The 72,089-nt window shown below is 38.7% G+C and overlaps 1 protein-coding gene and 3 long non-coding RNA genes across 4 annotated transcripts; 2 read left to right on the forward strand and 2 right to left on the reverse strand.

Annotated features, from left to right (window-relative positions):
- Positions 1-8,524: 8,524 nt before the first annotated feature.
- LOC129421376 (uncharacterized) lies at positions 8,525-10,756 on the reverse strand. The gene is made up of 2 exons (XR_012369191.1): positions 10,284-10,756; positions 8,525-8,663 (listed from the first exon to the last, which is right to left on the reverse strand). It is a non-coding gene; the product is annotated as an uncharacterized lncRNA (long non-coding RNA).
- Positions 10,757-10,880: 124 nt separating this feature from the next.
- LOC141363682 (uncharacterized) lies at positions 10,881-16,155 on the reverse strand. The gene is made up of 2 exons (XR_012369192.1): positions 15,928-16,155; positions 10,881-13,975 (listed from the first exon to the last, which is right to left on the reverse strand). It is a non-coding gene; the product is annotated as an uncharacterized lncRNA (long non-coding RNA).
- A 529-nt stretch (positions 16,156-16,684) lies between these two features.
- On the forward strand, positions 16,685-25,403 carry LOC129420538 (uncharacterized). The gene is made up of 3 exons (XR_012369200.1): positions 16,685-17,526; positions 24,733-24,820; positions 24,950-25,403. It is a non-coding gene; the product is annotated as an uncharacterized lncRNA (long non-coding RNA).
- A 14,148-nt stretch (positions 25,404-39,551) lies between these two features.
- LOC141363685 (ras-associating and dilute domain-containing protein-like) lies at positions 39,552-46,383 on the forward strand. The gene is made up of 5 exons (XM_073866604.1): positions 39,552-39,571; positions 44,032-44,362; positions 44,476-44,558; positions 44,869-45,008; positions 45,223-46,383. The coding sequence occupies exons 2-5, from the start codon at positions 44,200-44,202 to the stop codon at positions 45,302-45,304; spliced, it is 468 nt and encodes a 155-aa protein (XP_073722705.1). The 5' UTR covers positions 39,552-39,571; positions 44,032-44,199; the 3' UTR covers positions 45,305-46,383.
- Positions 46,384-72,089: the final 25,706 nt, after the last annotated feature.

Here is a 72,089-nt window from a genome sequence, read left to right on the forward strand (position 1 = left end):
CAGGATTGGTGCGAGCATTCAGCACAGTATCGACTGAATCGTCTTCGCTAAAATCCACAATATGCAGACTGGTATCTGCCCTCAGGATGACAAACTGAGGAATACTGATGGAAGAAGTGCCAGTGTAATGCTGGGGGGCGGACGATACATCCTCAGGCTTTGTAGTATTCAGCAGATCATAGTCTGCCTTTGCCACGGGATGAGAAATATCATCAGTAGCCTTCATCCCGGAACTGGTCTTCATCTCTGAATTGTCCAGATCATCATTGGCCTTCCCGGATTCCCCGGTTTCAGCTCTGGGGAGGGTACGAAAGGTACCACTTTGTTCCTACCGAAGCAGTGAACAAAAGGGGCTCTTTATCTTCTTCCCCAATGTCTGGAAAAATGTTGTAATTTTTCTTTAAATGGATTTTGATGGGTTTTTTCCTAAAACCAAACAAACAAACAAACAATGATTCATTGTTCATTCAAAATCTCTCTCTCATCCTCTCTTGATGAGTTTAGCATGAAAGCACATTATATCGCAGATTTTACATTTAACACTAGATTACCATACGAACATCTTGAGTCATTTAAAGCTACAACAATAGAAGAGCTCTCAACCAAATCATCGTCCTGTATGTAAGACTCCGTCACCACACAATTACTTAAAGAGGTATTTCATGTAGTGTCAGACCCAGTACTAAATATCTTTAACTCATCGCTAGAATTAGGATACGTTCCAACAGCTTTCAAACTAGCATTTATTAGACCGCTCATTAAAAAAACACACCTTGATCAGGGAGAGTTTAATAACTTTAGACCAATCTCAAATCTACCTTTTCTATCTAAAATATTAGAAAAAGTAGTGGCAAGCCAGCTATGCGCATTTTTAGTGAATAATAGTACGTATGAAAAGGTCCAATCGGGATTCAGGCCCCACCATAGCACAGAGACAGCACTGCTTAGAGTTACAAATGACCTCCTTTTAACATCCGATCGTTGTGAAATCTCAATCCTTATATAACTAGACCTTAGTGCAGCCTTTGACACAATAGATCACACAATCTTACTCAATAGACTAGAAAACTATGTTGCCATCAGTGGTCAGGCGTTAGCCTGGTTAAGAGCGTATCTAACCAATCGCTATCACTTTGTTTATGTAAATGAGGAAGAGTCATATCACTCCCCGGTTAAGTTTGGCGTACCACAGGGATCAGTTTTAGGTCCTATCCTATTCTTATTATATATGTTACCTCTAGGAGACATTATCAGGAAACATAAGTTTTCACTGCTATGCGGATGATACCCAGCTTTACTTTATCTCGTCACATCCTAGCGAAACACACCAGCTCTCAAAGCTAACAGACTGCATTAGCGATATTAGTGACTGGATGGCACATAACTTTCTTATAATAAACTCCAATAAGACAGAGATACTTTATATTGAACCAAATCGCTCCAAACATAATATGTCAGATTACAAGTTGCCCATAGATGGCTGCACGGTGGGGCCATCTTCCACGGTTAAGAACTTAGGCATGATGTTCGACAGCAATCTATCTTTCAATAGTCATATCTCCAACGTCTGCCACACAGCATTCTTCCATCTTAGAAATATTTCAAAAATACGTCATATGATGTCTGCATCAGATGCAGAAAAGCTTATCCACGCTTTTATGACCTCTAGAATAGACTATTGTAACTCGTTACTCGGGGGATGTCACGCAAATCAGGTAAACAAGTTACAGCTGGTTCAAAACGCTGTCGCAAGAGTGCTTACTCGATCTAAAAAGTATGACCACATAAGTCCAATTCTGGAATCTTTACACTGGCTACCAGTTAAATATCAGATACAATTTAAAATATCACTAATCACCTACAAAGCCTTAAATGGCCTAGCGCCCTTGTATATTAAAGAACTACTATCAGAATACAATCCACCACGTAAACTGTGATCACAAAATTCTGGCCACTTAATTATCCCTAGAATATCAAAAATGTCTAAAGGTGGTAGATCCTTTTCCTACTTAGTCCCTAAGCTCTGGAATGATTTACCAAATAATGTTCGAGTATCAGACCCAGTCGATCAATTTAAATCTAAACTTAAGACATTCTTCTTTAACAAAGCATTCACATAAAATTTCCAGTAAATGTACTTATCCCGCAATAGTTAGTTTGTCCAAAACAAAGCATATACCCGTTCACATACCCCGATAGTATTTATATATATATATATATATAAGAGCTACTTTGAAACAATTAACCATTGAGAAAAGCACTACATAAATAAAATTGAATTGAATTAAAACATCTCAACAAGTAAAATAAAATAAAATAAAAGGTTTCGAGTAGACTATATCAAAAAGTAGCCCCCCAGAAGGGCTACCAAAATGTTTTATCCATTGTGGTAGCCCTTGCTCACAAAAAGGTTGGAGACCCCTGTTCTAGAATTTACACAATGATAATTTGTCTGTCTGACTTCCTAAATGGTCTTACTGACTTTCTTGATGGTCTAACTGGCTTTCTTGGTGGTCTAACTGGCTTTGTCGGTGAGTTCATCCATGATCTGACGGAATTCGGCTGACTAGAAGAAGCAGATTTAGCAGGTGTTATTATACCAAATACAGACAGGGGAACCACTGCAATACCTCATATTTCATAATAATGTTGGACTAAATGGCCTACCATCCCTCCTTCTTCACCCATTTTAAACCAGGGATGTTCTAACATCTGGTCTAGAGTTGGTCGTTTAGCTGGATCAATGGACAGGCACTTCTCAATCAGATCCTGAATCTCTGTGCATGTTTTAGGATAAATCTGGTTAATCAAGAGCACTAATGTTGATCACTAAAGTAAAGTTTCTAAGATATGTGAGTAGTGAAAAGAAAATAATCTTCATATAAACTGTTATGGCATGTGGAAACATTATTGTCATCATTTTAAATTAAAAGACTATATAAAGTCTCTGATCACATGAACTTAAGGTTACAGATTTCTTTAATAATATAATGTATGTTTAATATAATCTATATCTCAACATGCATCTTCAGTATAGCTCAAATATTATCCAGCCTATTTTCAGAACTTTAAACTGACCGGTCAATGCTCATGATAGTTTTATAAAATATGGGCAGTTTAACTAACTGCTAAGTAGTAATGAATCACATCTTTCTGCTGGTATATTACAGGATGTTTGTTTTAGCAGTGAAAGCAAAAATATTAAAACAATTTGGCAGGGGGATAATCCTTGCACTGAGTCCTGCATATGCTCGGATAATGTTTACTGACTGTCTTTCACAGATACTGTGCATTTGATCAGAGACTTAACTGACCTATTGTGTTTGTGCCGTTTACTTACGCTTTGTTAAATAGTCATTCTCGTGGTTTATCATGCCTTCAGTTACTGGCCCATATTTGGGAAAGGGCAAGTTTACATTAACCATATAATAGAGCAGAGTTCCCAGAGACCAGACACTGCTTGACATGGCGTGGTATCTGCCCCTGTTGCGGACCTCAGGTGGCCGATAAGCCGGTGCCCCTGTAAGCAAGACAGTTGTTGTGTGATAGAGTCACATGATCAATAAGTCACTACAAGCAGATTGCCACACTACACTATGGTATGAAAAAAAAACTCACCCAAATACTCTTCATATGCATAGGCCGTGTCTCTTAATCGGTCACAGCACCCAAAGTCGATCAGCTTCAGCAGCATGTTGTTTTTATCCACGAGGAAGTTGCCAGCGTGGAGGTCAGTATGAAAAGTCTCATGCTTAAAGCAATGTTTTACAGCCATGACTGCCTGACGCATTAGGATGCGTGCTGTTGATTCCAGCAGACCTCGTTGAAGTTTAATAAACTCATTCAAGGTCATGCAAGGATCAGGCCGCTCCATGACGAGTATGAAGTAATCCGGATCCTCATAGCTGTCATAAAGTTTGATCACATGAGGGTTTGGATCCTCCTTTAATGTGTGCAACACTACTAGTTCTGTGAGAACCATTCCAGATCCAGGCTGAAGAAAAACATTAGTTGTTAATAAGTTGCTCTTTAGACAAAAACATTTTGTTTTTGTATTGTACCTACAGTAGGCTTAATTTCCACTGGTTTTATATTTGTAAACATAAACAATAAAGCCTTTCCATCTTAATATTATTTGGTGCTTATAGCATTTTAGTGTCTGTTAAACTGTGCTTCATGTAACCTACAGTTATATTAATTACAGTAATAAGCACTTAAACAACTACTGTAACTTACCATGATAAAGTAACGGTTTGGTTGCCTTCGTTTCACAAACTTGATAGCAACCTGCAAATAGAGAAAACCACTGAGTTACAATCTGTTAACTGATTTAACAAATGTTTTGATCAAACCTGTACAGAGCAAAATGTTTGTTGAAATAAGTTTGAGTGCCCTACCGGTTTGCCATCGGCTTTACTGGTCCCCGGAAACACAGCGCCAAAGCTACCTTTACCAAGCGGATTATCTGTATCAATACAATAATCATGACACAAGGTTCCTGAAAAACAGACAGAAAACATGAAAATGTATGCGGTTGCTAGAACCTTTGATTTAGAATAAGAACTCAAACAGCAACAATGCCACATTTCATGTTTATGAGTTGACCAACAAGAATAAAGTTAAGCAGAGTTTAGAGCAAATCAGGGGTTTGTTATTGCAACCCATCCTTACAGCGTTGTTTCTAAAGGACAGGCCCAAAAGACTTCCAAAGGGGCCATAAGATGACTTGAAAGGATTTAAAACAAGCAATGAAATAAGCTAAAACATATCTGTATATTTCTATATGGTGAGTAGGGGATCCGTCAAATATTTCTGTGGAAAATAAGAGGCCATCAAAACGATTAAGATCCACCAATTTAGAGTAATCATAACGGTAGACTCACTGTGTGCCGCATTGATCTCCTCGCTATCTGCTTTCACCTCGGTATCAGCTGTCTTCTTTGGAATGGCAGGTTTGGTTACTGCCTTCACCTTCTTATCACGATTATGAAAAACAGCCGTCTTTTTGGGGATGGCAGGTTTGGGGTCTGCCTTCACCTTCTTATCACAATTATGAAAAACAGCCGGTTTTTTGGGGATGGCAAGTTTGGGGTCTGCCTTCACCTTCTTATCACGCTCATGAAAAACAGCCGTCTTTTTGGGGATGGCAGGTTTGGGGTCTGCCTTCACCATGATACCACAGGGAATAGCAATAGGTTTTCGAACTGGATTGCCAACACCGGTGCCAGCCTTTGCCTTGGGAATGGTGCCAGTCTTTAATTTGGCATTGCCTGGATTATTGTCAGCCTTCTGATAAAATTAAGATAAAATACATATCAATTATGTCCACACATTTCTATTTAAAGCAATAAGCACTATATTTAAATAAATAAATAAATAATATAATTACATAAAACAATGTTTTTCACAAACTTGTTTTGATAACTTACAATATTAATGCAAGGGTTACGGGTCCATTTTGAAACTTGCTTGATGTTGACCTGCAAATACAGAAAGAAACATGAAAAATATGCTTGCGAGTTTATTTCTCACCTGACACTCTCCACATAACTTTCAAGCTTTGAGAATCTACAATCGGTTAACTCGGTTAATGTTTTGAGTAAACATAAATCTTTATGTAAAGAGCACACTGTTTGCTGAAAGAAATTTGAGTTTGTTACCTGTTTGCCATCGGAGTCTTCTCTTTCTTGGTACACCTTGCTGGTAAAGCCAATCGCCCCAACCACCTCATCTGAATCAATATTATAATCAGAAAGCACAGGTCATGAAAAAACACAAAAACTTTGATTTAAATGAACTCCAACAGCATGAAAGGGAACAATGACAGTAGACTCACCGCTAGTAGATGAGGTTGGCTTCTTTGGCTTGGGATTGGCAGGGTTGGTGTCCGTCTTCTCCTTGGGTTCATATGGATTAATAAAACCCTTTGTCTTGGGAATGGTGCCAGTCTTAAAATTGGCATCATTTGAATTGTTGTTAACCTTCTGATAAAATTAAGATAAAATAGATATCATCTGTCTACAAATTTCAACCATTCTTAAAGCGATAAGCACTTCATCAACTAAATATATATATTTATAACACATTTATGCATAAATAAATAATATTACATAAAGAAATTATCTTTTCACAGACTTGTTTTGATAACTTACAATATCAGTGTAAGGATTATGTTTCCATTCCCAAACTTGCTTTATGGCGACCTGCAAATACAAAAAAAAAAAAAAACATGAAAAATATGCTTGCGACACTGTACACATAACTTTCAAGCTTTGAGATTCTAAAATCTGGGCATTTTCAATGCACCCTTGAAGGGCACATAGTCTGTGATGTTTTATCCATTATGGTAGCCCTTGCTTACAAAAAGGTTGGAGACTCCTGCTCTAGAATTTACACATCAATGATAATTTGAGTTTGTTACCTGTTTGCCATTGGAGTCTTCTCTTTCTTGGTACACCTTGCTGGTAAAGCCAATCGCCCCAAGCACCTCATCTGTATTAATATTATAATCAGAAAGCACAGGTCATGAAAAACACAAAAACTTTGATTTAAATAAACAACAACAGCAGGAAGGTAAACAATGACAGTAGACTCACCGCTAGTAGATGAGGTTAGCTTCTTTGGCTTGGGATTGGCAGAGATGGTGTCCGTCTTCTCCTTGGGTTCACATGGATTAATGAAACCCTTTATTAACAAGTAAAATAAAAAAAAGTTTTGAGTAAACTATATCAAAAAGTAGCCCTTCAGAAGGGCTAACACAATGTTTTATCCATTGTGGTAGCCCTTGCCACAAAAGGTTGGAGACCCCTGCTCTAGAATTTACACATCAATGATAATTTGAGTTTGTTACCTGTTTGCCATCAGATTCATGGCTTTTTGGGTACATCCTGCTGGTAAAGCCAATCGCCCCAAGCACCTCATCTGTATCAATATTATAATCAAAAAGCACAAATCATGAAAAACACAAAAACTTTGATTGATTTACATAAACTACAACAGCATGAAAGGGAACAATGACAGTAGACTCACCGCTAGTAGATGAGGTTGGCTTCTTTGGCTTGGGATTGCCAGGGATGGTGTCCGTCTTCTCCTTGGGTTCACATGGATTAATGAAACCCTTTATCAACAAGTAAAATAAACAAAAAAGTTTTAAGTAAACTATATCAAAAAGTAGCCCTCCAGAAGGGTTACCAAAATGTTTTATCCGTTGGAGACCCCTGCTCTACAATTTACACATCAATGATAATTTGAGTTTGTTACCCGTTTGTCATCAGATTCGTGGCTTTTTGGGTACATCTTGCTGGTAAAGCCAATCGCCCCAAGCACCTCATCTGTATCAATATCATAATCAAAAAGCACAGATCATGAAAAACACAAAAACTTTGATTGATTTAAATAAACTACAACAGCAGGAAGGTAAACAATGACAGTAGACTTACCGCTAGTAGATGAGGTTGGCTTCTTTGGCTTGGGATTGGCAGGATTGGTGCGAGCATTCAGCACAGTATCGACTGAATCGTCTTCGCTAAAATCCACAATATGCAGACTGGTATCTGCCCTCGGGATGACAAACTGAGGAATACTGACGGAAGAAGTACCAGTGAAATGCTGGGGGGCAGACGATACATCCTCAGGCTTTGTAGTATTCAGCAGATCATAGTCTGCCTTTGCCACGGGATGAGAAATATCATCATCAGCCTTCATCCCGGAACTGGACTTCATCTCTGATTTGACCAGATCATCACTGGCCTTCCCCGGATTCAGCTCTGGGGAGGGTACGAAAGATACCACTTTGTTCCTACCGAAGCAGTGAACAAAAGGGCTCTTGATCTTCTTCCCCATTGTACAGAAAAATTTTGCAATTCTTCTTTTAATGGATTTTGCTGTTTTTTTCCCTAAAAACAAACAAACAAACAAACAATGATTCATTGTTCATTCAAAAGCTCTCTCTCATCCTCTCTAGACGAGTTTAGCATGAAAGCACGTTATATTGCAGATATCTTTATCTAAACTCCTGCAAAGGGCGAATCATTTAAAGAGATAGTTCACCCAAAAATGAAAATTCTGTCATCATTTTCTCGCTGTTGTTACAAACATGTCTAAATGTCTTTGTTTTGATGAACATGAAGAAAGATATTTTGAGAAATGTGTGTAACCAAACCGTTCATGAGCCCCATTCACTTCTATAGTATTCTTTTCTCCTATTATGGAAGTGAATGGGGCTCATCATTGTTTTTCCTACAATGGAAGTTAATGGTTACTGTAATGAGCTGTGCGCTTACCATCATTTCTCAAAATATCTTCTTTTGTGTTGGTCAGAAAAAAATACATTTATACAGGTTTAGAACAACATGAGGATGAGAAAATTATTCTATGAACTATCCCTTTAATGGTTTAATATCACCCAATTTTACTTTAAAACCTTATTGACCTTCATTAAATGGTTATCATCACATTTGCAGGTGCCTAAAAATCCACACAATTACTGTGCGTGTGCGTTAAAGTTACACAGTCCACTTCAATCTCACCTGATGAGATGTTTTCAGCGTTCTCGTCTCCTCCTTCTTCTTCAAAACAAACACTGTTTATGGCTTCTGAGGAGGGTCCAGGATGCTGAACAATCTCAGAAGACAACACACCATTTGGAAGAACAAAATCCATTGCTGTAAAAATAAATTATGGGTAAATTAGTGCTGTAACGATAAATGGCTTATTATGACAGCAGTAAATTGTTCAAAAATCATTTGTAAAATTGTAAAAATCATTACAAAACAGATGAACAACACGTGCTGCTGTTGGCTGCACTTACAACCTTGGCAAAGATTAATCTGTGTCTTAAAAACAAGTGCTACCTTTTTTTTTTTTATTACACAAATGCAAGAATTATACAAATGTTTATACATAAATATACAACTCGCAACAAGTGGAAAACAAATAAACGTACATAAAAATGTAAAATAAAAATGTTCATGCCATTGGCAAGTTACAACAATTTAAAGTAACAAAATGCTTCATAGGTCTTTCTTGCTTTTTGTTCTTGATTTTGTCTAATGTTTAATTTCTTTTTTGGCTTAGCTTTTATCCATTTTTTCACACGAATGTGATATTTTCCGAGTAAAATAAAAAGTTGTATAAGGAAGCACATCGTACTTTTGGAATCAACAATGTCTTGTACAAAAAATTATCCACCTTATTTCTAACGCAGAAGTTAAGTGATGTGACGCATTTCTCATTTTTGTGCGAGACTTCTTTTTCGATTTCTTTCTCATTAAACACATTATTAATGGCTGGGAAACGATTTATCGCGATTAATCGCATACACAATAAAAGTGATTTTTGGCATAATATATGTGTGTGTGCTGTGTGTAATTATCTTGTATACACACATTCATGAATGTATAGAAACATTTACATGTGTATATAATATATGTATTTATTATAAACAATATACATTTCTAGTTTAAACAATGTTGGGGGGGTTTCCCGGACAAGTATTAGCTTAAACCAGGACTAGGCCTTTAAATAGAAAATATTACTAGTTTTAACAAACATGCCTTACTAAAATCATCACTGGTATGCATTTTGAGGCAAAACAAAGGGCACTGATGTATTTTAAGATATGTCAGTGCAAGTTGTTTTCAGTTTGGGCAGCTCTTACATTTATTTTAGTCTAGAACTAGTCTAATCCCTGTCTGGGAAACCACCCCGTTATGTCATTCATGCTTAAATTCATTTACTTTTACTTTTAAAACTGCATGAATGAAGACTGGACGATCTCAGAAGTCAACAACAGCGTTTGGAAGAAAAAAAATCTACACACAGACGAGACAAGTGTTTCCGCTACACACAACTTGTAACGTTACACAATAAAGATGCGAACTGAGCTGCAAACGTATTTTTAGAAAATCCATTTTAAATCAAATATAGATAATCCATAGGATATAAGTATAAGTATAAGGAAAAGCCAACGACAGCATGAAAATTATAAAATACACGTATATATTCTACGTTTTAAAAATGATTATGTACTGCCGCCAAAGCTGGAAAAATCCCAGAGGAAACACCGCAGACCTAATTTAAGACGTGCGCGCTGCTCCTGTCAGCAACTCTAACGTTCCACCTTAAAATATGTGCTTTGCAATTAGCTTTTAAATACACATCCATGTACCACATCTTTGGATTATTATCAACCGTTATCATTATCATTATTATTAATAAAACATGTCCTGTACGGTGTAGCCTATATAATATGCATAAAGTTACATCGTCCACTTCAGACTCACCTGCTATGTTGTTTTCAGCAGCTACAACACTCTCCTCTTCTCCTTCTGTTTGTAACCAAACGCTGCTTATGTCGTCTGATAAGGATAACGGTCCAGGGTACTGAACAGACGTTTCAGCGTTCGGAACAATTACCACATCGGCGTGTCCTCCTAAAAAGCCCACAGCGGACAGTAGTAGTTCACCGGAAAGGTAGTTGGGGGTAAATCCACTTTTCCAGCTTCTTCTACATCGATGCACCTGGCGAACAACGATGAAGTCGAGATGCTGACAGTGGTGATAGGGAGGGGGAAATCCACCTTTTCAACACCTCCACCAAAGTCTGTAGAAGACGGTGATGAAGACACGATCAAGTGGATTGTAGACACACTGTGAAAACTCGGTCTAAACAGAATAAACAGAATAAACTGAATGAACTTTCTGTCCTCGAACAATGTATCTGTAGAGTTTTGAGTTTTTCGCTTTGTTAAGAGCAACCGCTTCTTCTTCTTCTTCTTTCGTTTTCTGGCGGACTGGTGAACTAAGCACATACCGCCACCTACTGTTTCGTATTTCCATTTCCTCATTTCATATTATGCATTATGCAAAAAAAAAAAAAAAAAAAAAAAAAAAAAAAAAAAAAAAAAAAAAAAAAAAACAGAATTCCGGTATAAGCTGACGGTGCGTCTCCAGCTCCACCAGCCCAAACACAAAACCCTGTCAAATCAAACTGCCCTTAAACAATTTTAAATCCTATAATTTAATCCTATACTATATATAAATTCCATTAGCACCCTATACCCTAAGCTATCTCTATTAAATTCCACACCTAAAATATACCCCAAATCTAAATCCTTTTGTCCATTTTTATTAAGATACTCCATTAATTTTATTCTCTCCTGAGTATATTTCCTACAATGACATATTACATGTTCTACGGTTTCTTTTTCCTTACAAAACTCACATAAACCACTCTCATGTACTCCTACTAAAGCTAATGTATCATTTAATCCTGAATGACCCAGTCTTAATCTAGTTAACATAACCTCTTCCTTCCTATTTCTTCCCCTTATGTTTTTATTAGTCTCTACATATTTCCTAATTTTATACAAATGTCTACCCTTCATGTCATTATCCCATATTTCCTGCCATTTCCTTTTAATATTTTTCTTAATAATAGACTTAACTTCTCCTTTACCTAGTGGAACATTCACATCAATTGAATCTCTTTCCAACGCCTTTTTTGCTAACTTATCAGCAACTTCATTTCCTTTAACTCCTTTATGTGCTGGAACCCAACAAAATCCAACTATCCCTCCTTTCCTTCTCACTTGATATAAAAGCATATAAATCTCATTTACTAAATCTATTCGAACTGATTCCTGTGAATCCATTGACCTTAATGCAGATACTGAATCAGAACACATCACTACTCTATCAGGACCTATCTCATCCACCCATGATAATCCTATGATGATAGCGCACATCTCTGCAGAATATACTGATAGATCATCAGTTAATCTTCTTGAAATTTTAACATTAAACATTGGAATATATATTCCTATTCCTGTTAATCCTGAGGTAGGATCTTTTGACCCATCAATAAAAATTTGAAGACTTTCATAATGTTTTTGATATAAATGCTTTCTAACGTTAACTGCCACCATTCCTGCTTCCTCCCAATTTCTTACTTCTTCTAACATTTCCAAATCTATTCCTACCTCTGGAAAAATCCAGGTCGGAATCTTACCTAATACTGGTGACAAATTACTTTCAATCTCCACAATCTGGAATTTATCTGCAACAGAGTTCATATCCCAACCAAATCCTTTCCCTTTATTATTAACATATTCCCAGCAATTACTTAAAACATCCGTAGCAATATGATTTCCCACAAAACTCTTAATATATTTCCAATAAATTAAAGATAACTTAATTCTTCTCAATTCTAAAGGTATTTCATTAGCTTCAACCAACAAAGCATTAATAGGAGTTGACTTTACAGCTCCTAAACAAATTCTGAGTGCCCTATATTGTATCTTGTCCAGACGATTTAAAAGCGTCCTTGATGCCGCACCATAAATCATGCAACCATAATCTATCACTGATCTAATTAAAGATTGATATAAAGACAACAATGCTACTTTCTCTGCTCCCCACTCTTTACTAGCTATTGCCCTCATTGCATTTAAAGTCTTCCTACACTTTTTCTCAATTTCATCTATATGCTTTTTCCAATTATATCTACTATCAAACCATACTCCTAAATACTTAAATGTATTAACCTGAACTAACTCTTTATCATATAGTTTCAGCTCATATTTTTCTGAGATTTTCCTTTTCCTAGTGTACAACATACAACATGATTTACTTATTGACATTTTAAATCTCCATTTTATTGACCATTCCTCAACCTTTTTAATAGACTTCTGAATACTAGATACCACATGTGATATATTCTTTCCCCTCTTCCATATTGCACCATCATCTGCATATAACGCACAACCTATACCCATCCCTACATTATCAAAAATATCATTAATCATAACATTAAATAGCAAAGGACTAATTACACTTCCTTGAGGTATACCATTTTCTGCATGAAATATAGATGAGCGACTTGCTCCCACTTGAACTCTAAAAGTTCTTTCAAATAAAAATTGCAATAACCAATTGTATACTTTCCCATTTATTCCCATTTTAGCTGCTTTAATTAACAAACCTTCCCTCCATACTGTATCATAAGCTTTTTCTATATCAAAATATACTACTGTCATAAATTCTTTCATACTTATGGCTTTCTCTATGTCATTACTTACTTTAATTAAGGCATCCATTGTAGATCTTCCCCTCCTGAACCCACACTGATATATACTATATTTCCCTTTCTTTTCTAAATCATATGACAAACGTTTGACTATCATCTTTTCCATCAATTTACATAAATTTGATGTCAAAGCAATAGGACGGTAACTTCCAGGTGAACTTGGATCTTTCCCTGGCTTCACGATCGGCATTACTATTGCCTGCTTCCATGAACTTGGAATTATCCCTTCATCCCATATCTTATTAAATAGCTTAAGAATTACATTTAAAACTTCTTCTGATAAATGTTTAAACATTGCATAACTTAAATTATCCTGACCAGGTGCAGTATTAGCACAACTTTGTAAAGATAATTTTAACTCTTTCATTGTAAATTCCATATCTAAAAAGCTATCACTACAGCTTTTCTTCTCCATAATACCCTGATTTTTTTCCAGCATATTCCTTCTACTTTCTTCATACTTTTCATCAAGCTCCAAATTATGAAATTTTTCTAATGTCTTCCCCAATAAATTTGCTTTGTCCATATCTGATACTGCAATTTCATTTTTTTCTACTAAAACTGGAATATTAAATCCATTTTTCCCTTTTCCGCTCATATTTCTTATCATATTCCATATTTTATCCAATGATGTATCCTTCCCTATAGTTGAACAGAACTTTCTCCATCCTTCTTTCTTAGCTGCCTTTATAACTCTTCTTGTATTTGCTCTAGCTCTCTTATATTCCAAAAGATTATTCATATTCATATTTTTCCTTAATTGCTTAAATAAAATATTCCTCACCTTTATTACTTCACCACACTCCTCTGTCCACCATGGTATATTCCTTATTGTCTTTCCCCCTCTCCTTCTTGGAATATTTACATTTGCTGCTTCTATAATCAAACCTGATAAAGAATTACAAAATGTTTCTACTGATTCTTCATTCACTCCCTTTAAATTTATTTCACAATAATTATTAAATGCATCCCAATCTGCCTTTTCATACAACCATTTCCCTTGCAAATTATATTCTACTCTTAATCTGTTGATATTAATACTACACAAAATAGGAAAATGATCACTTCCAATATTAGTATCATTAACCACACCCCATTCACACCTTTCTGCCATCACACTTGATATCATAGTTAAATCTATACTTGATAACTTATTTTTATTTATGTTATACCTAGTTCCTTCTCCATTATTTAAACAGACCAACGACCTATCCTCCATAAATTGCTCCACTGTTTCCCCATTTAAATCAATTCTTTCACTACCCCATAACCAATTATGAGCGTTGAAGTCTCCACACCACATTTCCATTTTTCCAATATTCCCACCAACCTTATTAAGTGCCTCTAATGAGATTTTGTTACATGGATTATAAAAATTAAAGATCTCAATTGATCCCCCTTGATAATATACCTCTATACCTACACATTCCAGCTCTTTAATATCATTAATAACTCTATATGGTATCTCTTCTTGAATAAATGTTGCTACCCCTCCACCTTGTGAATCTTCCCTGTCCTTCCGAACGGAATTATACCCAAATAACTTAAATTGCAAATTTGTTTTAAGCCATGTTTCTTGCACACATATTATACTTGGTCTATGATTTAACTCTGTAATAAATTTCTTAAATTCTTGTCCATTTGCTATAATACTTCTTGCATTCCATTGCAAAACACTTATTACCATCAGACTAATTAGACAACTGAGAAGCCTCCTGAGATGATGACCGAGCAAACATTCCATGAATCCTCTGAACTGTTATTCCTGATATCCCCAAGAATTCTGCTGCTGCCTCCAAGACTACTTTCATCTTAGCTGATCTGCTCGACATCATTGCAGTAACATTGATAACCTTGATTATAAAAGCCAGAAAATTTTCATTTGTCATTATTAATGAGTCTTCCCTTAGACGGCATTGATGACTTCCATTACTTCTCTCCTCTTTTTCACCATTCTTATTCAAATGATCTAAATCTTGTTTATTTATCAATTCACTGTCTTCTTGACTGTTTCTGGCCCTCATTTCTTTCTGCTTGATAACTCTATGTCTGCATGCTTTTAAAGCTTCTGCATAGCTTACTTTGTTTCCTACTTTATACTTTTGAACTTCTCTTGCTTCCATCTGCACTTTACATCCCCCATACGCTGCACTATGAGGGCCTCCACAATTACAACATTTAATCACTGCATTTTCTGGGCATTTTTCATATTCATGTTCATCCCCACACCTTGAACATCTCACTTTACCTCGACATACTGCAGCCACATGACCTATACGTTGGCATTTGAAACATCTTAGCGGTTTTGGAATAAACTCCCTTACTGTATAACTTAGATATCCCAACTGGACCTTTTCTGGAATTTTTCCTTCAAATGTCAGTAAAATAGACAGACTTTCTTGTCTCTGTCCCTCTTTATTTTGAAACAATCTTCTTGCATTTATCACCTTTCCCCCTCTCACGTTTTCTTTAATTTCTTCCATAGTAATATCCAAAGGAATTCCTACTATGACACCTTTTACATTACTGTTAATACCAATCTCTCGGGCTGATATCTTCTCCCCATTTAGATCCTTAAGTTTTAACAGCCTATTTCGTTGGGCAACATCTTTAACAATAATCAGCACTCTTCCCTGCCCTAAACATTGAGCCATACTTACAACACCAACTTCTTTGTTTATTGCCTTAGATAACCCAATAGGGTGCATATGCTTTCCTAATGATTTCTCAAAGGTCACCATTACTTTATACATATCTCTATTTATTTCTTCATTTGACAAATTACCTTCTCCACTACTATTCTGTGACACCTTTTTCTTTTTCTTCTTCTTTTTACTCACGGTTTGTACTGCTAACACCATATCCTCGCTATCTTCCATTTCTTTTGCAGATCCTGAATTTTTCCGCTTTGGAATATTATCCCTTTGAAATGTATCCCACGACAATACACTTCCATCCATATCTAACCCGTCTGAATCCTCTTCCATTTTCCTTCCTTTCTTTCAAATTTTCCGCCAAAACAAACAATACGTTTGCTCGTCACCAGTCCGCCAAAACGCCGTCCAACTTCCGGTTCCGTCAGCCAACGCATCCAACCTTTCAAGAGCAACCGCTAATTAATCCGTCCTGTGTCGTTCAGATCAACCAAAGGAATGAGCGCTCGCCGAGAGTCTTCGGTTTATATAGCCATGACGTCAGTGTACAACTCCGTTTCCATGGAGACGGTCTGCCGCCTCCCCATATAGGGGATTTCCCCTTACACCCAGTAGTGGCTGGTCACTAGGGGGCGCTGGGGCGCCGCACCCTTAAGCTGGCCATAGAGGAAACCTAAGGAAGGTGTTTTGGACTTTTTAAAATTAATTAATTAAATTATAAAATAATTAATTAAATTATAAAATAAAAAATAAAATCGCAAAATATGTCCCAAATTTGAAAATGAAATGCTAAAATAAAAATTAAAACATTATATTAAATTATTTCATTTTCATTTTTAACGTGATGAAGCATCATTCCGGCCAAATTGAAAAATTAAATTAAATTGATTATTTGACAGTTCATTTTCAATATAACCTTGAGACAAGACTGACAATATTAAAATTAAAAGGCAAGCTTGAAAAGGAATCTGTAAATACATTTTTTAAAAGGCTTTTTATTCATGCCCAAGCAATAATAGGGACAAAATTAAAATGTAAAGTTCAGTTTTAATTTTATGTTCTGTTTTTCTTTTTCATTTTCGTTTTAATTTTCGTGTTCATTTTTATTTTCAACTTGTATGCAAATTCAATGTTAATAAGTGGGCGGGGCTTACTTGCTTAAAAAAAGGGGATTGGCTGAAGCAGTGTTGCCAACTCAGTGACTGTGTTCCTTGCCAACTAAGCAACCTTATAGGTCCTGTCCGGGTGTGCCTCATAAGCAGTGTTGAACTACTTCATATTTTGGGCGAACGTGAACTGAACGTACTGTATTACTGCCTGATGAACGCAAGGTGAACTCGTTCATTCTGGGGCTTGTGAACGGCACGTTCTCTCACTTTAACGTCATTCAGTAGGGTGCCAGATTTCTATAGAGTCTTCCAGGCGAAAACCCGTCTAAAACACACTGTAAACAGGCCTTAATGTGTAGCGGAAAAAAACACCCAATCTGGCAACACTGCCACCAGGCTGCATGCGTCATCAAAACAACACTGACTGGACGCTGCTATCCAAATCCCTGCTGCGCCACTCGCATAGTTTAACATTAGATAACATAACATCATATTTGTCCTAAATCGTTAACGATTAACAAAGGCTGCTTACACATATTCTGGATCTTGAAATAGACAAGCTCACGCTATTTAACGTGCACGTGCGGTGTGCAATACCTGAGTTGTCATACACTCAACGCCTCGCAGCGCTTCTCGCCCGGAAAACCCCCTTGAAGCACCCGGCTAGCCTTTCAAGGTATGTGCAAGCAAATACAAAAATTAAAAGACAGTCAATGCTCGTAAACCCTGGTTGGATAAAGATTTAAAGTTGGATATGAATATGAAATCTGATGCATTTAGCTTCAGTGTTAAAACTGATAAAATCATTCCTGTCTGTGGTTCTATATGGGCTATATGGCAATATATTTTTTTTAAATAATATGGGGAAAAAGAACTATAAATAAATTAGTTCATTTTTGGAACTGTGAACTAGTTCAAAATTTGGAAATATGAGCTATGAACTGAACTAGTTCATTTTTAAATTTGTGAACTGTGAACTGAACTAGTTCATGTAGAAAGTGAACTTTCCTAACACTGCTCATAAGCCTTGAAAAGTGAAGCCTCTGGCTAGTGATGGGAGAAACGAAGCTTTTCGAAGCTTCGAATCAATTGAACCAATTGCTTCGAAAATTGATTCAGTTTTTCGAAGCAGTTCGAAACCCACACACGCTGGCGACCCCTGCTGGTCAAAATAGTGTAAAAGCAGATGTGTCGAAACATTTTACACTTTTTTTTACAAAATAATAGCAAGATTTTTATTAAAATATGTTAAAAAAAAGTAATTAACTTAATTAAGACATAGTTAAAAGTGTATTATGTGTTTTTAGTTTTATTTAGGGCAAACAAATGAATAAAACTAACTACCCTTTTAATTATGCACATTTTTGTCATTAAATATGTCTATAAACAAAAAGTAGACAACATGGCAGTGTTATCAGTCAGAAGTATAAATGTTTTATGAACTTTCCTAATAAAACTGACCCGAGTTCACCTAAACTTATTAGACACTGGTCATGTGATCAACTCCCCCTACTGGTGAACCATCGGATTTTCGAAACGTTTCGAAACAGTTATGACGTAATGAAGCCTCGTTTGCTAAAATCACGTGACTTGGGCCAGTTTGAAACAAGCTCCGAACCACTGATTCGAAACAAAAGATTCGTAAATGTTTCGAAGCCTCATGAAGCAGTGCTTCGAAAGCGACCATCACTACCTCTGGCTCTGTGATCGCCCCCTGGTGGCTGGCTGCAGTACAAGTCATAACCCCGCCCTCTCCATTCAAACTAATGGGACTCTGCTCTAAATAAAAAAGTATTTACACTTCCAATAAAAGTTTCCAAAAGGTGGTTTTGGTACTTTCAGGTAGTTGTTAGGTGTGTTCGACATCGGCTGTGGCTGAATGTAACCGATTGGCGAGATTAGCCGCGTGCAGGCGGGGAGGAGCTGAAAACGGAGACGTGAAGTCGGACGCGCTGTGGTTCCCGTAGCTTGCTGCATTTACGTCATGCACGTGCCGTGTGCTTGCTTAATTTCATTAAACATGATTTGTAAGATGTAAACTACATAAAAAGTGAATTATACTGTTTTGAATGTCCGTGTATGAGCACGAGTGGAACTGAAGAGGCTTACAGCATCTGTTTTTACAAGAATAAAGTTCAAAATAAGCATTAATTATTTAAATACCAATGTAGTTGGGTCTATGTTTTTTATCCATTTTATTTTGATGAAGATGAAACAATATAACATCACGACTACATGAAAATAGCTTTAACTGTTATAAAAATACAGATTTGTGAGCATTTGTGGAACTGAGGGCGTGAAAATAAGCACGAAACACACGTGATTGTTGTCATGTGGTGAATCCGACCAATGGTGAAACAGCTGTGTCGTCATTACAGCCCGTGCAGCTCCTCTTCGCGAACTGCGCTGGCTTACTCAGGCGGCTGATCTCGAACCGCTCTCGCGGTACTTAAAAACCATATGACGCAGTCACGTGCCTGCAGCGCCAGCTGAAGTTGGACAAAAGTACTAACCGGAATGCACTGCTTCAAGTCAGCCACCGATCGGTCTGCGCAGCGCCGCATGAAGTCGAACACACCTGTTGACTTTAGGGACCCTTAATGCGAGTCCACGCGGATACAACTTTATTGTTATTTTCGACGAGGCATTTGTTCAAGAGATCAGTTTAGCAACTAGTCAGACCATTAAAAAAACGAAACCGGAAGTAAGGTTCGGATCCAGACGTGTATCACGTGCGTCCGATGAAACCGTCTATTGCTCTAGCGACTTTTTGCGTGTGATGATTTTGATGTTTTAAATAGATACACATTTGAGGTAGTTTTTTTCTTGCTTTATTGAGTAATTCCATTTTAACATGATAATCTTATAGAACATGATGCATTGCTATGTCTGTTAATTGCCACTTTTGGACAGAGATTATTTAGATTACATAATCCATTTCTAGCAATTCTGATATGTGTGTATATGTATGGAGCCTATATATTGCTGGGCGCTGGTGTTGCAGTGGTACGTTCTATTGGTTTTCACTTCTTGTCAATATAAGTTCTTTGATCACAGTTCCTGCACATGCCACAGATCCACCCTCGCACACAATATCACATGCATCCACCTGAAGTTCACAAGTGTGCTTTGGATGGACAAAAAAACCACAAGGTAGTGAAGATGAGATTAAGTTCACTGAAAATAAGTCCTACAGTGGTGCTACCTGTAGTCCCCACTTGGACAGATGAAGAACTTAAAGTGGATTTAGGACTGCTTGAGGAAAACCAGGAAGAGGAGATAGACAAATGGAGAGTGAACAGTTATATTGCAGAAAAGTATAGTCAGAGTATGACTATGTTCACAGATGCATCCAAAAGAACTGATAGTAGGGTGGGGGTGGCACATGTGGTACCAGAACTGGGTTTGGCTATAGCAAAAAGGCTAACAGATGGCTTGGCAGTTTACACAGGAGAACTTATGGCTATGGTTTACCCTATTATAGGTAGATAGCTGGGAGTGTAACAGACAAGCAGTTATAGTATCTGAAATTTTACAACTGGCTAGTGGAATGCAAAAGGCAGGTTTTAAGTGTTCTTTCTTGTGGGTTTCAGCGCACAAGGGGGTGGAGGGGAATGAGTAAATATGCTGCTGCAGATAATGATTGTGTGGAGGTGGAGATTAAACTCAGCAAGGCAGAGGTTAAAAGTATAAAGCAAGAACTTATGAGAAATGACAGTATATCTGGGAGAAAGGAGCATAATGTGAGGAATAACATAGACTAAGTGTAAGCACTAAAAGATCCAGACATGAGGAAGTGGCAATTTCGGTGGAAAAAAGTGGAATTTCTGAAAAACACTTTGGAAAAGTCAGGCCGACTACCAAAACACACTTGTAGCCAATCACCAGTAAGGGGCGTGTATTCTAACCAACATTGTTGCCTGGGTTGCGTATGTGTGGGGCGGGTCTATCAAAAAAAGGTCCAGATTCTATTGGGGTAGGGGCGTGATTGTTTAGGTGATTTCAAATATCAACACTGGCTTTCAAATAGGGCTGTCACTTTTCGTTCGAAAATCGATTGCACAATCGATCGGACCAACCAAAAAACGTTTCGAAAACGAAAATAGGCAATCGATTTTAACCAAATATGTACACTATTAATTTAAAAAGAATTAAACAGTTAAAAATATAGATGTAACAAAACTCACAAACAAGCAGAAAAAGAAAATAAAGAATTCCGAAAGTGCAGTAGGTGTGCGAAAGCTAAACAGAAAATACCCAGCAATTTTACCCACCTATTTTCACGCTTTCAATCGCTGCATCTAGTGTTTTGCAAAGAAAATGGAGGACAACGTCAATAAACCTGTGCAACATGAGACAGCGTCGAAATTGTGACCTTACAGGAGATGATGAGTTATGACAAGGAGCCACCCTTGCGAGCTGACAGCGACCCGCTTTTGAGATGGAAGATTGGCAGTACGAAATACGCAGCTGGCAACGAAGTACCCGAGTTTCCCTGGGACATCAGTGCGGTCGGAGTGCGTCTTCTCAACAGATGGACATATAGTGAATGAAAAGCGCTCTGCTCTTGACCCCTAAAATGTTGATCGACTTGTTTTCCTCACCAATAATTTGTAATGGCCCTAGTCTTTTTGCGCATTTCATTATGCCTGCCTAGTGCCGCCTAAGTGTCGGTTACGTTTAATAAAAAAATACACAGCATGTTCTCAACTTCAAGTAAGTCTATTTAAAGTTTCATTTTTGAACAGTTGTTTGAAATGGATCGAATCATTATTTAAAATCATTTTTGTATTGCCTAAATCATAAAAGCAGCCGGTTGAACCTGCAGTAATGTTTTTCATTTATGGCAGCAGTCCACTCTGCATATTTTTTTAGAGAATGTTGCACTACTGTTGCTGTTTTTTATTCTGCACGAAACTTAATGACAATGAATAAGAAATATTGCTGACTTGTGCGTTTCAGGCGCTCTCTTTACATTTGTCTGTTATTTGGCGTTAAATGGAAACGTCTTTTTTAGACATGGAAAATCGATTTTACAATCGATTCAATGAACACTTATATATTAAAAATCGAAAATGATTTTTTCACAAAAGTGACAGCCCTACTTTCAAACATTGTGCACTATGCCTTTAAAGCTCAGGTAGAGGCAAATGAAGTTGTTTTTGAATTGAGAAACATTTTACAGAAAAAAAACTGTAAAAATTTGTTTTTTTGTTTTCCTTTTTAAGGGTTACAGGGCTTCTAAAAATAATCTAATTTATAGTAAAACTGCGATTCCTGTTCCACCCTCCAGTCCAGCTGTTGCGGTAATACACCTAGTAGAGTCAACTGCCAATTAAAAACTAAAGAAGAAGAAGTTGTTGACAGTTGTGTTGGATTGAACGCAGTGTGATGGCGAAGAAAACATTCACTAACAAACTCGTACTGGCCGGGCGGCGGGCCCTGGAGGCGTGTCTATGTGTTTCTGTACTTTGTTTAACATCAAACATTCAATCAACAATCATAAACTTTGCATTATTTGAAAGCTTAAACACTCAAGATTCATGTTCTGAGCTTGTTTTTGCAATCAATACACTGGAGTGAAAAGGGTTAAATGAAATGCAGACGACCGCATATAAATAGGGATATCGGTACTCACATTTCTTTCCATATGGTTCTGATCATTTCTGACGAATCCAAAAAACTTCAGCTTACTTTGCAACGCAAGGGTCCACTCTTCAAATGGCATCCCACGTTTTAATCCAAAACAACGAAAAATAGTGAAAAATCATGCAATATCCTCCTTTGTTTACATTCGCGTCTGTTATGTATGATCGATCATGTTTATTTTCTAAATATCGATTTTTATCTTCTTCTTTTGTTTTTATTGGTGGTTGGCAAACAACTTTCGGGTGCATTTACCACCACCCACTGATCTGGAGTGTGGACTAAAGATCTATACTAACATTAACTGTTAAAGAAAAGGAAAGAAAAAAAGCAGGGAAAAACTATAAATACACATCATCATCATTCTTTTAATTGTTTTTAATCTTCAGGATCTATTAATTAATCTTGTTGCTCCTAAATATTTTAATAGGAAATCCCAACTCTTGTCAAAATCCATCTCTTCCTGCTTCCTTAGACTGTTCCAATGAATATCCCGCCCAATTTTTCTGTTTTGTCCAATCAGATAAGGTTTGACAACTTAAAATGTCCTGGAAGCGCACATTGGATTAGCGAGGTGTCATTCAGCGCACCATAGGCTTTTGACTGGATTATGCCAAAACAAAACCAGCCAATGCATAGCCAGCAAAGTTTTGATAGGCAGGGGTAGTAACCAATCATGAAACAATTACAAGGATTCACTTTACAACTTCAAATCTGTGCAGTTCAAGATGACGCATGCATGCCCAAACGCAACAAGTTACATAGCACGCTGTTGCTAATAACATTAGCTCACTTAAAGGAGCATTTCACCCGTATTAATCTTTATTGGAAGTGTTGGAAGTGGAAATTCGAATTTGGTGCCTGTTTGACCGAGAAAAGGGGTGTTTGTAGTCTCACCCCCTCAACAAAGAAATTGGACTTCCTGCTTTCAATGATGCAAAATTATGATTTTTACATCATTGAAAGAAGGAAGTGCAACACTGAAATCTGTATTTCTCCTGTCTCAGTGGCAACTGAGGAAATGATGCACGACCAGTCAAAAACATGACTGGGGTTCTAGCTATACAAAACTTAATGCAAATGGGTGAAGTGTCCCTTTAAGTCGCTGGTAAGCGATCCGTTTTCTCCAGAGGTTAGATTATAAACATCTCCATTGTGGATCGTCGACTGCAGATGATCTTTTTGTGTTCGGAGTGTTTTTGGAGAAGGTGATTGCACGATCGAGGTGCAAAAAGACCAGACTGTATAAAGATGCGTTGCGGTCACAGAGAGATGCCGGAACAGTTTATGCTGCGCTCCGACAAAAGTTTTTCAGTAAGTTTGTCTTATGTACATTATATAGTTGTAGTATTTGTTTTTTTAATGTTAGCTGCTTTTGATTATAAAAATAACAGTGGAGATGACTAAAAAACGAGTTTTGCATGGTTTCATTTTCTATGACATATGTAAATGTATCATATTTATGGCTATATGAATCTGAATAATATACAAAAACAAGACAATCAGCGGCGAGCGCAGCGCATACGGCGTCCTATGTGAAAGCTGCATAAAACCTATAAACTACCCGTGCAATGATTTCTATAGAAAAAAATCTATTATCTGAAATTACAACAACATCATTTTCATTATGCATTATTTGTTTATTATGTAAATATAGGGACATGGCTACAAAGGCTTTGCAGTACAATAGGTAGGAAAGGTAGTCACACATCTGTGGCTACTCTGGGGATACCAAAGATTAATTTGACATCTTAAAAAATTCTTGTGAAATGTCAGCTGTAAATGCATCCCAGACCTCCATGATAGCCTCACTGAGACCACTTCTTTATCATAAAGATAAAGAAAGGTTTACACCTTTGCCCTAAGATTTACTCTTGACTCAAGCTTTGATTAAATCATGAACAAAAGGTCACCATCTCGCCTAACGGAATAAAGGCAGGAAAGCCAGTTATTAAGTTTAATTAAGTGAACAGATACATATGAAAATCTTTAATAAAACAAAAACAATGACTTAAGTTATATTTTCACTAGTAAAACTGAATTTTTTCACTAGCAACAGTTTAGTTGAATTTTTACTTTACTTTGCTATTGAAACATTAGATTCAGTTGACATTTTTGCAACACTACTGTGCATGCATTTAAGGTTTTCCAATGATCATTTAGGCCTATTCCCCTTTACTTAAAAAAAACAAAATACTATTTTGACACTTTGATATTAAGACATTATTTTTTCCAGTCATGTTTGGTTTCTGGGTCGAACATTTGAAAGGATGGCTGAATGCTAAGGAACCCATGCTGCACATTTTTATGAAGAGATGATAGCTGTAAGTACTCCAGAAACTACATGGACATGGTCATTGTTTGTACTCTCGCTTTTTGGTTTCTCTCTTTTCGTGCAGTAATTTGAAGAATACTTACTGTTTTCTAACCTCAGATAATAAAACCTTTAACAGGATCTGAAGGCATCTGTGGAGAAAATCGGTTTCTTGGAAAGTCTCTAAGCGGAGAAGTGATTGAGAAAATAGTTAACCAGTGTGTCTTCAAGAACATGAAGCAAAACAAGATGTCCAACTATTCTCTGGCTCCAAATCTCATAGACCAAAAGAAATCTGAATTTCTGAGGAAAGGTGAAATATAGATTGTAACTGTCATGTTATGTGACCGGGGAAGAATGATGGAGATTAGGATAAATGATAAACTTTAATATAATAATACAACAACTAACTGGCAGCCGGGGGAAAAACTCACATGTAACAAAGATGTATACAACACGAGATCCGACAAAGGGAGAACGCTTAAATACACATGGATGATAACAAAGAACATGTGGAGCAATAGTTAAACAAATGAGGAACAGATGATGATGATGAAACAATAATTAAATGATTAATTCCAGACTATGACAGTAACACATCCCATATTTTTGGCTTAAAATCCTATTTGAAGTATTGTTTTAAGTGAATATGATTTTGCTGTAACCATTAAAATTCATTAAAGTTTTCTAGGTTTTGTCTTTATCGGGAGTTGCTGGTGACTGAAGAATAATTTCACTGAGGCCCTTGAGCAGCGATTTAATGCTGTATACAAAGACAAAACGAAAGATGTGAAATTCAAATTAATGTGGGATTAATTTAGCACTTTCATTCATAACATTACAGCACACATAACTATTTTGAGGGGTCAGTGAGTGTTGGAGCAAATATGAAAACATAAGTAAAAGATAATGTACATCTAGTCAGTTGTTATTGAAAAAAAACAAACAAAGAAAACATGATGATCAGGTGCACAGTGAAATAGTAATTATATTATATACAGGGCTTGACATTAACTTTTTTGTTCACCAGCCACAGTCGCTAGTGGTTTTCCAAAGTTATTTAGGTTTTCTCAATGTTTTATTTGATTAACGTTTATTTGGGCATGCTAAAATGACTTTATTTAAAATAATTTTACTTGATTTAGCTCAATTTAAAATTAAGACCACATATATCAGCTGGTATACAGGCCTATAGGTATATCTCTACAGGTCATATCATATAGTTAACAGCAATTATAAACATGTAGTTTAGTAAAGCATAACAGCTTTTAATGAATATTATTGGGCCACCCTTAGCAGCAACAACTGCAATCAAGTGTTTGCGATAACTTAAATAAGAACTAACTTTTTTAACAGCTGAATTAAAAAAAATTTATTAAATCATGTAAGGGCAAGCAGACGTGCCTAAAATATAAAAGCAATGCGTTAAATTAAATGTTAAGCATTTTTCTCCCACAGAAACCGTATATGGATATGGCAAGATAAAATTGAGTATGCACCTAATTAATAAAATGTTATACTTTAAAGGTGCAGTGTGTAATTTTTAGAAGGATCTCTTGACAGAAATGCTAAGTAATATACAAAACTATATTATCAGTGGTGTATAAAGACCTTTCATAATGAACTGTTTTGTTTTTATTACCTTATAATGAGATGTTTTTATCTACATACCGAGGGTCCCCTTACATGGAAGACACCATTTTGTGCCGCCATGTTTCTACAGAAGCCCTTAATGGATAAACCTTTCTATTAAGATGTCTCCAACAATGACATGTTTGTCCAGTGTCGGCTACTGTAGCTTCTCTATGCGTTTCAAAAGCAAGGGGTGAGCTGTGAACTGAGCTGTTGGTTGGAATTTGCAACCTCACCACTAGGGGCCGCTAAAATTTACACACTGCATCTTTAAGCAAACTGTAATTTTAATGCATTGGCTAATCTGCTTGCTCTTGCATAGTATGTTTTAATAATAAAGTGTATACAGAATTTAATATTTTAATTAATGCGTTAAGCCACATAAAAGCTTGATTTCATAGACAAGGCTTAGCTTAAAACACAACTACTGTAAAACATGTCTTTAGAAATTACAGTATTACTGTGTATTACTGGCAACTAGCTGCCAGTAACTTACTGTAGATTTTACATTAATATTATTTACTGGCAACAGTTTGCTCAAAGTTAAATGAACATGAAACATCTTCAGACTTTTTTTCTACAGTAAGTTACTGGCAACCAGCTGCATAATTACAGCATTTTTTTTACAGTGTAGGCATTTAAATTAAATTAAGATGTTTAAGCATCTTTAATAAACATCCCGTAGAAAGATGTTACTCGTGTATATCCGCGCGGCCAATAGAAATGGGGCATCCAAACAAGCAAAATGGACTAAAGCTTACACTTGGGATTCTCAGAGCTTTATAATACAAGTGTATGCTCCTACAGACACATCGGAAGGAAAGCCGTGTCATGGAAACACGTAGCAGTTCAAGTTGGCATGTCAGGTGTGTTTTAAGTCAAGCAGCATTGTTGTAGGTAAAGTTACGTGAAATGGAGACGAGCAACAGTCTCTGTATTCCTCATCGACTATTTAACGCAAATATAAACACTGTAGTAATTTATTGAAAACCCCGCCTACTGTGGTCTGGCCATCAGAGCACAAATCGCTTGGCTGCGCGGAACCCAGCGGCGAGCGCAGCGCACACCGCATCCTATGTGAAAGCCGCATAAGTTTACAGACTTTCAACCCACTTTCTATTGTTACAATGTCTGTAATATATGTAAATTAACAATATTTAGATGATGCAAAACACACCAGTTTGCATTGTCCAGCAGAGTATTGTGGACAAACAAATGGGAATATAAAAGCGTAAACGTTGTCCATTCAAATATTATTATTTATTGTAAAAACTATGAGGCAGTGATTACAATATGGCAGTTTTTTAAGTCCATCTATAGTTGCCATCATCTGAAGTCTTTGGGGGCGTTGGCATCATCTGAAGTCTTCACATGTGAGGCTGGATCCATACTTGTGCTTCTGTAACCTATATTGGGCATCCCGATATAGGAAAGCAAAAGCAGAAGGGTTAGCAGAGCTGCTGTTCATATTATTTCAAGCAAAAAATTAACTTTCATTACTTGAGAAGTGAACAATAAGAGGTGTTTTATGTGAACGCTTGGCTAAAAGATAGGATTTTTTCTAGATTCACACTGGGAGAGTTTAAGAGTTGTAAGGCTGAAAATAAGGGTGCACTCTGGGAAAACAGGAATTAATGGCACAACCCCTATTCCCAGATCTACCATCTGCATTCCTGTGCTCACTGACTATTGGCAGAGTTGTTTGTCAAGTACAGTGGGGGTTAAAGGTGGTCTTCTAATCGTCAGTTTGAATGTATCATGTTGGGTTTGGTCACATGGTCAAGGGGAGGGATAATGTTAGGGTATGCTCAGCCTTTCTGCCTTTTCCATTCCATTTTTCCATTTTTGGGCTGGTCTCCATGAGCTCTGCTCTTCTGTTCATTCTCTATGGTCTTTTTCTTGCCATTAAGGGGGCGTGCACACCAAAGCTTTTAAACGCGGCTGAAAAAGCCTGGACAACGTCTAATGCCAGCTGTTTTTCAGCTGAGTGCAAGCTTTCTTCAGCTAAGCGCTTTGGTAGCTCTGATACGTCAGCTGTGAGACAGTTGGTTGCTGTGATACTTGTCCCACCCCACCTCCACTGTGATTTGACGGCCGCGTGAGAACTGACATTGACGAGCGGAGCTTTTCTTCCAAAGTTGAACATTTTTCAACTCTCGGTGCTGAGCGCGGAAGAAACCCACTAGCTGTTGGCTTATTTGAAAAACGCAGAGTTTTCATTGAAATGAATTGAAAACATGCGCCGGCCGCGGGCGTAAAAGCGTTGGTGTGCACGCCCCCTGATACTTCAGCTGTGAGACGGATGGTTGCTGTGATACTTGTCCCCACCCCTCCTCCACTGTGATTGGACGGCCGTGTAAGAACTGACATTGACGAGCGGGGCTTTTCATCCAAAGTTGAACATTTTTCAACTCTCGGCGCTCAGCGCTGAGCGTGGAAAAACCGCCGGGCACCAGTTTTTCAGCGCGGAAGAAAACCGCTAGCTGCTGGCTTATTTGAAAAACGCTGAGCTTCCATGCGTAAAAGGCGTTAAAGCTTTGGTGTGCACGCCCCCTTAGCGCTGAGCTCTGAGAGTTGAAAAATATTCAACTTTGGGTGAAAAGCTCCACTCATCATTGGCAGTTCTCACACGGCTGTCCGATTACAGTGAAGGAGGCGCGGGGCATTACAACAGCAACCAACCGACTCACAGCTAAAGTATCACAGCTACCAAAGCGCTCAGCTAAAGAAACAGCTGGCATTCGGCGTTGTCCAGGCGTTTTCAGCCGTGTTTAAAAGTTTTGGTGTGCACAACCCCTTAGGGGGCATGGACACCAAAGTTTTACGCCCGCGGCCAGCACAGATTTTTAATTGATTTAATGGAAACTCTGCGTTTTAAAAATAAGCCGGCGCTCAGCGTTTTTCCGCGCTGAGCGTCAAGAGTTGAAAGAGATTCAACTTTGGGTGGAAAGCTCCGATCGTCAATGTCAGTTCTCACACAGCCGTCTAATCACAGTGGAGGAGGGGCGGGGACAAGTATCACAACAACCAACTGGCTCACAGCTCAAGTATCACAGCTAAAAAGTGCTCGGCGTTTAAAAGTTTAGGTTTACACAACCCCTTAGCCAAGATTTTAGTTCAATGCTGGTGACTCTCTTTCTTCTAAACTTTCTTTCTCTGTTCTCTATTGGAAACAGTAAATTGTGCATGTATTATTTAAATTTTGATGCATTTATACCAAAACAATTTCAATTGTAACCATAAGTCAGTACTGTTATTAAACATTTTCATTTATAAATCTCTTGTTTAGTTTGATTTAATGTTAATACCTAATGTTACCTATTGCAATACAATATATTTATATTCTAGCAATGCACTTGTCACACGGTGACGATTACATGGGGCGGAACCAAAACTCTAGAAGATTGGTTCCGCCCGGGGTTGAGTTCCACCCGGCGGGATAAGCAGAAATACAGGAACTTCCGGGAAAACGCCGCGAGCAAAATCAAGCCGATTGAACACAGGTGTGGCAAATAAACGCAGCGATCAAGGATTGGAGAACTTAAGGAAGCGAAGGAGTATAAAGAGGACACGAAAACCAGCCAGTAGGGGCTGTTGTTGTTTGGTTGCAGTCGGTACGTGAGTTCCGGTGGTGAAGTGGATATTGTGCTGCTGTGGCGTGGAAACGGAGGACTATACGAGACGCTGGTTGGAAACGGAGGAAGAGGATAATAGCGTGGCTGAGTATATTGGAAGTCTTTGATATTGTGAGAGTATTGACATGCATATCTTCAGTGTGATAGTCGGATGAGTACGACTGGATTACGTGCAGTGTAAAGGAAACCAGCTAGTGTGGATATCGCGGAGATAAAGAGAGGAAGTGTGATAACTTACCGTGAGAACAAGGAATATACAGCTGGATGTGCCCTATCACGGAGCAGAGTGGTGGGTGAGCCGGCAGCGTAGCATTGCCAGGAAGGAAGATCTTTGCGACAGCTACATTTAACCACCAGCTTTCCCCTACTACAACGCCCCGCAGGTTCTCAGCCGGCTCCGGGAAGATCATGGCCTGACCTTACTTTGTGTCACTTGAAGTGTGTCGTGGGTGAGTCTTGACTTTGCTGAGTGTGTGTGTACACTTGATGTCTTGCAGTGCAGTGCTGTGTATCTGTTGTCAGGAGCCATTATAGAGAGTCGGTCGTGAGAGAAGACGCCGTGCGGTGGGTGAAGTGCTTTTAAAATTATATGCTGTGCAACGATACAGTGTGGAGCCGGTGGTGGATTGCACAGAAGACCCAGACCTTTGCGTGAGTAGAATTTCAGAGTGCTAGTGCATATGTGAGGAACAAGTACACTGTTGTGGAAGCCTAGTGTGTAGTAACTTGCCTGTCACAGAGCCTCTTCAAAGGTGCGCCCCTGTCCAGATCTCTGGAGCTACACGTACGGAGAGGAGAGGGCAGCGTTCGGCTCGACGGTGACAGTACTGAATCCCCCGGTCGTAACAGAGGCCTTGGAGGCAAAGACCACGAGTAAACATCTTACCACGGGAGGTCTGTGAGTAAACCCACCTACTGTGTACACGTTAGGCCACCAAAAGCCACATATAGCCACGAGCCTTCTAAAGAAGGAGACCACGAGTCAGTTACCTGAGAAATACCTACCGTATCCACTGCTACCAGCCACCTGTAAGAGAGAAAAGCCACAGTGAGTTGTGAAAGTGTTGATTCTGTGTTTCAGCTACGAGCCTTCTAAAGAAGGAGACCACAAGTCAGTTACCTGAGAAATACCTACCGTATCCACTGCTACCAGCCACCTGTAAGAGAGAAAAGTAACAGTGAGTTGTGAAAGTGTTGATTCTGTGTTTCAGCTACGAGCCTTCTAAAGAAGGAGACCACAAGTCAGTTACCTGAGAAATACCTACCGTATCCACTGCTACCAGCCACCTGTAAGAGAGAAAAGTCACAGTGAGTTGTGAAAGTGTTGATTCTGTGTTTCAGCTACGAGCCTTCTAAAGAAGGAGACCACGAGTCAGTTACCTGAGAAATACCTACCGTATCCACTGCTTCCAGCCACCTGTAAGAGAGAAAAGCCACAGTGAGTTGTGAAAGTGTTGATTCTGTGTTTCAGCTACGAGTCTTCTAAAGAAGGAGACCACAAGTCAGTTACCTGAGAAATACCTACCGTATCCACTGCTACCAGCCACCTGTAAGAGAGAAAAGTCACAGTGAGTTGTGAAAGTGTTGATTCTGTGTTTCAGCTACGAGCCTTCTAAAGAAGGAGACCACAAGTCAGTTACCTGAGAAATACCTACCGTATCCACTGCTACCAGCCACCTGTAAGAGAGAAAAGTCACAGTGAGTTGTGAAAGTGTTGATTCTGTGTTTCAGCTACGAGTCTTCTAAAGAAGGAGACCACAAGTCAGTTACCTGAGAAATACCTACCGTATCCACTGCTACCAGCCACCTGTAAGAGAGAAAAGCCACAGTGAGTTGTGAAAGTGTTGATTCTGTGTTCCAGCTACGAGTCTTCTAAAGAAGGAGACCACAAGTCAGTTACCTGAGAAATACCTACCGTATCCACTGCTACCAGCCACCTGTAAGAGAGAAAAGTCAAAGTGAGTTGTGAAAGTGTTGATTCTGTGTTTCAGCTACGAGCCTTCTAAAGAAGGAGACCACAAGTCAGTTACCTGAGAAATACCTACCGTATCCACTGCTACCAGCCACCTGTAAGAGAGAAAAGTCACAGTGAGTTGTGAAAGTGTTGATTCTGTGTTCCAGCTACGAGTCTTCTAAAGAAGGAGACCACAAGTCAGTTACCTGAGAAATACCTACCGTATCCACTGCTACCAGCCACCTGTAAGAGAGAAAAGTCACAGTGAGTTGTGAAAGTGTTGATTCTGTGTTTCAGCTACGAGCCTTCTAAAGAAGGAGACCACAAGTCAGTTACCTGAGAAATACCTACCGTATCCACTGCTACCAGCCACCTGTAAGAGAGAAAAGTCACAGTGAGTTGTGAAAGTGTTGATTCTGTGTTTCAGCTACGAGCCTTCTAAAGAAGGAGACCACAAGTCAGTTACCTGAGAAATACCTACCGTATCCACCGCTACCAGCCATCTGTAAGAGAGGAAAAGTCGTAGTTAACAGTGCACGTGTGATCTTGTGTTACAGTACGTACCCGGTGAACAAGGAGACGACGAGTCAGTTATCTGAGAAATACCTACTGCACATGGATTAAAGTTCTCCGTCGTAGCGACGGATTTCCGTCGATTGCAGCGAGTCTACGACGGATTTCCGTCAGTTGCAAAATTATTAAATTAACTTTTCATAAAGACGCCGTGTATTCACCTTGTTAAGTGGAATGTGATCAAAGCCTGGAGTGGAACGAAATCACGTTCCTCTCTCCACAGTCCACTGTAAGCGTTCTGTAATCACTACGCACAAGATCCACTCCGGGTTTTCTGGCTGTATCTCACGTTAAGCTGAGGTAAAACTTAATTTCTGCTAGCATGGACATACTTGTAATGCAGGAAGGATCCGATGTTTTGGACATCGATAAAGGTGTATAAGACCAATGGAGATTAACTTGGCTTAGCGAAATGAGGAAGATTGGCAAGCCTTTCAGTTCGTGGGCTAAGAAAATCAAACAGCCAGGTAATTTACGTGTCTTTGCACAGTAAGCCTAGGGTCCTGTATTTTGGGGGTAATTGATTTGTCTCGTACGTGATCATTTTTGACTGCTACGTTAATCTAACCAGTGGCTAATACAACGAGTTTGTTAAACTCATGGGTAAACATCACGTGGCGCCACAAGAACCAAGAGGCAGTCAGATGACATCAAAATCCCGTAAGAGTGAACCGAAAACTCATTAGACGAGACTGCTTCCGAAATGCTCTCGCAGTACTTTGATGTCACCCACCTGTCAGTTCTTGCAGTTGCATGTGCGCGTGGTCAGGAAATCTTGATGTTTGTACATGTATCCGCATTCAAAAACAAGTGATTTTAAATTGAAACAATAACAACAGTCTTTATGTGCGCGCTGTTTCTGTGTGAGGGGAATAAGCCAGTCGCGCATTCGCTTCTCTTTGAGCTTGTGAGTATTTTTGCCGCTTTATTGGCCTTAAATACACATAAGGTTATGCGTCAAAAATCCCGTCTTTGCAAGTATCCTCAAACACGACCATTTAGGGCTTAGGAGAAAGTAAACAGCAGAAAAAAGGGTAAGTTACATTTTTTACCTTTACTAAAATATTGTTTATTATCCTTATTTCATCACTGACTGTTTATCCTTAGTGAGCTTGAATTTTGTTCTTGTGTAATATACACAAGTTGCGCACAATGCATTGTTTTAAGTGCATAACATTGCGCATAAAAAGCACCTCAGCCCTGCCTCTATTGTAAAATAATAATTTGTTGATAAAGGGTACAGTCATTTAATGTACAACTGTCACTATGATTACAGGCATCCTGTGTGAATTGTACACGAGTTTTATTTGAGTTGCTCGTTCAGGGTTTATATTCATACATACTGTATTAGAGCTGTGACTGTAAGCTGTTGTGTGAGCAGTACAGACCCTGGATTTTTCGTTTATGTGCACTGAATAATATGATATAAACATTTCTGTACCACTTTTAAAAAAAGTTGTATTTGTTCACATTACTAAATGCATTATATAACATGAACAAACTATGAAAAATATAGAGTATATAAGCATTTATTAATTCATGTTTATGTCCTTAAAGTAATTGATGTTAGTTCATGGTGCATTAACTAATGTTAACAGTTCCAACCTTGATTTAAAAAAATGTATAAGTAAATGCCAAAATTAATAAGATTTACAATTAATAAATAATTAAGATTCATTAAAGGTGGTGATATTAGTATTTCTTTTTATATAGTGAGTTATTTAGCTGTTTCACCTTAATCTGAAATGCCCTGCAAACTACATCTTACAGAATCAATTTTTTTAGTTTGTCACAAGTAGATTAACATCTTTCAATCGGGTTTTAAAGCACTACATAGCACTGAGACAGCACTGGTAAAAGTTCTTAATGATATTTTAATGGCGACAGACCTGGGTGATTCTGTGATTTTGATTCTGCTGGATTTATCCTCTGCCTTTGATACTGTGGACCATGAAACTCTTATCTACCGGTTAGAACACTATGTGGGGTTAGGAGGCAAAGTCCTCAGCTGGTTTAAATCCTTCATTACCAATCGTAGCTTTTCGGTGAAAATAGGAAATTTTAATTCTTCTCCTGGGCATTTAACTTGTGGGGTCCCTCAGGGCTCGATTTTATCTCCTATGCTATTCTCCTTATAATTAAATCCTCTTGGCTCTATCCTTAGGAAATATGATGTAGACTTTCACTGTTATGCAGATGATCTGCAAATTTACCTGCCTGTAACTAAGAAAAACACATGTACTTTAAACACCCTGAATTCTTGTCTAAATGAGGTAAAGTCCTGGCTATCTACAAACTTCCTCTTCTTGAATTCTGATAAAACTGAAATCATTGTCTTTGGCCCATCTAATGCTAAAACACACAACTTTTCTGATCTTCAGCCTTTTTATCCCACCACAGTTCCCCATGTAAAGAATCTTGGGGTTATATTTGACACAAATCTATTCTTCGATAAACAGATCAGCTCTGTTGTTAGTTCTAGTTTTTTCCATCTCCGCTCACTTTCTAAAATTAAACCATTCTTGTCTGAGCATTCCTTGGAGACTGCTATCCATGCCTTCGTGACATCGCGGCTGGATTATTGTAACTCTCTCTATTATGGCATTGCAAAGTCCCAAATTTCCCGACTTCAACTAGTACAAAACGCAGCGGCTAAATTTCTGAAAGGTTACAAGAAATATGATCATGTTATCATTGCACTGGCTATCTATTGAGTTTCGCATTGAGTTCAAAATTTTACTACTGGTGTATAAATCTCTGAATAATCACGCCCCCTCATATTTATCTACTCTATTCTCTCGTTACAGCTCTAATAGGAGCCTTCGTTCTAATGATCAGTTCCTCCTGCAGGTTCCAAAATCTCGCTTAAAGACAAGAGGTAACCGTGCCATAGCTGTAGCCGGTCCTACCCTTTGGAATAAGTTACCCCTGGTAATAAAAACGGCTTCTACCATATCAGAATTCAAAAAGAGGCTGAAAACTTTTCTTTTTAATTGTGCTTTTACTTGACACCGAAGGGTTTATTTTGATTTTATTTTTATGTTTTTATTATTGTATTATGTAACTAGCCATGGCAATCCTGCCTGTTAATTTGTGTTGTCGCGTGTTTTAAGTTCTATGCCTTACTATTATGTTTTTACTGCATGCCTGACTATGTACAGCACTTTGGTAGGTTCCAACCTTTTTTAAAGCGCTTAACAAATAAAATGAACTTGAACTTGAAATGAACTTGAACATGACGGGATAACGTTTTTAACCCTTAGTGCAGAAGTCACAAGTGTTTTGTTTTAGACATATATTAAAGGTAATGGTTCAATTAAAGGAAAGTAAAGCTGTAAATTAACAAACTATTAATAAACCTATCATATGTTGTAATTAAGTGTTAATTCACAAAAAAACATACTCGCACTGCTGCTGTATTTCATAGTGACAGTTGTCAAACCTATAAATGCCACAGTAGACTTCAATATGGCATTAATGGCAAAAAACATCTCCCCTTAGAATGCTATTGGTCTCGCCTGTTTACAAGGAATATGACTTGGCCTGAAAAAAATTTCACTCAGAAGAATTTTTTTCACTTTAATCCATGACTGCAGTCTTTCCCCTCTTAAACTCTGCCTCCGGGAGAAGCGGAGGGTGCCACGGGTTCAAGAAGGACAGTCCAGAGTCCCGTCCCCTCTGCCTGGAAGCCAGAAGAAACCTTGTTTTTAAATCCCCCTTCCCTGAATACTATTTTAAATAATTTAATAAAGTCTATTTTAATTTTACTTGTACCTTGTGTGTCTGGTCATTGGGGTGGCTTTGGGAACATCCTCGAGGTGGAAACTAGGAAGGGGCGTGACTCAATAGCATCTGGGTCCGCTCCGACCTGTGACACACTCCCACATATTTTGCTATCATAACTGCGCTTATTTCCGCCGTTGGTTGTTACTGACAGTTTTACATTATCTTGCTGTTAATGTTTCTTCAGTCATTTTGTCATTTCTACAGCTTGAATAACTGTAGTGAATCCACCCTTACGGAGTAAAATGTAAAAACTCTTTGCCTTCTTTTGGAGACTTCGACATCCTGGGTACTACCAAGAATTTTGTGACCTTATTTAGCAAAAATTATCTGGTTCAGTCACCATCAGATTGTTTCTGGATCCCTTTGTAAATTTGTCCCTATAATTTGAGGATAAGGAACAAACTATATGCAATAATATCATTAAGTGTGAGAAACAGGCCATCATAACTATAATTTACACTGCCGCTCAAAGGTTCACGTTCAGATTTTTTTACGTGTCTCAATATTGTAAACTGTCATTTATTCCTGTGGTTAATGTTTCAGCATCATCAGTCTTCAGTGTCACATGATCCTTCAAAGATCATTTTATATGCTGATTTGCTGCTCGATAAACTTTTTCGATTATTAACACTGTTGAAACAGTTGTGTTAATAAATATTTTAGTGTTATTTAAGTTGTTTTATGTCATGATTCATTATTAATAGACACTAACTTTGAATAGTAACTTGCACCACTGTTTGTCAGAGGGAGAGATTTCTGTTTCAAATAACGCTGTTCAATGTAAATGTTTATTTATCTAAAAATCCCCACTAAACTATGAAGCAACACAGCTGTTTTTCCGCAGAAGTAAATCGGCATATTTGAAGGATCACGTGACAGTGGAGATTACACCCTGAACGGGCTTGCCCTCAGCACATTCCTCACCGCATACTTTTACATTACGTATTTTGCTTACATGCAGGGATGCGCAAACTGGTCACTCATGACATCAATGTACCGCAAGAGCAAATCGAAAGTATACAGAGCAGTATATTCTCGAACCGTTCTCGCGGAGTTCTGATGTCATACGGCACATGCAGTCGACACTTATATTTTTGCAGTGTATGCATCAATCTAGCCACTTATCGATAAAGCGGTTAGGATTAATGTTAGCTAATATTACGGGTTTTTTTTACAAACCCAAGACTTTCAACATAAATATAAAGTTTTAATTTAAAAAAAACGCTTTTTTTACCAAACAGACGAATTTCATGTGCTTTTTGGAGGGGCGTGGAAAGTCCTGGAATTTAATAGGGGCGTTTCTTGTAGTCGTCCAGGACGCAGACAGACCCTCACCCTGGCTTCTTCATCCACATACCTTAAATCAGTTGACCCTCGTGTTGGAGGACTGAATGGTGCTTCAGGTTACGCGTCGTTTTATTTGGGCAAACTGTCGACCACGCGGTTTACACTACCAAAGCATTTTTATTTGCACCTCTAAAAGTTGAGGAGGATTAAGGCGCCTTACTCGATCACTATCAGATGTGATAAACCGAGATCTTCATACATCTTGTTCACGGTTTTACATTACAGATTTTACATTTTTACGTTTCAGATCTGTTCTAAGTGTTTGTGTAGTTTAGAAAATGACAGAGGCAGAATTGTACTCTGTATATAAAGGGGTGTTCGTCCCAACTCACTTGCACCCTCCTGAATGTCTAAAATACTACGAGGACTTTACTTTCCGCCCGGATGACATCCTTATCGTTACCCAAGGCCGCCTTAATGCACGGGTCTACCTGGGCTGAAGCCCAGGGGCCTCCCAAGTTCAAGGGCTTCCCAAGTTTGCGTTCATGATGAGCTGAAAAGGTCATATTGTTTTGTAACTTGTCAGGTTTTCTGTCAATCACTCTAATTGCACGTTTCATGGCTGCTGATTGGTCCGTTGTAACTTAACGTGAAATAAAATGTTAGACGTAACATATTTTTTATTCCGCGTAATGTAATTAAGTGCGCGTTGTCAACTTGACATTCCTGCACGTTAGACTGAGTGTGACAGATAAACGGGAAATAATCCACCAACAAATGAAAGAGTAATTTCTGAAATTTCATAATAAGCACAAGCACTAGTGAGGTGCAGGTCTCTCTCTCTTTCGTGCGCGCGCTCGCTCGTTCGCTCTCTGTGCTCGTTCAGCTGTCTGAGTCTCTAGCATGCAGAAGTCTCTCCAAACGTGCGCAAGAAACTGTGCCGCTAAATTAAGAAAGGAGTTCTCGCACATAATGCTGTTAGTTGTTATAAAGTTTAAGTTTACTCGCGTTTATATCAGTGACGCGTGCGCAGCTGGAGCGATGTAGTTTGACGCGACATTAGCTCACATTACACACATCTGTTGATTTCAGAAAGACGAGAAAGAGACGCACGCAACGGTAAAGGTGCAAGTCTTAGAAAGTAAAGAGCGACAAGACCATCTCAAATGATCATCTCCTGATAGCACCATTCATATTTATAATCTCATTATCTAAAGATCTTATATACAGGTATGTTCCCTGTCTGTCTTGTGCATATTCATACTTGCTCGTTCTACATGCTTATTTATGCATAAATACTAAATACAATGCATACTATATCTTCAATAGCCTACAAATAAATAAATGATTAAAAAACAAGATTCTGTCTATAAAGACTTATCTTTTGTTATCATTAATGCATTTAACAAGATTCTGTCTATAAAGACTTATCTTTTGTTATCATTAATGCATTTTCACTTTAAAACTAACTTTAACTTATAATATTTTTAAAACTGTGGTGAGCATTTAGTTAGTGAGTGCAATTTTCTGCAAATTTGTATATTCCAAAAACTATATAAATATAAAGCTTATAAACATATATACTTTCACACATTTTGGTTTTATTATCACCACAAGTTGCTGTGTGTGGTTGTTAAATAAAGTGTCTTGTGTTTATGCTCAAGTGGGCTCAGTGATATGTTAACAATATTATGGTGTTTTCTGGCTCAAAGAGGGAAAACTCACTGTTGTATGTCTCGAAAGAAACTAATGCATTTTGATATGTAGATTACATAGATATTACACTTACAAAAAATAGACCATAAATCAAGGGGAAGGGGGGCCTACAAAACCTCTTAGCCCCGGGGCCTCACATTAAGTTAAGGCGGCCCTGTCGTTACCTATCCTAAATCAGGTAAGTTTCTACATCTAAACATGTTTATATAAAATACGCTATATAAATAAAACACATTTTTAACATCTATGGTGAGCCTGCCCCAGCCAACATTTCAATATGGGTTTGCCCCACCTGGAGGTTTCTTCGTTAATAAACCATTGCCTCTTTGTTTCTACATTTAAAAGACAAAGCTGGCAATTATATTATGGCTATACTTTTCTATTCTTTTAATAATTTATTTTATTTTATTTATAAATCACTCTGGGTTATCTGATGTATCTATTTGGCTTGTGTTTTGTTTTCGTGCACTTGAGGCATTTTGCACATTTGTTCTGCACTTTGTTACTTCTGACCTTATTTTATTAAAAAAATGTATCTATTATAAACGTACATTCTGATCTAATTTAAGTCTGTACATTTTGGATAGCTTTTCGTTGTATCGATGTTGCGCTATTGCGTGCTGGCCATGCTTGCGCATGTAATTTAGCCGAACGGGCTAGGTGCTCTGCGTCTCATATTTAGGAGTTCATCAAACTAAACATTAAAAAACGGATGTTTTTCGACGGGTATACGTTTTTAAAATGTATTTATCATACATTTTGGTTATCTTGTCAAAAGTTAAACTACATAACAGGTAAGCCGTTTTTTAAAATTTCGGTGATGAAACGGAAACTATCTGCACCGAACCTATATTTCTGCCTGACACGAATGTCTTTCTTGTGATTTAATATTGGTTGGTGTTCACTTTTAAATGATAGCAAATAGATTCCTGAAATAAATAATATCATCCGGTCTTTCTGTATCTAAAGTGAATACAGAGATTATCAAAGTCAGAGCAAGCAAGCAGGTATTTCTGTGCTAAATAATAACGCATAGTGTCTATAAAATCATTAATTTCAGTGTTTTTCATGTTATAAATTAACGTTTAATAAATTGTTTTAGGTTTAGTTATCAAAATTTATTTTTGTGTGATGTTCTGTAGATCGTGGCTTTAAAATGTTATGAGGAATAAATAAACAAATGTTGCCTTATATATTTTACCTTAAAAAAAATAAATATATAAATGTCACAGGTGATGTTTTGAACCAACGACGGGCGGAACCCGTCTTCCACATCCTTGGTTGAACCGACGACGGGCGGAACCCGTCTTCCACATTTCATTTCCGGGGTTTCCCCAAAGTCAAAATTAAGCCTGATTGCGCGCAGGTGGGGATAATTTACACAGCGGTTGCTAATAGGCTGACAAGGAGAAGAGTCAGTGTATAAAAACACCTTTGAAGACTTCAAACGGGGTGCTGGTGGTATACTTTGTGTACGCTGTGTTGCTGCTTTGCAGACGGACCACGCTGGTCGGATCGCTCTCCTGGGGAAGAGAGGAAGAGACAATCAGCTGACGAAGGAATATTGTGGAGTCTCAGTGAGAAAGAGTGGACACAGAGCCATCAAGAGCGCAGTGAACAGAGGTTATTGGCAACAAAGCGTGAGTAACCGCTGTGGTACTTATCTGTACATAACTTGTATGAAGAGTTGTCCTGGTGTGTGCTTTTTGTGTTTCTTGAGGTCCCTGGCCCCACTGGAGAGGAAAGCGTGGGTGAGCCGCGGGTTGACCGGAAGCACGGACGAAGCACCGTTCACCAGTAAGCCAGTGGCCCTGTGGGAAAAAAGGAAGTACAGGTGAGCCAGGGGAGTGATAACCAACACGCCGGGCCTGTGAATATCACACATCTCTCCCTCATTTGTGATCCAGTTGTTGCCCAACCATCCTCTCGAGGTCGTCGTAGTCAGGTGGCAAGGACGATCTAAAATTCACGTGAAATTGTATAAGAGTGCTGTGGGTGAATTTCACTGATTGATGGTGTTTACGCTTTACTTGCTGTGTGTATGCTGTGCTTGTAGCGTTCAAACTGCCGAGCCTCCGACGAGTCACGAGATGACGACATCCGTTGTGGCCTGAGTCCTACAGAGAGAGAGCAAACCAAGCCCGGTGCCCGGGGTGTGACAACGAGAGCTTCGTTTGTACACAGAACAGACAGTGGTAAAACACAGTGAGTAGTATCAAGTATGTACCGTGCGGATTGTGGGTCGTAACGGTGTGTATACTGACCTCTTCAACAGAAGCTTGTGGTGAACGGAGCCCCGACAAAAGTTCGCCCCAGCTCGTGACCCCGGTCGTGGAAGAAGGAGGGGGAGTTTGGGAAGCGTTCGGCTCCGGTCATCGGACCCACTAGTCCCTACGACGCCCTGACAGCCAAACTGGAGGGGCGAAGGAATACGGTACACTGACACTGTAGCGAAATCCACTGTATATAGCAACTACCTACCTGAACCAGTGAAGCTCTGTGTGGGAACGAGGATCCCCCGGCACTGTGAGTAACGCAACCTGTGAAATAAACCTGTTCTGTGCTTATAGCAACTACCTACCTGAAACCAGTGAAGCTTTGTGTGGGAACGAGGATCCCCCGGCACTGTGAGTAACGCAACCTGTGAAATAAATCTGTTCTGTGCTTATAGCAACTACCTACCTGTACCAGTGAAGCTTTGTGTGGGAACGAGGATCCCCCGGCACTGTGAGTAACGCAACCTGTGAAATAAACCTGTTCTGTGCTTATAGCAACTACCTACCTGAAACCAGTGAAGCTTTGTGCGGGAACGAGGATCCCCCGGCACTGTGAGTAACGCAACCTGTGAAATAAATCTGTTCTGTGCTTATAGTAACTACCTACCTGCACCAGTGAAGCTTTGTGTGGGAACGAGGATCCCCCGGCACTGTGAGTAACGCAACCTGTGAAGTAACCCTGTTCTGTGCTTATAGCAACTACCTACCTGCACCAGTGAAGCTTTGTGTGGGAACGAGGATCCCCCGGCACTGTGAGTAATGCAACCTGTGAAATAAACCTGTGCTGTGCTTATAGCAACTACCTACCTGAACCAGCGAAGCTCTGTGTGGGAACGAGGATCCCCCGGCACTGTGAGTAATGCAACCTGTGAAATAAACCTGTGCTGTGCTTATAGCAACTATCTACCTGAACCAGTGAAGCTCTGTGTGGGAACGAGGATCCCCCGGCACTGTGAGTAACGCAACCTGTGGGATAAACCTGTGCTGTGCTTATGGCAACTACCTACCTGCATCAGTGAAGCTCTGTGTGGGAACGAGGATCCCCCAGTACTGTGAGTAGCAAAGGAGTACTTACCCTGGTCTGACTGTGTTTGATTCTGCCTCCAGGAGAAACGGAGCGCGCCACGGATTGCTGGGCCAGAGCCCTGGTCCCCAGTCTTTTCCCCAAGTGGCCCTGGAGGCAAAGAAGAGCCATATTAGTTTTAAATTTCCCTTTTTCCCTTCCCCCTTTTCCCTTTTTAAATATTTAATAAAGTTTGTTTTAATTATAGTATACTCCTCTGTCTGGTCATTGGGGTGGTCTTGGGAAACCCCTCGAGGTGGAAGGGTTAAGAGGGGTGTGACCTTTTAGTCTATTTGGGTCCGCCCCGGGGTGTGACATAAATGCATCGTCAGTTTTGTCTTCGTTCATCACTTGAAAGACAGTTTTGGTCACTTTAACCGAAAGTTGTTTATGTGTGCTGCTTGTGAAAGAAAATAAAAGTTACCAATTTGTACCTTGTCTGGCCCCCTCCCAACCCATGCACACACATAGATATGATTCGACTATGGAAAGATTCGACAATTCTGATTCGAATATGTAAATCCTTAGTCGAGGACACCCCTAATGCGCATAGGTTCACATGACACGCCAAACTCATATTTTGATAGGACGAGCCACACACATGATGGGCTCAATATATGTTTTTATGAGCTTTGCATCATGCGCCCTTGAAAAAGACCAAAAACATATAGGCCTGATTTCACAGACAAGGCTTAGCTGAAACCAGTGGCCGGTTGCATAAACATGGCCGTGACGTTAAGACTGCGTCTTAAGAATGATTCTGACTAACTAGCAATTAGTTAGGGTTAATCAGTCTTATTATTTGGATTTAAATTAGACAAATCCACCTTTCTATGTAACACACTTAAAACAATTATGATCAGTCTTGAAGAAAAAAATTCATGGCTAACTTTCAAAACAGTCCTGTTCACATGGATCAACAAAAATGAGCATGTTGTATTACCCATACCAGGCCTGTAGTTGGCGATGTTTGAACACGTAATACGCATGAAGTCACCATTTTCACAAATGCACCTTTTTGTAGTTTATATGGAGATGATAATGGTTTAGTTTTAAAAAACATGCACTTTGAAAGCCCCAAAATGTATATGAACAGCCAAAAGATGCCATTTTATTACTTGGAGTCCTGTAAACGTTCCTTTCGATGTCTAAATTCACTACTTTAAGTGCACAACATTCGTGAAGTAATGTACTAGGGAGTAGTGAATGAGAGTAAAGGGGGCTATTTTGTACACAGCCAAAAACTTTATGGTAAATGACAGAATAATAATAAATTTGCCTATTTCTGTGTTTTTACAGTTCGTCTCTGCTGTACCAACAGAAGCCAAATTTACTAAACTGGAAGCTCATCCAACAGCTCATCTTGAACTTGGGCACACGGAGAAAGTTTTTCCTTGGGCTGAAACAAATGATTTGAGCTCTTGTGAAACTATTTTAACAAAGAAGCTTCAAAATCTCGAGTTACAGATGAAAGGGTTGCATCCCAGCAGTGTGGAGCGCTCGGCCCCATTTTTACTTACACCACCAAACCCACTGCAAAACCTTGAGCTGATGGATCCTGAAACAGACCAGCAGGAGACGATATCACACCATCAGACCTCCAAATACCTTACTGATATCAAACAAGAAGGTAGCAGGATATTGTCTTCATTGTTTTTAAATACATCTAATGTAAATAACCATTATGAGGTCAAGATGCTAAAATGGTGACACGTGTTTGGTGTGTATAATATGTTTTTGAAGGTGAGGGTGATGAGGAAGATGTGTTTGTGCTGGAGTTGCAGAGAGGATCATGTGGTTTGGGTCTGGCATTGGTAGATGGACAGGTCAGTGGATCAGTAGGCAATGTTTGCATCATCCCTCTATATGCAATATTTTTAAAATACACTTTCAGATGTTTTGTGTTATTGACTAATAGCAAAATAAATTGGAATCAATAAATACTTGGCCATTTTAGGATATTATGTCTAAAAGTTTGCATCCAAAAAACTGCTTATGGAAATCAAACACTAAAAGTGACAATATGTGGTAATGAATATGTAACAAATTCTTACTGTCTCGTTGTTTAGTATTGTATTTTTGGTGGGCATGTCATAATATTATATAAATATTATACAGTAATCTTTATTTAAACAGGAAACACCATTTAAAGTCAATGGAATATACATCAAATCCGTAATGCCGGAATCTCCTGCTGCTTTGTCCCAGCGGCTGAGACCAGGGGATCGTATTCTAGCAGTGAATGGACTCAGTCTGGTTGGGGTGGACTACCAAACGTGAGTAAAATGACTATAGATTGAGCCAGGTACAGTTTTGTACCTTAATTTCTGACAGTGTGTAATGCTCTACCAGGAAAGCACAAGTGATGCGTTAGGATTTGACAATTTGTTAATAAGTATTATTGTAACTCTTAGTCATTTATAAAGCATTTTTGTTATATTTTCTGTGTCAATAAAATCACTGTAATGTATTTTGTTTGTGTGTTTGCAGTGGCAGGGAGCTCATTCAGACATCAGGAGACAGACCCCGATTACTAGTTGCCAAATCTGACAGAAATACAAGAGAAGCATAACATTCCTCCCACAAAACAACTTTTCTACATTTTTTTACCAAATGCTTTTATGTATATGTCTTTTATTTTATTGTTATACGTGTGTCTGTGTGTGTGTGTGTGTGTGATTCATTAATTGAATTTTGAGATTAAATGTATCGATGTTTTTTTGAAATGATAAAACATTTGTTAATGTATGTCTTATACAAATGGCCTCATTGCCTTGACCAACTAAGTAAAACCTTTTTTTTTTAAATGCTGCATCCTTATTGCATAGACCAAAGTTTCTACAATAATTTGTTTTATTCTTTAAGTGTTAATTGTTTGTCAATGTGCATCCCAGAAAATAATTTTTTCACTTTTTGCCATTTGATTTGGCTGGATTGTCTGAGGTGGTGCGAAAGAGTGGAGGATGGGACTATTTGCATATTTATATACAGTGAGGACAATAAGTATTTGAACACCTGAGAAAATCAATGTTAATATTTGGTACAGTAGCCTTTGTTTGCAGTTACAGAGGTTTGCACACACTGCAGGAGGGATTTTGTCCCACAAAAGATGTTTAATTCTTAAGGTGAAGGAATGTAATAGATGTGCTGAGTGATGGGCACGTTAAGCCACGCCCACTTGTTTATGTATGGGGTTTCCACGCACACCCGGAAGTTAGCTGTAAACTAAGTAACCCTGCAATGAGTGTGTCTGTCTGCTTTCTCTTTAATATCGCAGCATATTACAGTCATATCCTAACTATCTTATAGATCCAATTAGAGTCCAGATGTCATTAGATGTCTCTCCCCATCAGGAAATGATGGAAATGACTAAATCTATACTCTAATATTAACTTTGTAGTGAGGTAATACTTCAAATCAACATTGAGTCAGATACAAAGATGAAGGGAAAAACAGCAAGCAGGAGACAAAGTAATGTAAATATAATAAAGGTGTTTTATTTAATAATATTTCTATTTTATTTATTAATATAATAATATTCATTAGAGGGCATCAACACATCATTAAGATCCACCAATTTAGAGTAATCATAACAGTAGACGCACTGTGTGCCGGATCGACCTACTCGCTATCTGCTTTCACCTCTGTATCATGTGGATTACCTACAGCTGTCTTCTTGGGAATGGCAGGTTTGATTACTGCCTTCACCTTGGTATCACGCTGATAAAAAACAGGCATCTTCTTAGGGATGGCAGGTTTGGGGTCTGCCTTCACCTTGGTATCAGGTGGATGAAAACGAGCCGTCTTCTTGGGAACCGCAGGTCTTCACTATGATACTACATGGAATAACAATAGGTTTTTGAACTGGATTGCCAACACCGGTGCCAGCCTTTGCCTTGGGAATGGTGCCAGTCTTTAATTTGGCATCGCTTGGATTATTGTCAGCCTTCTGATAAAATTAAGATAAAATACATATCATATATGTCTACAAATTTCTAATTACAGCAATAAGCACTATATTTAAATAAATAAAAAATTACATAAATTAATGTTTTTCACAAACTTGTTTTGATAACATACAAAACTGCCCACTTCACAACTCAGTGGCAGGACCTTGAAAAAGGAATTGTGACAGGCTGCAACATCTCCCCATCCTGTTTGTCATGGGAATGAACCTGCTCATAACAGCTGCAGGAAAGGAATCCAGAGGGCCACTAATGGAGTCTGGCACCAGCCAACCTCTAATAAGAGGCTTTATGGATGACCTTACTATAACAACTTTAACCCATGTGCAAGCAAGATGGATCCTGAAGGTTCTTGATGACGTGGCAACATGGGCCCGGATGAAGTTCAAGCCAAGGAAATCAAGAAGCATGGTGATCAGAAGTGGGAAAGTGACCAGCAAGTTCCAGTTGCGCGTACAGGGGCAGACGAATCCATCACTTGAGGAAAACCCAATTAAGTGTGTGGAAATGACACATCAGTGGCGCAAGCTGAAAGTGCATTGAAGCTGAAGGACATCATCGGGAACCCATGCGTAGGGAGACATGGACTCGGATCCAACCACTTCCAGCAGTGGGGAAAAGCAGACCCAAGGCAGAGGAGGGACATGATCCAAGCCGAGGTCCGACACCTGGAGGAAGAAGGGGCAGGCCTAGGGCTGTCGAGCTTGGAGCGCAAGGTGCCTTGACAAAGTGGGACCTGTCGAAGCGGAAGATCACGTGGCCTGAGATCTAGAGACTGGAGCCCTTTCACATTTCTTTCCTGCTCCGTTTAGTGTACGACACTCTTCCATCCCCAACAAACCTCCACAGATGGGGAATGAGGGAGGACCCATTGTGTAGGTTATGCAGAGGGAGGGGAACAATGGCGCACATACTGGCAGGATGCAAGACAGCTCTTAGCCAAGGAAGATACAGGTGGCCTCATGACAAGGTTCTTAGTGCACTGGCTGGCATCTTGGAGCGGGAGAGGCAGAAAAAGCACCAGCCCAGTACAAGGCCAGCGAGATCCATTCAGTTCATCAGGGAAGGGGAGAAACCACCATACCCCAAGATGAGTAAAAAGAGCCTCTTGCAAGCAGCACAATCCTGGGAGATGAGGGTGGACCTGGGAAGGAGACTAGTCTTCCCCCAGGTTGTGCAAACACCGCTGAGGCCAGACATGGTCTTATGTTCTGAAGAGGCAAGGAAGATAATTATGATTGAACTGATGGTCCCATGGGAAGACGGGTGCGAGGAGGCCTATGAGCCAAAGGTCGGCAGACCTGGCTATTCCCGGTCGACGTCGGGTGTAGGGGTTTGCCGGCACGGTCTGTGTGGAAGACGCTCACAGCTCTGGGTATAGCAGGAAGGGAGAGGAAGGCAGCTGTCCGTTGGTTGGGTGAGGCAGCAGAAAGAGCATTGTGCTGGCTCTGGAGTAGGAGGGAGGAGTTGAGCTGGGGGCCAGGAGGAGATGGGCAGTGACTGGCCACCACTGCAGACCCGCCAATTGGAGGGTGTTGTGGTTCAGGGTCGAAACACCCCGTGAAAGTTGGACTCCACCTGATGACATCTTCTCCTGGCTGAAAGCTACAGTCATGCACTACAGTCAGTGACTGAGTTAAATAGCATCAGTATAGATGCAAGGTTCGCAAGGCCCGCCTAAGCTTGGAAACCCTACCGCCTTAACTAGGTTGTCCATAAAAAATAATAAATTCGTAGCACAAAAGGCCGTCAAGTGCATCTCAGAGAATAGCGCGTACACGCAAGCGGGGACGCGTGCCACACGGCCGAAATGAGAAAGATGTGGTCCGGACCGTCATTGTCTGGAGGATAACTAGCCAGTTGATAAAACATCTCGGAGAATAGCGCGGACGCGCTTCACACCGCGAGCGTGAACGCGTGCCACGCGGCCGAAATGAGATAAAGACGTGGTCCTGTTATTGTATTAGTCTATAGTTCTTGCAAATTTAAAGCAAGTTAGCTGGTGATTTTGTTGTTTCAGCAACCTGCTAGCTGGGTTTCACGTGCCTGTTGATTAGATATAATTGTTGAGCGCTCTTGCTCACTTTATTTATGCGCAAATATTTACATGCTACAGTAGTTACACTCCTTTAAGATAATGTTATTAATAGTAGGAAATAATCAGTTTTTACCATTTTTGCGCTATCTATCATTGTTCGCCTGACGTTCTACAACATCTGCTTTAGTTTGTGTTGATTAACCCTTTAGTTTCACTTCATTACGCAGCTATTCCTATTAGAGGTATCTGTTTAAAACATTTAATTCATTAGTAATCTAGTATGTGTTCATTTTCTGTCATAGTTTCTTCGAAATTGAGTTTTATTTGAGTGTTTTAAATAAAAATATTTTAATTCTCATCATGACGCATACGCCCCGCCTATTTGATTGTCACGCCCTCTGGCCCGCCCACTTGCCCAACCCTACCACCTTAACTAACAAATTTTATGCAGGAAACCCTGAGATGTATCCAATAGTACAATAATAATGCAAAGATTACACGTTTATTTTGAAACTTGGTTGATGGTGACCTGCAAATACAGAAAGAAACATGAAAAATATTAGTTTATTTCTCACCTGACACTCTGCACATAACTTTCAAGCTTTGAGAATCTACAATCAGTTAACTCTTTTAACATATGTTCTGAGTACACATAAATCTTTATGTAAAGAGCACAATGTTGAGTTTGTTACCTGTTTCTTCTCTTTCTTGGTACATCCTGCTGGTAAAGCCAATCGCCCCGGGCACCTTATCTGTATTAATATTATAATCAGAAAGCACAGATCATGAAAAACACAAAAACTTTGACTGTTAGAATCTGTGATTGATTTAAATGAACTCCAACCACAGGAAAGAGAACAATGACAGTAGACTCACCGCTAGTAGATGAGGTTGGCTTCTTTGGCTTGGGATTGGCAGGGTTGGGGTCCGTCTTCTCCTTGGGTTCATATGGATTAATGAAACTCTTTGTCTTGGGAATGGTGCCAGTCTTAAATTTGGCATCATCTGAATTGTTGTTAGCCTTCTGATGAAATTAAGATCAAATAGATATTATATCTACAAATTTCTATCAATCTTACAGCGATAAGCACTTCATCAACTAAATATATATATGTATTTATAACACATTAATGCATAAATAAATAATATAACATCAAATGTTCTTTTCACAAACTTGTTTTGATAACTTACAATATCAGTTTATTTTTTCACCTGACATTCTACACATAACTTTCAAGCTTTGAGAATCTAAAATCTGGCCATTTTTCATACACCCTTGAAGGGCCCTTAGCGAAAGGTTCGGCACATAAACTGTCGCTCCAGATAAAGATATAATGACCCTTTTTTCATTATTCTGTTCGCCAAGCGTGTTTTAATCTGAAACAGTATGAGACATAATTGCGCAACTACTTCTAGAGCTCCAACATGGTGGATATTTTTATATTAGCTTGTCTTGGTTTACGCATGTTAATATTTTAAACAATACTAAAACATATCAACAAGTCAAATAAAATAAACAAAAAAGTTTTGAGTAGACTATATCAAAAAGTAGCCCTCCAGAAAGGCTAACACTATGTCCATTGTGGTAGCCCTTGCTCACAAAGAGGTTGGAGACTCCTGCTCTAGAATTTACACATCAATGATAATTTAAGTTTGTTACCTGTTTGTCATCAGATTCATGGCTTTTTGGCACATCCTGCTGGTAAAGCCACTCACCCCAAGCACCTCATCTGTATTAATATTATAATCAAAAAAGCACAGATCATGAAAAACACAAAAACTTTGACTGTCAGAATCTGTGATTGATTAAATGAACTCCAACCACAGGAAAGAAAACAATGACAGTAGACTCACCTGTTTCATCAACCTTTTGTCCGTCGCTGACCAAATAAATGGCAGTCATCTGAGGCTCGGCTGAACTGGCATCAGAGTTCAAGACGAAATTGGTCAGACGTTTCTCTGCCCCCAGCTTGGTTAAGGCTTGGTCATCGGTAGCCTTAAGTCTATTACCGACGGAATAAGTGCCAGTGTAATGCTGAGGGGCGTCTGAGACATCATCAGTCTTTGTAGTATTCGGCAGATCACTGTCTGCCTTTCAATTCAATTCAATTTTATTTATATAGCGCTTTCCACAATAGTTAATTGTTTCAAAGTAGCTTCACATTAATAGAAGCAGTGAAAAGCACATAAAAACGACAGATAGCAAAACATAATACACGATAGCACAAGCAGTTAAATTTGCTGTGGCTATGACTCAACATTATAAGCGAGCGTATTACTAATGTAACGTCTAGAAGAGGAAGCTAAGTTAAGCCCAAAAAGGCTGCCTCCCCGGGTTAAAGCTCACGTAACACACGCTGTTTCTGCATTTCTGATGTTAATCTGGAGTACCTATAGAGTAGTATGACATCCTTTATATCTCTGAAGAGTCTTTAGTTTAATCAGATTTATAAAAGAAAGATTAGCTTTACCGAATCTTTCCGATAACGTACGAAAAAATGAAGAAGGAGGAGTTACTACCGCAGGAGGAGCGAGTACGAGTCATGCAACACTATACAACACTGTTTTAACTTATGATTCACTACATGTTCGTGTCATTTATATAATATACACGCGCCTATTTCCAACATAAGACAGAAGTCTTACTTACCACGTGTAACTCGTCATGACCCGGTTCTGAAAATCCACAGCATCAAACACACACGCAAAACTCCGCTGCTAATCCGGATAATAAACTATATCCATTGTTTCCATAAGGCTGGATGTCTTCTCCTTACATCCAAAAACACACTTCTTGTTGTGCCATTGTTGACTTTTGAAATTAAACAAAGCTGAGTCGCGTGATAAGCTGTTAGCAAGCTCTAGCGTCTCCCGCTGACTGACGGCTGGGCGGGGTTTTCCGGGGGAAGTTTTCCGGCGGAAGCCCATATAAAGAAGTGATACGTATCGAAAACCCCTGAAACGTCAGTTAGAACTGTAATCGAAAAAAACTAGCCGAAACTTGTACGAACCCTGGCGAAGTGCATTCGGCACAGAAATACTCTGAAACACGCCCAACTGCGGTTTTGACAATTTGCCTACGTTTAGCATGAGGAAACAACTCTATAACTGTGTTAATAAGTCAGAATGCTTGAAATACCATTAAACCCCCCCTTTAAAAAAACCCCTAGGAGAAAAAAAACCCAGGCTTTTTAGCCGGGGAAATAAAAAAAAGTCCTAGGAGGAATAAACCCTTGGGAGATCATATTAGCGTAGGGGCCGTTCACATGTAATGCAAGTGTCACACAGTGCTGTGGTTTAAATCAGCTTAGTTCCAGACAGGATAACTATTGCGGCATAATTATGTTATCAACAGACGAGGATTTAGCAAATTAGGGGCCCAATGCGAAGGTATATATGGTAACTAAGGGTCACCTTCCGATCTTTAAGAGATAATGAAACCTGTCGACCCGTTTGACTAAGGCTTGAAGCCCCACTGTCGTCGTTAATGCAGGTTCAGTGGCAAACGGGTCATTATGGCATAGTATTCACAAGACACACGAAAGCGGCAAAATCGCAACCCGACCATACGTGCCAACCCGTTTGACTAAGGCTGGAGGCCCCACTGTCGTCGTTAATGCAGGTTCAGTGGCAAACGGGTCTGTATGGCATATTCGCAAGATACACGAAAGCGCCAAAATCGCAACCCAACTATAAGTGCCAACCCGTTTGACTAAGGCTGGAGGCCCCACTGTCGTCGTTAATGCAGGTTCAGTGGCAAACGGGTCTGTATGGCATATTCGCAAGATACACGAAAGCGCCAAAATCGCAACCCGACCATACGTGCCAACCCGTTTGACTAAGGCTGGAGGCCCCACTGTCGTCGTTAATGCAGGTTCAGTGGCAAACGGGTCTTTATGGCATAGTATTCACTAGGGCTGTGTATCGCCAACAATTTCCCGATACGATACGTACAGATGTGGCCTTTTCTCCCGCGGCATTCGCCAAATCGTCTCGCGGAGTCACGCAGAATTCTGCAAGTGTTTTCGGGGGGGGCTACTTTGCCTTTTCCCTTAATGTTTTTCGCTTCACAGAAAATCCACCAGGTGGCGCATAAAAAAACTAAATTTTTATATGCGTTGTCATTGCGGTTGTTTCCAGAAGTTAATAAGGACATTGCCGTATATTTAACATTGCTATTAAAACAGCAAAGTGACGTCAACCCCTTTTTGCCAGCATAACAGTGCATACAACGATGACTGTATGTACAATGCATTTATACTAAGTGCAACGGAAAATTTAGTGTGAGCCTAATACACTTAACTCTATTTACAATGAATATCTTAATTATTTGTGTTGTCGAATTTTGACTTCGTTTCATTGTTTGTTCATAATATTTATAATTATGTCAGTTTTTCTAAAAGTATCAATATTTTAAAGAGATTAATGTGGTATAAAAAAATACATGTTTTACAGTTAAAAGTGTTGTAAAAATATATTAGTATTCTTATATATTAAGAACAATATTATGACACATGTATATTGCGCTAAAATGCTTTACATATGTAAAGAGGAATTCTTCTCAACCACCACCAATAAAGTTAAAAAATTATTCTTTAGAAAAACACTGTTTAAACCCACGCAGACCGAACAAGAAAACATAGGCCTATGCTTACATACTGTACAGTTGGCATATGATATCTTTATTTAGTTTTACATATTTATATTTATAATACCTTTAATAATACCTTTTTTTGCGCATATAGGCAGTGTTGTGATTTTTTTTAATCCTTTCAGCCGTAATTCATATCTGTAAAAAGTATCCAGTGGCTTTGTAAATATCATTAAAATAATGGATTAAAATAACTTTATAAAATCTCCTAATGTCACTTATGTATTTTTTATTTCGTCAAACCAAAATAAATTATTAGAAATAGAACAGACATTTTAATTTAAAATGTATATTATATTATAAGCGTATGCCACATCTAATAAAATAGCGAACAGCTTTTACGGACGGAAAACACCTCCGAAGTGTTGAGTTTATGAATATTTACACCTACAATTTGTACTTTGTGAAATGTGTGAGTAAAATAATACATTTAATAACATGTGGCTATATAGACAAACACGTCGCTTTCTTCTTCCAGATATCTTATCTCAGACATTCGCATTCAACAGTTTTCAAAACTTATTTATATATAATCTAATTTATAAATTAAAAAAACTAAGTTTTAAGATAAGACAATAATAAATATGTTTATCTTTATTGAAAGAAAAACGTAGAAAATGTTATTATGGGTATAGTTGATGCAAATAAAGTGTGCAGTATACAAAAAAAATGCAAACAAATTATTTCTAAAAGTAGCAATATTTTAAAGAGATAAATGTGGTATGAAGAAAGATGTATGCAAAAGAGCACTTCAGATATTGTTAATTTAAGCGGTTTTATACACCTTTCAGCTTTGTTTGAATTGACAAGAATTTTATTCGGCACTGTCAAAACATGTTGTGATTGATTTACTGATTTATTACAGAAACTTGTTGTCAGAAGCAAAGCTATTGTACTAAGCATCTTTATATGTATGTTTTAAAGTTAAAAGTGTTGTAAAAATATATATGAGTATTCTCTTATATTAAGAATAACAATATGATACATTTATATTGCGCTAAAATGCAATATAAATTATTCTGCCATATAAATTATTCTCAACCACCACCAATAAAGTTTTAACATTATTCTTTAGGGAAAAAACGGCGTTTAAACCCGTGGAGCGAACAAGAAAACATATGTTTATATGCTCATTCGGCATATCATATGATATTTTTTATTTAGTTTTACAGTTTTAAAAGTGGCAAAAAAAGTTCTTAAAATCTAATGAATACTGGTCTCTGTAAATATAACTGCAGATGACAGCAGATTAGATTCAGTTCACCTAAGAAATGGGAGAAGCGATGATTTGTGATTGATTGGGGCTAATAGAATGACTGCCACACTCAAAATACACCAAACCAAATGAGCACTTTATATTACACTAAAGCAACACACAATGTGAAAGTCATGACCATGGCCGGGCTTCCCAAAAGCATCGTAAGGCTAAGTAGATCGTAAAAACGATCGTACGAATCATCTCAGAATTACGGGCTGTTTCCCCCAGCTTCGTAACTTAAGTTGCACTTGAAAATCATCGTAGATCTACGAGTGCTCTGGAGTAATCGTTCATCCATAAGTGCTTTTGGGAAACCGGGCCCAGGCCCTGACGCTTTGTGTGTTCGACTTTAAATGGTGCGGCGCTGACTGGTCGGCGTTTGACATCAGAGTACTGCGAGAGCAAAGATAAAGTCGGACCATTTGTAACATTTCGACTTGCTCTCGCGGTACTTTGATGTCTTCGGTGCCGAACTGTCTGCGCAGCGCCACAAAGAAACGCCCTTTGACTCTTTACAGCAGAGTACCAGCAACATGAGAAGTGGTGGCAAGCAAAAGAAAGTGAAGGTACGCAGTACGCTAAAATATAAAGTATCTGTACTGCGAGCACTGGTTTAGTTATTTACATCGTGTGTTGCTCTTCACCATTGTGCACCCGCACACTCGCTCTGTAGTTTGTAGCTCGCGCTCCGGCTTCTGTAAACAATAGCCGTTTCTTAATACCAAGTAGGGGAGAGTGGAGCAAAATAAGCCTTTATCTAGGCAACCATACAGATTTGTAGCCGTGTGACCACAAATACAGTTAGCAACCATAATTTCTATTTGGCTATGTTAAAGAGAAGGACAAATTAAAGAGTTATGATTAAAGTGATTTTTTTTACAAAAAAATCCTATCCTATCAAAGTAAAATTTATACATACCAGGTTGTTATGTCAAAGTAGATTTATTCAAGTCTAAATATTTATACCATAAATATTGGTGATAGGCTAATGTATAAAACCATGTGAATGATTTAGCTAAAGATTAGCCTGTATTATAGGGAGTTTTCCCAAAATGGTGGCTGTGGGGCAAAGTGAACCAGATGGGGTAAACAGAAACATCCATCGGTTCAACCCCGCCATGAGGCACTGAAACCACTAAATATGTTTCATTAAAAAAATATATCTGTGTAGTTTCGCACAACTGATTTGTTCATTTTTAAACATTTTTGAAAACATATCATGCCAAGACATTACAATATTACTACATTTTTATTTATGCATTTGGCGTTTTGGTCCATACTGAAAAGCAAACTTACCACTAAGAAACGTCCATTGACAATCTCCAAACAATAAGTTGTTCCTCAAAATCTGTATTTTCATCTGATACAGACTCAAACATGAGTGGATGACATCAGAGTACCGCGAAAGCGATTGAAACCAACCTCCTCCGCCTTATTTCTCGCGGTACTCTGATGTCATCTGCTTGTCTGCTCTTGCGGCGCTGCGTAAAGTTGACCACACCTAAAAACCGTACTGCTAAACTCGACAGGAATTCTCTGTGTATACCAGCACCTCCTTTATTACTTGTATAGCAGGAAAACTTATATTTTACTTCTCAGCGTGAAAAATAGCTTGGTTTGGCGTGTGAACTGACAGAAATGCGTGTTTCTCATGGCGAATGCGTGGGACTTGAGAGCCCAGGTTATATCAACATATGTCAAATTAAGTTACCCGATATACACTTAATTTTAGTTATAAACATTCATTTAAAATAACTTACAGCGTAGTAGGCCTAGATTTGCGTTTAAACAAAGGAACTGCAAGGTTGGGAATTAAAACGCCAGGTCAAAACTTGAAAAAACGGTTTTCTTTTGATTCGCTCGCTGAGAGGCGATTAGATTTGGGGGTTGGCAAAGAATTGGCAGACCTGGGGGTGGGTGGTTTTTAATTTCTTGGCTTTCTGTGTCACTGGTAGCTGCTACTAGACGCATTACATTTTGGAATGAACTTCCTTCATGTCGTTTTATTTATACACTGTAAAAAATATTTTCTGAATTTGTAAGTAAAGTTAGCATTAAATATCTTTTACAATTTTAAATGAATTTTTGCTTTTATTATAATTATAGCTTAAATAACTGTAAATATTTATTAAAAATAATATTACACATTTTTTATCAAAAAGACAAATAACTTGATTCTCATTAATAATAGGCATGGAAAACAAACTTCTAATTTTCAAACCCTCAAACAGCTTGTGCCTATGTGCGTTGAACTTGAGAGCGCTTTAAGCGTTTATTGTGTCTTTCAGCACATTACATATGTGACCCATTCTGTCTAAATGAGTGGGATGTTTTCAAATACTCTATTAATTAAACATCTAATACGTTTTCTGAGAGTGAAATGATTAATCAATTTCAGATCCGAAACGCAACGCACAGACACGCAAGTACCTGCACTGACAGAATAGTAAAAAAACATCTGTTTTGGCAAGAATTTACGAAAGCATATTAAGCATACCAACAAACTTGTTAAGCTCATTATTAAATATGTCCATAGCCTACAGCCTTTGCGTGAACGAATTGTTTAAAAAAAACGTTCTCATTAATCTTCATCTAAATGAATAAATAATCAGATATTTGTTTATAATTTCAACAGTATTCTCTATTATTTAATTATTATTTAGTTTTGACTTAGTTCAAAACAAGCAAAATTATTTTAAACAAGGTAATTAGAAATATGTAATTCAAATGTTTCAGCTGTTATTTACTAACTTTTTTTATGTTAATTGCAATTCATGTCATAATAATCTTCAGTATACATTTTGCCTTTAAAATGTTACATTTTCATATCTTGATATTAGGAGTGTTTTAAAACTAATTCCAAAACATCTCGAGTTTCTAAATAAGGGACGCGCAAAAAATGTCATTCATTCATGTAATTTTATAGATTACACTCATTCACTTAACACACATATTATGCGTGCTTTAAGGGCTTTATAATTTAGCTGTTATAGTAAACACTTGATTATGTCTGGCTGAATATTTTTTCTGCTATTCGGATGAATTCGTTATTCGTTTTAAAGCCATTATCCGTGCCCTTCCGAATAACGCATTCAGCTTCGGGCACATCCCTAATATATATATATATATATATATATATATATATATATATATATATATATATATATATATATATATATATATATATATATATATATATATATATATATATATATTTGACGAATGCTTATCAGTACATAACTTTTTTGTTTCTTCAACTTTTAAAGATGAATATTCGCATTAGAGATGGGCAATTTTTTGCAATAGCACATTATATTCAACATTTTGAGCTCATAAAAAAAAGATTTTTCGCTTATTTAAATGACTTGTTCATGTTTTTATGCACGTTTAGTTTTGGTGCAATTTCCCAAAAGCTTATAATTAGGAAATACACACAACACGCTTACCTTATATTTTCTTATATTTCTACTTATATTCCTACTGTTCGGTAATGCAGAAAAGCGCAACACAACCATGTTAAGCTATTAAAACGTTCAGATGCAAAAATGAACTAAATGTAAAATTAGATAAACTAGTTAATGATATTGCGTAAATGCGCTCGGTCTCTTCAAAGGTCTTCGCGAGTTATTTTGTTATAAGACTCAGTTATCATACATCACGTCTCTTGTACTGTAAGTACACGGAAAAAAATAAGACAAATGATGCGCGTTTGGGTCGGATTTTTATGAAGAATATGTGACTGTTTATGTAACAGGCAAAGAAAATTTCGCCAACGAAATGTTTGCCAAAAGAGCGTGCATTTGTATGACATCAAAGTCTATCGCCTAAACACAGAAATTCAGTGTCATGTTACTTCAATATCATACATCATACGCTCAGCATGAAGTCAAGCACACAAATTGTCGTCAGTATGGCCTACATGAAACACGACTGCCATCTACAGGTTTTTGTATTTCATGCGTCCCCCACCGAACCCCCCTTCTGCGGGATCTCGCAGGATTTCGGAAGTGCTCGCGGCATTCTGGTCTCAGAGACGCGCATTTTTAAAGACCACATCTGTATCCCGATACAAGGGCTACGATACGATGCGCATCACGATACAAGACTATTTTGAATTACATTTTTGTTCAGAATTTAGTAACATTATTATTAGGGGTCAAGCCCCGAAGGGGCGTAGAACCCTATTGTATTTGTTAGTTTTCTTAATTTTATTATTAGGGGTCAAGCCCCGAAGGGGCGTAGAACCCTATTGTATTTGTTAGTTTTCTTAATTTTATTATTAGGGGTCAAGCCCCGAAGGGGCGTAGAACCCTATTGTTATTGTTAGTTTTCTTATTATTATTATGTTTCCTCTTCCGCCATTGAAGTCAATGGCAGCCCATAGAACCGTACGTAGGAAAGTTATGAAATTTGGCACACATGTAGAGGACAGTCTCAGAAGTTACTATAGCAACATTGGTGTGTCTGACTCAAACCCTCTAGCGCCACCAACAGTCCAAAAATCCACTTATGTTCATGCTCATAACTTCTGACCCGTGAGTCCTAGAAACTAAATTCTTGTTTCCTCTGAATCCTTTGCTCATGATGATTCAAATGCACACATTGATGCCATTTGTGTCATGCAAATCTTTCCGCCATTTTGAATTTTCCGTAAAACCTACTTTTTCGAACTCCTCCTAGAGCGTTCGTCCGATTTGCATGTCCTTTGGTATATAGCATCTAGAGACACCCCAGACAAAAAGTTATCAAAAGCTTTTTGATAGACCAATGTGTTCTCGTATAAATTGACAACATATATGGCGGCGAGCACGCCAAAACGGACGTGAGGCTGTATCTTCGCAAAACATTATTGTATCGACACGAAACTTGGTATATGTCATTACAGTCATGACTTGAGGTTGCCTGCAACGTTTCGTCACAGCGCCACCTAGTGGTCACGAAATTCGAAAAATGCCTATTTTTGCTTATAACTACTTCACACTTGAGTCTAAAATCACGAAAGTGGTCTTGTTAGATTCCTTGAGGCATGCCGAGTCAAACGATACCAAACGGTTTTCGGTCGGCCATTTTGGGTGTCGGCCATTTTGAATTTTCTCATTAAGTTCAGTATTTCACAAACAGAATGGCGTAATGCTACGAAATTTGGCATGATTCATCAGTGACATGTTCTGAGCGCCCCTATAAATCTTTAGGACGGCGCCACCTAGTGGTCAGGATATGTAAATAAATTGTTTAAAATATTTATATCATTTGATTAAATTGCCACACTGACATAAGAATTCACTCTACTGATTCCTTGGCTCGTGCTGAGTCCGACTGTACCAAATATGTCTGAGTCAAACCTACTTCCTGTCGGCCATTTTGAATTATATTGAACACCTACTTTTTCGAACTCCTCCTAGAGCGCTCGTGTGATTGGCTTGATTTTTGGTATGCATCATCTCGAGACACTCTAGACAAAAAGTTATCAAAAGCTTTTCGGTAGACCTATCCGTTGTCGTATAACGCATCAAAGAATGCGAGGGCGAGCACGCCAAAATGTGTTTGAGCCTGTATCTTCGCAAAACTTTTGCGTATTGATATGAGACTTGGTATATGTCATAACAGTGATGACCTGAGGGTGCATGCACCATTTCGTCACACTGCCCCCTACTGGTCACGAGATATAAAACATGTCTATTTTTGCTTATAACTACTGCAAACTTGAATGTAAAATTATGAGACTGGTCTTGTTAGATTTGGTGAGGCATGCCGAGTCAAATGATACCAAATGGTTTTTGGTCGGCCATTTTGTGTGTCGGCCATTTTGAATTTTTTCTTTAAGTTCAAGTATTTCAGAAACGCAATTGCGTATTGTTATGAAACTTGGTATGGTTCATCAGCAACATGTTCTGGGAGGACTTGTAAACTTTTCGGCGCCCCCTAGTGGTCAAGAGATTTGAAGCTATATCTCTGCATCTCTTTATCGTATTTACACCAAATTTGGTGGGTGTCATCACAATCAAGACCTGAGTCACCATTTATTGTTTGGTCAGTGCCCCCTAGTGGTCAAGTCATTTAAGGCTATATCTTCGTATCGCTTTATCGTATTTACACTAAATTTGGTATGTGTCATCACAGTCATGACCTGAGGCACCATCTATTGTTTCGGCAAAGCGCCACCTAGTGGTCTCAAGATACAAAAAATTGCTATTTTTTCCCTAAAACTAATGCAAAGTTAGATCTTAAATCATGACAGTCATCACGTATGAATCATTTTTTGCCATGTTTGGCTTGACCCCGGTATCGCTGCTTGCAGCTATATTTATTATTATTGTTATTCTTGTTCCTCGTTCTTCCACCCAAAAGTCAATGGCAGCCCATAGAACCGTACATAGGAAAGTTATGAAATTTGGCACACATGTAGAGGACAGTCACAGAAGTTACTATAGCAACATTGGTGTGTCTGACTCAAACCCTCTAGCGCCACCAACAGTCCAAAAATCCACTTATGTTCATGCTCACAACTTGTGACCCGTGAGTCCTAGAAAATAAATTCTTGTTTCCTCTGAATCCTTGGCTCATGATGATTCAGTTGCACATGTTGATGTCATTTGTGTCATGCACATCTTTCCGCCATTTTGAATTTTCCGTAAAACCTACTTTTTCGAACTCCTCCTAGACCGTCCGTCCGATTTGCATGTCCTTTGGTATGTAGCATCTAGAGACACCCCAGACAAAAAGTTATCAAAAGCTTTTTGATAGACCAATGCGTTCTCGTATAAATTCACAACATATATGGCGGCGAGCACGCCAAAACGGACGTGAGGCCGTATCTTCGCAAAACTTTATTGTATCGACACGAAACTTGGTATATGTCATTACAGTCATGACCTGAGGGTGCCTGCAACGTTTCGTCACAGCGCCACCTAGTGGTCACGAAATTCGAAAAATGCCTATTTTCGCTTATAACTACTTCAAACTTGAGTCTGAAATCATGAAGGTGGTCTTGTTAGATTCCTTGAGGCATGCTGAGTCAAACGATACCAAACGGTTTTCGGTCGGCCATTTTGGGTTTCGGCCATTTTGAATTTTCTCATTAAGTTCAGTATTTCACAAACAGAATGGCGTATCGCTACGAAATTTGGCATGGTTCATCAGTGACATGTTCTGAGCGCACCTATAAATCTTTAAGACAGCGCCACCTAGTGGTCAGGATATGTAAATAAATTGTTTAAAATCTTTATATCATTTGATTAAATTGGCACACTGACATAAGACTTCACTCTATTGATTCCTTGGCTCATGCTGAGTCTGACTGTACCAAATATGTCTGAGTCAAACCTACTTCCTGTCGGCCATTTTGAATTATATTGAACACCTACTTTTTCGAACTCCTCCTAGAGCGCTCGTGTGATTGGCTTGATTTTTGGTATGCATCGTCTAGAGACACTCTAGACAAAAAGTTATCAAAAGCTTTTCGGTAGACCTATCCGTTGTCGTATAACGCATCAAAGAATGCGAGGGCGAGCACGCCAAAATGTGTTTGAGCCTGTATCTTCGCAAAACTTTTGCGTATTAATATGAGACTTGGTATATGTCATACCAGTGATGACCTGAGGGTGCATGCACCATTTCGTCACACTGCCCCCTACTGGTCACGAGATATAAAAAATGTCTACTTTTGCTTATAACTACTGCAAACTTGAATGTAAAATCATGAGACTGGTCTTGTTAGATTTCTTGAGGCATGCCGAGTCAAACGATACCAAATGGTTTTTGGTCGGCCATTTTGTGTGTCGGCCATTTTGAATTTTTTCTTTAAGTTCAAGTATTTCAGAAACGCAATTGCGTATTGTTATGAAACTTGGTATGGTTCATCAGCAACATGTTCTGGGAGGACTTGTAAACTTTTCGGTGCCCCCTAGTGGTCAAGAGATTTGAAGCTATATCTCTGCATCTCTTTATCGTATTTACACAAAATTTGGTGGGTGTCATCACAATCAAGACCTGAATCACAATTTATTTTTTGGTCAGTGCCCCCTAGTGGTCAAGTCATTTAAGGCTATATCTCTGCATCTCTTTATTCTATTTACACCAAATTTGGTGGGTGTCATCACAATCAAGACCTGAGTCACAATTTATTGTTTGGTTAGTGCCCCCTAGTGGTTAAGTCATTTAAGGCTATATCTCTGTATTGCTTTATCGTATTTACACTCAATTTGGTATGTGTCATCACAGTCATGACCTGAGGCACCATCTATTGTTTCGGCACCGCGCCACCTAGTGGTCTCAAGATACAAAAAATTGCTATTTTTTTCATAAAACTAATGCAAACTTAGATCTTAAATCATGATAGTCATCACGTATGAATCATTTTTTGCCATGTTTGGCTTGACCCCGGTATCGCTGCTTGCAGCTATATTTATTATTAGTTATTCTTCTTCCGCCATTGCGGTCTATGGCAGCCCATAGAACCGTACGTAGGAAAGTTATGAAATTTGGCACACTGATAAACGACAGTCCAATGTGTCCCCACAGCAAATTTGGAGTCTCTATATCTAACCCACTAGCGCCACCAACAGTCCAAAATTGCACTTATGTTTTTGCCTATAACTTCTGACCCGTACGTCCTAGAAATTAAATTCTTGTTTCCTCTGATTCCTTGGCTCAAGACGATTCGATTGGACCCTATGACGTCATTTTCCGTCATGAAAATTTTCCCGCCATTTTTAAATATTCATAAAACCTACTTTTGCGAACTCGTCCTAGAGCTTTTGCCGGATTGCCTTGAAAATCGGTATGCACCATCTAGAGACACTCAAGGCAAAAAGTTATTAAAAGAATTTTGATAAACCAATCCGTTGTCGTATAGCGCGTCAACAAATTTTACGTAGAGCTCAAAAAAACGGATTTGAGGCTGTATCTTCGCCAAACTTAAGCCTATTGACACGATACTTTGTATTTGTGATGCCAGTCAGGAACTAAGGGTGCATGCAGAGTTTCGTCACAGCGCCACCTAGTGGTCAGACTTATGTTTTACATGCCTATAACTTTGGCTCCGATTGACATATTTTCACAGGACTTGTTTCCTTTGAGTTCTAAATAGTTGCCGAGTCCAACGATACCAAACATACCCGAATTCGCCTTACGGTTAACCCTGCGCAGCAAAATAGCACTTAAGAAACACGCGTAAATATCTCCGCGAACGTTTTTCCGATCGACTCGAAAACACCATAGGAAGAAACTAACCTTACCTTCTGAACAAAAAGTTCTATTGGCGTTATATTAAAATTTTCATCAGAAATGGCCGAAAATTGCAAAAAACGAAAAATTACCTTCAAATTTTGTGTTTTTTACACATAAATGGTTGTAACTTTGTAACGAAAAGAGATTTTTTCACCAGATTTGATACGATGATGCATGAGCACATTCTGAGGCCACACAAAAAAAATTGTATGCTTGCACCACTAGATGGCCTTATAATTGAACAAAACCTTTGATAACAAGCCAGCCCTATGGTCATACAACTGTTTCTTAACTAAACTAAAGTGTATAGTCATAAAACTAGCTAGATGTAACACAATCATGACCTGATGTTGCATGCACAATTTTTTCATTGCGCCACCTACTGGTTTTGAGATGGAATATGGTATTTTTGCCTAAAACTACTGCAACAACACATCTAAAACCATGAGTCATCATGGATTATTCCTTTCATGGCTTTGACTATAATCACTGGTGGTTGCCAATTTACTCCCTAGCAACCATTGAGAATACCTTATCAACCGTTTTTGCAAAAGCTATATCTCTGCATCAGAACATCGTAGAGACATGGGGATGGTCTCTTTTGACTAATTAAACTTGTTGTAACATGATGTGACCACTGCAAACACCACTCACATGTCCTTCAGTGTTCTAATGTTCCATGATTGTCAATAACAGAAGGACGATTGCAGTAGACAAGAACTTAGATTAATTTTGTTGATAACTTTTTTGTTTTTTCATCTAAAATTATTAGATTTACCTAGGTTCTTCAATCTGCTTATCCAATCTCAATTTTACATCCTTTTGTGCCCTTTTCGGCTTGACCCCGGCATTGCTGCTTGCAGCTATATTTAGGGGTCAAGCCCCGAAGGGGCGTAGAACCCTATTGTTATTGTTAGTTTTCTTATTATTATTATTATGTTTCCTCTTCCGCCATTGAAGTCAATGGCAGCCCATAGAACCGTACGTAGGAAAGTTATGAAATTTGGCACACATGTAGAGGACAGTCTCAGAAGTTACTATAGCAACATTGGTGTGTCTGACTCAAACCCTCTAGCGCCACCAACAGTCCAAAAATCCACTTATGTTCATGCTCATAACTTCTGACCCGTGAGTCCTAGAAACTAGATTCTTGTTTCCTCTGAATCCTTTGCTCATGATGATTCAAATGCACACATTGATGCCATTTGTGTCATGCAAATCTTTCCGCCATTTTGAATTTTCCGTAAAACCTACTTTTTCGAACTCCTCCTAGAGCGTTCGTCCGATTTGCATGTCCTTTGATATATAGCATCTAGAGACACCCCAGACAAAAAGTTATCAAAAGCTTTTTGATAGACCAATGCGTTCTCGTATAAATTGACAACATATATGGCGGCGAGCACGCCAAAACAGACGTGAGGCTGTATCTTCGCAAAACTTTATTGTATCGACATGAAACTTGGTATATGTCATTACAGTCATGACCTGAGGGTGCCTGCAACGTTTCGTCACAGCGCCACCTAGTGGTCACGAGATTCGAAAAATGCTTATTTTCACTTATAACTACTTCAAACTTGAGTCTAAAATCATGAAGGTGGTCTTGTTAGATTCCTTGAGGCATGCCGAGTCAAACGATACCAAACGGTTTTCGGTCTGCCATTTTGGGTGTCGGCCATTTTGAATTTTCTCATTAAGTTCAGTATTTCACAAACAGAATGGCGTATCGCTACGAAATTTGGCATGGTTCATCAGTGACATGTTCTGAGCGCACCTATAAATCTTTAGGACGGCGCCACCTAGTGGTCAGGATATGTAAATAAATTGTTTAAAATCTTTATATCATTTGATTAAATTGCCACTATGACATAAGACTTCACTCTATTGATTCCTTGGCTCATGCTGAGTCCGACTGTACCAAATATGTCTGAGTCAAACCTACTTCCTGTCGGCCATTTTGAATTATATTGAACACCTACTTTTTCGAACTCCTCCTAGAGCGCTCGTGTGATTGGCTTGATTTTTGGAATGCATCATCTAGGGACACTCTAGACAAAAAGTTATCAAAAGCTTTTCGGTAGACCTATCCGTTGTCATATAACGCATCAAAGAATGCGAGGGCGAGCACTCCAAAATGTGTTTGAGCTTGTATCTTCGCAAAACTTTTGCGTATTAATATGAGACTTGGTATATGTCATAACAGTGATGTCCTGAGGGTGCATGCACCATTTCGTCACACTGCCCCCTACTGGTCACGAGATATAAAAAATGTCTATTTTTGCTTATAACTACTGCAAACTTGAATGTAAAATTATGAGAGTGGTCTTGTTAGATTTCATGAGGCATGCCGAGTCAAACGATACCAAATGGTTTTTGGTCGGCCATTTTGTGTGTCGGCCATTTTTAATTTTTTCTTTAAGTTCAAGTTTTTCAGAAACGCAATTGTGTATTGTTATGAAACTTGGTATAGTTCATCAACATGTTCTGGGAGGACTTGTAAACTTTTCTGCGCCCCCTAGTGGTCAAAAGATTTGAAGCTATATCTCTGCATCTCTTTATCGTATTTGCACCAAATTTGGTGGGTGTCATCACAATCAAGACCTGAGTCACAATTTATTGTTTGGTCAGTGCCCCCTAGTGGTCAAGTCATTTAAGGCTATATTTCTGCATCTCTTTATTGTATTTACACCAAATTTGGTGGGTGTCATCACAATCATGACCTGAGTCACAATAATTTTTTTGGTCAGTGCCCCCTAGTGGTCAAGTCATTTAAGGCTATATCTCCGTATCGCTTTATTGTATTTACACTATATTTGGTATGTGTCATCACAGTCATGACCTGAGGCACCATCTATTCTTTCGGCACAGTGCCACCTAGTGGTCTCAAGATACGAAAAAAATGTTTTTTTTCATAAAACTAATGCAAACTTAGATCTTAAATCATGACAGTCATCATGTACGAGTCATTTTTTGCCATGTTTGGCTTGACCCCGGTATCGCTGCTTGCAGCTATATTTAGGGGTCAAGCCCCGAAGGGGCGTAGAACCCTATTGTTATTGTTAGTTTTCTTATTATTATTATTATTATATATTATTCTTCTTCTTGTTCTTCCGCCATTAAAGTCAATGGCAGCCCATAGAACCGTACATAGGAAAGTTATGAAATTTGGCACACATGTAGAGGACGGTCTTAGAAGTTACTATAGCAACATTGGTGTGTCTGACTCAAACCCTCTAGCGCCACCAACAGTCCAAAAATCCACTTATGTTCATGCTCATAACTTCTGACCCGTGAGTCCTAGAAACTAAATTCCTGTTTCTTCTGAATCCTTGGCTCATGATGATTCAATTGCATACGTTGATGTCATTTGTGTCATGCAAATCTTTCCGCCATTTTGATTTTTCCGTAAAACCTACTTTTTCGAACTCCTCCTAGACCGTCCGTCCGATTTGCATGTCCTTTGGTATATAGCATCTAGAGACACCCCAGACAAAAAGTTATCAAAAGCTTTTTGATAGAACAATGCGTTCTTGTATAAATTGACAACATATATGGCGGCGAGCACGCCAAAACGGACGTGAGGCCATATCTTCGCAAAACTTTATTGTATCGACACGAAACTTGGTATATGTCATTACAGTCATGACCTGAGGGTGCCTGCAACGTTTCGTCACAGCGCCACCTAGTGGTCACGAGATTCGAAAAATGCATATTTTCGCTTATAACTACTTCAAACTTGAGTCTAAAATCATGAAGGTGGTCTTGTTAGATTCCTTGAGGCATGCCGAGTCAAACGATACCAAACGGTTTTCGGTCGGCCATTTTGGGTGTCGGCCATTTTGAATTTTCTCATTAAGTTCAGTATTTCACAAACCGAATGGCGTATGGTTACGAAATTTGGCATGGTTCATGGGTGACATGTTCTGAGCGCACCTATAAATCTTTAGGACGGCGCCACCTAGTGGTCAGGATATGTAAATAAATTGTTTAAAATCTTTATATCATTTGATTAAATTGCCACACTGACATAAGACTTCACTCTATTGATTCCTTGGCTCATGCCGAGTCCGACTGTACCAAATATGTCTGAGTCAAACGTACTTCCTGTCGGCCATTTTGAATTATATTGAACACCTACTTTTTCGAACTCCTCCTAGAGCGCTCGTGTGATTGGCTTGATTTTTGGTATGCATCATCTAGAGACACTCTAGACAAAAAGTTATCAAAAGCTTTTCGGTAGACCTATTCGTTGTCGTATAACGCATCAAAGAATGTGAGGGCGAGCACGCCAAAATGTGTTTGAGCCTGTATCTTCGCAAAACGTTTGCGTATTAATATGAGACTTGGTATATGTCATAACAGTGATGACCTGAGGGTGCATGCACCATTTCGTCACACTGCCCCCTACTGGTCACGAGATATAAAATATGTCTATTTTTGCTTATAACTACTGCAAACCTGAATGTAAAATTATGAGACTAGTTTTGTTAGATTTCGTGAGGCATGCCGAGTCAAACGATACCAAATGGTTTTGGTCGGCCATTTTGTGTGTCGGACATTTTGAATTTTTTCTTTAAATTCAAGTATTTCAGAAACGCAATTGCGTATTGTTATGAAACTTGGTATGGTTCATCAGCAACATGTTCTGGGAGGACTTGTAAACTTTTTGGCGCCCCCTAGTGGTCAAGAGATTTGAAGCTATATCTCTTCATCTCTTTATCGTATTTACACCAAATTTGGTGGGTGTCATCACAATCAAGACCTGAGTCACAATTTATTGTTTGGTCAGTGCCCCCTAGTGGTCAAGTCATTTAAGGCTATATTTCCGTATCGCTTTATTGTATTTACACTAAATTTGGTATGTGTCATCACAGTCATGACCTGAGGTACCATCTATTGTTTCGGCACAGCGCCACCTAGTGGTCTCAAGATACGAAAAAATTGCTATTTTTTTCCTACAACTAATGCAAACTTAGATCTTAAATCATGACAGTCATCACGTATGAATCATTTTTTGCCATGTTTGGCTTGACCCCGGTATCGCTGCTTGCAGCTATATTTAGGGGTCAAGCCCCGAAGGGGCGTAGAACCCTATTGTTATTGTTAGTTTTCTTATTATTATTATTATTATTATTTTTCTTCCTCGTTCTTCCGCCGAAAGTCAATGGCAGCCCATAGAACCGTACATAGGAAAGTTATGAAATTTTGCACACATGTAGAGGACAGTCTCAGAAGTTACTCTAGCAACATTGGTGTGTCTGACTCAAACCCTCTAGCGCCACCAACAGTCCAAAAATCCACTTATGTTCATGCTCACAACTTCTGACCCGTGAGTCCTAGAAACTAAATTCTTGTTTCCTCTGAATCCTTGGCTCATGTTGATTCAAATGCACACATTGATGTCATTTGTGTCATGCACATCTTTCCGCCATTTTGAATTTTCCGTAAAACCTACTTTTTCGAACTCCTCCTAGACCATTTGTCCGATTTGCATGTCCTTTGGTATGTAGCATCTAGAGACACCCCAGACAAAAAGTTATCAAAAGCTTTTTGATAGACCAATGCGTTCTCATATAAATTGACAACATATATGGCGGCGAGCACGCCAAAACGGACGTGAGGCTGTATCTTCACAAAACTTTATTGTATCGACACGAAACTTGGTATATGTCATTACAGTCATGACCTGAGGGTGCCTGCAACGTTTCGTCACAGCGCCACCTAGTGGTCACGAGATTCGAAAAATGCCTATTTTCGCTTATAACTACTTCAAACTTGAGTCTAAAATCATGAAGGTGGTCTTGTTAGATTCCTTGAGGCATGCCGAGTCAAACGATACCAAACGGTTTTTAGTCGGCCATTTTGGGTGTCGGCCATTTTGAATTTTCTCATTAAGTTCAGTATTTCACAAACAGAATGGCGTATCGCTACGAAATTTGGCATGGTTCATCAGTGACATGTTCTGAGCGCACCTATAAATCTTTAGGACGGCGCCACCTAGTGGTCAGGATATGTAAATAAATTGTTTAAAATCTTTATTTCATTTGATTAAATTGCCACTATGACATAAGACTTCACTCTACTGATTCCTTGGCTCATGCTGAGTCCGACTGTACCAAATATGTCTGAGTCAAACCTACTTCCTGTCGGCCATTTTGAATTATATTGAAGACCTACTTTTTCGAACTCCTCCTAGAGCGCTTTTTTGATTGGCTTGAATTTTATTAGGCATCATCTAGAGACACTCTAGACAAAAAGTTATCAAAAGCTTTTCGGTAGACCTATCCGTTGTCGTATCACGCATCAAAGAATGCGAGGGCGAGCACGCCAAAATGTGTTTGAGCCTGTATCTTCGCAAAACTTTTGCGTATTAATATGAGACTTGGTATATGTCATAACAGTGATGACCTGAGGGTGCATGCACCATTTCGTCACACTGCCCCCTACTGGTCACGACATATAAAAAATGTCTATTTTTGCTTATAACTACTGCAAACTTGACTGTAAAATTATGAGACTGGTCTTGTTAGAGTTCGTGAGGCATGCCGAGTCAAACGATACCAAATGGTTTTTGGTCGGCCATTTTGTGTGTCGGCCATTTTGAATTTTTCTTTAAGTTCAAGTATTTCAGAAACGCAATTGCGTATTGTTATGAAACTTGGTATGGTTCATCAGCAACATGTTCTGGGAGGACTTGTAAACTTTCCGATGCCCCCTAGTGGTCAAGAGATTTGAAGCTATATCTCTTCATCTCTTTATCGTATTTACACCAAATTTGGTGGGTGTCATCACAATTAAGACCTGAGTCACAATTTATTTTTTGGTCAGTGCCCCCTAGTGGTCAAGTCATTTAAGGCTATATCTCTGCATCTCTTTATTGTATTTACACCAAATTTGGTGGGTGTCATCACAATCAAGACCTGAGTCACAATTTATTTTTGGTCAGTGCCCCCTAGTGGTCAAGTCATTTAAGGCTATATCTCCGTATTGCTTTATTGTATTTACACTAAATTTGGTATGTGTCATCACAGTCATGACCTGAGGCACCATCTATTCTTTCGGCACAGTGCCACCTAGTGGTCTCAAGATACGAAAAAATTGCTTTTTTTCATAAAACTAATGCAAACTTAGATCTTAAATCATGACAGTCATCACGTATGAATCATTTTTTGCCATGTTTGGCTTGACCCCGGTATCGCTGCTTGCAGCTATATTTATTATTAGTTATTCTTCTTCCGCCATTGCGGTCTATGGCAGCCCATAGAACCGTACGTAGGAAAGTTATGAAATTTGGCACACTGATAAACGACAGTCCAATGTGTCCCCACAGCAAATTTGGAGTCTCTATATCTAACCCACTAGCGCCACCAACAGTCCAAAATTGCACTTATGTTTTTGCCTATAACTTCTGACCCGTACGTCCTAGAAATTAAATTCTTGTTTCCTCTGATTCCTTGGCTCAAGACGATTCGATTGGACCCTATGACGTCATTTTCCGTCATGAAAATTTTCCCGCCATTTTTAAATATTCATAAAACCTACTTTTGCGAACTCGTCCTAGAGCTTTTGCCGGATTGCCTTGAAAATCGGTATGCACCATCTAGAGACACTCAAGGCAAAAAGTTATTAAAAGAATTTTGATAAACCAATCCGTTGTCGTATAGCGCGTCAACAAATTTTACGTAGAGCTCAAAAAAACGGATTTGAGGCTGTATCTTCGCCAAACTTAAGCCTATTGACACGATACTTTGTATTTGTGATGCCAGTCAGGAACTAAGGGTGCATGCAGAGTTTCGTCACAGCGCCACCTAGTGGTCAGACTTATGTTTTACATGCCTATAACTTTGGCTCCGATTGACATATTTTCACAGGACTTGTTTCCTTTGAGTTCTAAATAGTTGCCGAGTCCAACGATACCAAACATACCCGAATTCGCCTTACGGTTAACCCTGCGCAGCAAAATAGCACTTAAGAAACACGCGTAAATATCTCCGCGAACGTTTTTCCGATCGACTCGAAAACACCATAGGAAGAAACTAACCTTACCTTCTGAACAAAAAGTTCTATTGGCGTTATATTAAAATTTTCATCAGAAATGGCCGAAAATTGCAAAAAACGAAAAATTACCTTCAAATTTTGTGTTTTTTACACATAAATGGTTGTAACTTTGTAACGAAAAGAGATTTTTTCACCAGATTTGATACGATGATGCATGAGCAC

Source organism: Misgurnus anguillicaudatus, chromosome 4, assembly GCF_027580225.2.
Source record: "Misgurnus anguillicaudatus chromosome 4, ASM2758022v2, whole genome shotgun sequence".
NCBI classification, from domain to species: Eukaryota; Metazoa; Chordata; class Actinopteri; order Cypriniformes; family Cobitidae; genus Misgurnus; species Misgurnus anguillicaudatus.

What these genes read in the sequence shown, in the direction of transcription:
- LOC141363685 (XM_073866604.1), top strand. Translation starts at nt 44,200, where the DNA reads ATGAAAGGGTTGCATCCCAGCAGTGTGGAGCGCTCGGCCCCATTTTTA. An exon ending in TGGCATTGGTAGATGGACAG is followed by an intron (nt 44,559 to 44,868) that starts GTCAGTGGATCA and finishes TTATTTAAACAG; the next exon opens with GAAACACCATTTAAAGTCAA. An exon ending in GTTGGGGTGGACTACCAAAC is followed by an intron (nt 45,009 to 45,222) that starts GTGAGTAAAATG and finishes GTGTGTTTGCAG; the next exon opens with TGGCAGGGAGCTCATTCAGA.